Here is a 72,089-nt window from a genome sequence, read left to right on the forward strand (position 1 = left end):
CGTTTGTTTGGACGAAGGTAGTCTGCGAATAGCAATGAAATGTGCCATTTTTGTGGCAGATTTTGTTCTTATCTGCAGGTGTGTAGGTCACTAGGAAGTTAAACCTTAAAAAGAATAGTGACCATCGTACCTGTCGGTGCGAGAGAGTTTTGTTAGTCTGAAGATATTGGAGATTTTTATGGTCCGTGTATATAATTATTGGTAATTGGGTGCCTTCGAGTAGATGTCGCCAATTCTCCAGAGCCAATTTTATAGCAAGCAGTTCCTTTTCACCCACGGGGTAATTTATCTCGGGACTGCTTAGGGATTTAGAAAAAAAGGCGACTGGATGAAGTGGTGAAGTGTGAGTTGGTCGTTGGGAGAGTATTGCTCCTACTGCCATGTTTGACGCATCTACTTCCAGAATGTATTGGAGGGATGGGTCTGGATGGCGTAATATGGGAGCAGAAGTAAACCTTGTCTTTAACAGGTGAAAAGCTTTATTTGCTTCATCTGACCATTTGAATGTTTTTTTAATGCTAGTGAGCTGTGTGAGGGGTCTCACAATGGCAGAGAAGTTTCTAATGAACTTCCTGTAGAAATTCGAAAATCCAAGGAATCGCTGTAGCGCCTTGCGTGTGGTTGGTGTAGGCCAATCCTGAATGCAGGATATCTTACTCATGTCCATCTCGATTCCTGTTTTGGATATGATGTAGCCTAGAAACAGTACCTCTTCTTTATGAAACAAGAATTTTTTCAGTTTCACATAAAGGTTGTGTGCAAGCAATCTCGATAATACTAGTCTTACATGTCTTATGTGTTCAGACAGGGATCGTGAATATATAAGTATATCGTCCAGATATACCACAACACAGACATCTAGTAAGTCTCTGAAAATATCGTTTATAAATCATTGAAAAACTGCAGGGGCTTTGCATAGCCCGAATGGCATTACAAGATATTCGAACAATCTGTATCTGGTTCTGAATGCAGTCTTCCACTCGTGTCCATCACGGATTCGAATGAGAGGATAGCGATCTTTTATTGTAATAGCATTCAATTGCCTATAGTCGATGATAGGCCTGAGACTTGAGTCCTTATTGCGGACAAAAAAGAGTCCTGCTGCTGTGGAAGAAGTGGAAGGTCTAATAAAACCTTTTTCCAAATTCTCATCCAAATAGTCTTTGAGATGGGAAAGTTCATCCTGTGAAAGAGGATAAACATGACCGAACGGCAATTTGCTATTTGGGAGTAGATCAATGCTACAATCATAGTCTCGATGGGGAGGTAGTGCTTGAGCATTTTTCTCAAGAAAAACCTCAGAGAGATCCTGATAACATAGTGGTGCAATCTCATCTGTCACCACAGACAGGATCTTCCCGAAAAACGGGAGGTTACATGTACCCTCGCAATAGCAAGAGAGGAAGGCCAGGGTCCGTTCCTTCCAATCTATGGTTGGTTGATGTGTGTGCAACCAGGGAAGTCCCAACACAATGGGAAAGTGGGGTGAAGGTATTAGATCGAAGGTAGTGGTCTCCATATGAGACCCGTTAGTAGTGACTAGGAGTGCCTGTGTCTGATCAGTGATCGGACCAGAGGATAAAGGAACACCGTTAATAAGACTTACTGAGACAGGTTTAAGTTTAGAAATAATAGGAACTTTATTTAAAGCAGCAAAACGTATGTCAATATAATTTCCACAAGATCCTGTGTCAATCATGGCCTTAGTAGTAATCCTGTTCTGGTCCCACTGTAATGTTAAGCAAACAGAAAGGTAAGGGTTAGTGATTGAAGTTGTCAATCCCCCTAGGAGGACATGTGAACACTCACCCTTCTTTTTGTAGACTAGGGGACAGACGTTTATCTTGTGATCCGGGGATGCACAGTACAAGCAGAGATTACCAGATCGTCTTTTGGCTCTTTCCATAGTTGATAGAGGTGGGCGTATGGTTCCTACCTCCATAGGAACGGGGTCAACGGCCGAAATCCGAGAAGAACTGGATAATGGCATTCCCATTTTCTCAGCCTTTCTTTCTCGTAGTCTTCTATCTATGGTGATACTGAGTTGTATCAATGCATCCAGGGTTTTTGGCAGATCCGCTCGGGCGAGCTCGTCTTTAACGGCCTCTGATAGGCCAAGCCTAAATTGGGTTTTCAGAGATGCATCATTCCATTCTGAATCAAGGGTCCATCTCTTGAATTCTGCGACAAAGTCTTCTACAGGTCTCCTACCTTGTTTCAAGGATCTTAATTGAAGATCGGCAGTACTCTGCCTATTGGGATCATCATATAGGCTAGTGAGTTCTGCTAGGAACAAGGCATAGGAGTTGAGAAGCTGGTCGTTTTTCTCAAAAAGAGAGTCTGCCCAGGCCCGAGGATCGCCTGTTAGGTAAGAAATAATAGTACAAACCTTAATGTGATCAGTAAGGTAGGTACGGGGTTTTAGCAAGAAAAGTAACTCACATGCGTTTTTAAATTCGCGAAATTTTTTGCGATCGCCTGTAAATACCAAAGGAGGATTTATTTTGGGTTCAGGGGACTGAGCAGAGGTAAGTTGTGTCAGTCTAATTACCTGCTGCGACAGAGCCTGATTGTCTTCTTTTAATTCAGCAAGTGCGTGTATTAACGCAGTTACTTGCTGTTTTAATTGTGTCATCTGAGTGGTTATTTCTGCTGAATCCATTTGTGGTTCGTTCAATCTGTAACGCTCCTGCGTTTTACGTATGATGTGGATTTTCAGCTGCAGAAATATTCCACTTCAGTAGTCATGTAGAGAAACGCTGAGACACCATTCCCAACTCTCAATGACTCATCATGTGTGGATGATCTCAATTCAGCAAGTAAATACACACACTCAATAAGATGTTTCCTAGAGTGACTTATGTATATAGTAACACAGTGATGATAGGCTGAAGAGACAGGTTGGGTAGAGATGGTAGATGACAGACACTTGAAAGGAAATGTTCTTGAAAGTAAGATAGTAGCAGATGGGATGCAGATAGGTTTAGCAATCATGTATGGTAGTAGATGACAGAGTAGCAGGTGGACATACAAGAGAGATCAACCCAGTGCAAGAACAGGTGGTAGTAGGCTCAAGAGCTAGCAATCTTAGATAATGCAGATGTAGTAATAGTCCTTAGTATGCAGAGCTAGATAGTGTAAGCTTTAGTATAAAGGTTATAGAGGTTTCCCCTGTGGGGTACTTATCACTAATAGCAATGTAGCAGAGGAGAGGTTCGGCAAGAGCGGATGATCCGGTAGCGGGATACAGGGATCAGCGCAGCGTGGTTCCGACAGCGAGGTATGCTTGCAAGCATGTGAGCTTCAAGACAGGTTAGCATCAAGGCACAAAGCAGTTTGAAAGAACACATATGAGTGAGAGCCGGCGATCTAAATAGCCATCCAGTCCGGTGCTCAGTGATGACAGCATCAGTCTTAAAGGTGTATGCGCACCTTACCAAAAGAGAATGGTGGGGCGCATACACTTATGAAAGAGTAATTAGGGTACCCAAAGGTACCAGAACATTACACACATGCAGTGTGTTCCTCTATTAGGAGGGTCATAAGGGAAGCTGAACATTTGTTTAGGGTAAGTTCCCACTTGGCCTTAAAGTCCCGGTCTAAATCTTCAAGAAGAGGAAAGACCTGGACTCTGAGTCCAAAAGGGTTGATTTTTTTTATCTATATATTCACGGAAAGATTTAACGTGCCAAAAATGGGCTGACTTTTTTTCTAAACTCTTGGATAATTGAAAAAATAACGAAAAAATGTCAGTTTCGATGAAATCCCTCTGCTCATAGTCAGTGAGGTATTTTGACATTAATGCGGTCCAGTCATCACCTGTGTAATTGGCCATGCTGGAATATTGGACAGTCTCTTTAGTTGAAAAAGTCAGATAGAGAGATTAAGTTATGTGAGGGGAAAGGTAAAACTGCACACAGATTGAGGCTATACAAAGTATTAATAAGAAAAAATCAAACTTAGATAGACATTTTTAAATAGACTGTTAATTTATGACAAAAGTTATATGCTAGGGGATTGCACATGAGCGAAAAGACGGGGGATTGGTATTTGCTACCTGGTATAGTACATATAGTATGCTCATGTGAAATGTGCCACATCCCGTAATATAGAACCTTGGAAAGAGATTCCCCTTGGGGGTGGGACTTTTAAGGCACGGGTAGATGTATCACTTACAATACACATGTATAATTAAATAAATTTTTTGAAAAAAACAAGTACAAAACATAGGTTAAAAACATATGGCAGGTTGTCTACAATACATAGGGTCAAGAGGCAGAGACAGATACCGCTGTACTGAAGGTATATGCCCAACGCGTTTCAGAGATACAGCAGAATTCCTTCTTCAGGGGCAACCTTTAAATGGCGGTCTGCAAGTGATCAATCACATACTATTTAGTCATTGGTAAGTATAAGGAAAAGATGTATATACAACAATGTTTGTAATCATTATATTCATTCACATTTTGAACACAGTGTATATTTAACATAAAGCGATGAAACACTTACAGAGTCTGCTGAGTGACACTTTAGAATGTATGCCTGCCCATATCGTTAAAAACAAAGATCTGGAGGGGGGGCGTGGCGACCGCCAACTGAGATGGCCGCTTGATCCGGGAGCTCCAGCCAGCGCTCAGCCTTATCTCTATCTACGGCCCGACACAGCTATCCTACGGCCGTGGGACTGACATATCCTTGCAGGGGAACATCCTGAGCTCACCGCCAGCATGGCCCGGAGAAACAAAGGCATCCCTCCGGTCCGCAAACTGTCCGAGTTTTTCGGACCGCTCCCGCCGGGTCTCCGCCAACATGGCGGCGGAGACACTCCATCGGCAGGCCGGCCGCATCCTCTACCGCCCGAGTCGCGGGCGCGTGACGTCACGACGGCGCCGCCGGAGGCGCGAACACAGAGCACAATCCCGATGCGGCTGGCAAGATCTGCGGACTCCTCTCCCTCCACACCATCCGCACAAAGTCCGGCGAAGTCTCGCCCGAGGAGGGACTCCCTGACGGCTCAGGCATCCACATCCATGGAGGTGAGCACGGCATCCACCGCCCCATACACGCCTTGGGCCTACTCTCCACCACCTGACCCCTTTGCAAACCTATCCACTACAGGGCAGCCAGTGTCAGACACTACCCTAAAGGACATGCTTTCCATGTTACACTCATCCATGCAGGCCAACATCCAGGCCTCCATCGCCTATTGCCAAAGAGAATTGCATGGCTTAGGAGACAGGGTGCACCACGTGGAGGGGAGGATGGAGGAATTTACGGAGTCCTATAACTCCCTAGTGGACGCTCACACTTCCCATCAGGAAGATATACATCGCATGCAAGCGAAGATAGCAGACCTTGAGGATAGATCGAGGCGTAACAACTAGGGTTGAGCGGACACCTAGATGTCCGTGTTCGACGGGTTCGGCCGAACTTTAAAAAAAAGTCCGGGTCCGTGTCCCGGACTTTTACCGAACTTTTCCCGGACACCGAACCCCATTGAAGTCAATGGGGACCCGAACTTTAAGGCACTAAAATGGCTCTAAAACACCAAAGGAAAGGGCTAGAGTGCTGCAAATGGCAGCAAAACGTAATTAAGAGCATGGCAAGTGCTCTGCAAACAAATGTGGATAGGGAAATAACTTAAAACAACAAAAAAAAACAGAAAAATAAAACAATGTTCTTCTTCATCTCTGAAGGACGAGGCCCATATGGAGTAGGAGGGAGGTTGAGGTGGTGGTGGATGTGGCGGTGACATAGGCGTGCGCACAGGGTGTGCTGGGTGTGCCTGGGCACACCCTAATCACCTAGGGCACATAGCATTGCCAGTGAGGAGATGGGAAAGATCTCCCTGGGACCTGCTCTGCTCTATTTCTCCTTGCCTACAGGTACATGGCCCCGATACATTACTCTCCCTGCTGGCAAACACATGCATGTGTATTTCAACTTTGGGGTGCACACCTTAATGCAATAGGCTGCGCACACCTATGGGCGGTGTAGGTGGAAGCGGCGGTGGAGGAGGACCAGGGCCGGATTAACAGCATCATGGGCTTGGTGCTGAGGATTTTGAAGGGCCTTAGGGCCGTGCCTTGCCATGCACCCAGAGGAGGAAGGGTGCAGCCATGCATGCCTAATTCAACATGGGATGCTGTCTCTGAAGCCCATAAACACATCCATGCATCGCCAACTGTCCCTCCTTGTCCGGCCTTCACGCTGTGTGGGGAGGTTCTGAGGGTGCTGCCTGGGGAAGCGAGCATAGAAGCCAGACTTCTGTGTTTACAAGTGACAGAAGAGCGGTAACAGTGAATATGGCCAACCCGGGGCCTATATAAAAGGTAGGGGCCTGGAGCTGCAGCTCCAATAGCCCCTACATTAATCTGGCCCTGAGGAGGAGGACGAGGTAGCCAACACTGCTTCTTTTCACAAATTTTAAATGAGGGTACACCCCAAAAGAGTGAGAAAGAGCAAAAATGGAACAATGGGTGGGTAAGGTCGGTATCCATTGCTATTCTGCACAAGGTACGGAAAAGTCCCGTGGGATCCATGCCTGGTTCATTTTAATGAACGTGAGCTTGTCCACATTGTCTCTGGACAGGCGGCTGCGCTTGTCTGTTATAACGCCCCCAGCCGTGCTAAATACCCGTTCAGATAATACACTGGCTGCAGGGCACGCCAGCACCTCCAAGGCGTAAAGGGCAAGCTCAGGCCATGTGCCCAATTTGGAGACCCAGAAGTTGAAGGGGGCAGACCCGTCATTCACTACATGTAGGCGTGTGCACACATACTGCTCCACCATGTTGGTAAAATGCTGCCTCCTGCTAAGACGTTCCATCTGAGCTGCTGGTGCTGCTGTTTGTTGTGGCGTGCTGACAAAGCTTTTCCACATTTCGGCCATGCTAACCCTGCCTTCTGAGGTGCTGGCGGTGCCCTGGTTGCGTTGGCGACCTCCTCCTCCTCCTCCTCTGCCTTGTGCTTCCACTGTGGCCCCGCTGTCAGATGGGAATGCCAGCAGCATGGCGTCTACCAGCGTGCGCTTGTACTCGCGCATCTTGCGATCGCGCTCCAGTGAGTGAATTAAGGACGGTACGTTGTCCTTGTAACGGGGATCCAGCAGCGTGGCCACCCAGTAATCAGCACAAGTTAGAATGTGGGCAACTCGGCGGTCGTTGTGGAGACACTGCAGCATGTAATCGCTCATGTGTGCCAGGCTGCCCAGAGGCAACGAAAGGCTGTCCTCTGTGGGAGGTGTATGGTCCGTGTCCTCTGTATCCCCCCAGCCACGCACCAGTGATGGCCATGAGCTGGCCTGGGTGCCACCCTGCTGTGAACATGGTTCCATCTCCTCCTCCAGCTCCTCCTCCTCCTCCTCATCCTCCTCATCCTCCAGAACTGTGCCCCTGCTGGACAATTGCGTCCCTGGCGTTTGCGTGTGCAGGAACCCACCCTCGGAGCCCCTTGCGAATGACTGCCCTGAAAGCCTTGGAAATGTTACCTCTTCATCCTCCTCCTCCTCCTCATCCTGTGCCACATCCTCTTCCATCATCGCCCGAATTGTTTTTTCAAGGAGGCATAGAAGTGGGATAGTTAAGCTGAGAACGGCGTCATTGCCACTGGCCATGTTGGTGGAGTACTCAAAACAGCGCAACAAGGCACACAGGTCTCGCATGGAGGCCCAGTTATTGGTGGTGAAGTGGTGCTGTTCCGCAGAGCGACTCACGCGTGCGTGCTGCAGCTGAAACTCCACTATGGCCTGCTGCTGCTCGCACAGTCTTTCCAGCATGTGCAAGGTGGAGTTCCACCTTGTGGGCACGTCACATATGAGGCGGTGAGCGGGAAGGCCGAAGTTACGCTGCAGCGCTGCCAGGCGAGCAGCAGCAGGGTGAGAACGCCGAAAGTGCGCACAAACGGCCCGCACTTTCTGCAGCAGCTCTGACATATCGGGGTAGTTTTTAAGGAACCTCTGCACCACCAAATTCAGCACATGCGCCAGGCAAGGGATGTGCGTCAAACCGGCTAGGCCCAGAGCTGCTATGAGATTTCGCCCGTTATCGCACACCACCAGGCCGGGCTTGAGGCTCGCTGGCAGCAACCACTCATTTGTCTGCTGTTCCATGCTCCTCCACAACTCCTGCGCGGTGTGTGGTTTGTCCCCCAAACAGGCAAGTTGTAAAACTGCCTGCTGTCGTTTACCCCTGGCCGTGCTGAAGTTGGTGGTGAAGGTGTTACGCTGTCCGGATGAGGAGGCGGTAGAGGATGAGGAAGCGGAGTAGGAGGAGTTAGGAACAGGAGGCAAACTGAAGCGCCCTGCAATCCTCGGTGGTGGAAGGACATGCGCCAAATTGCTATCCGCCTCAGGCCCATCCGCCACTGCATTTACCCAGTGTGCCGTTAGGGAGATATAACGCCCCTGACCGTGCTTACTGGTCCACGTATCCGTAGTTAGGTGGACCTTGGCACAGATGGCGTTGCGCAGTGCACACCTGATTTTTTCCCCCACTTGGTTGTGCAGGGAAGGGATGGCTTGCCTGGAAAAGTAGTGGCGGCTGGGCACGACGTACTGTGGGACAGCCACCGACATAAGGTTTTTAAAACTGTGCGTCTCCACCAGACGGAATGACAGCATTTCAAAGGCCAATAATTTTGAAATGCTGGCATTCAGGGCCAGGGATCGCGGGTGGGTAGGGGGGTACTTCCTCTTCCTCTCAAGTGTTTGGGAGATGGAAAGCTGAACGCTTCCACGGGACATTGTGGAGATGGTTGTTGGTGACCCAGGTGGTGGTGTTGCTGACAGATCGTCTGTTTGCGGGGTGGCAGGTGCCGGTATCACTACAGATGTGGCTGGAGCGGCCGAGACTGCAGCAGAAGAGGAAGCAGGATGAGCCAGAGACGTTTCTTGGTTTTGAAGGTGTGTACTCCACTGCAGCTCGTGCTTTGCACTTAGATGCCTGATCATGCAGGTTGTGCTCAGGTTGAGAAGGTTCATGCCTCGCTTCAAGCTCTGATTGCACAGGGTGCAAACCACTCGTGTCCTGTCATCAGCACATTTTCTAAAGAACTTCCACGCTAGAGAACTCCTTTGAGCTGACTTTGGTGCGCTCGTTCCCTTGCTGCGTTGGGCAGTAGCGGGCGTAGTGTCTAGGGCACGGCCGCTCCGCTTCTGCACCCTGCTCCCTCTTCTGCTGTGCTGGTGGCTCTGTGCGACCACCGCCTCTTCCTCCAAACTACTCAGTTCACCTGCATGACGTTCATTCCATGTGGGGTCGAGGACCTCATCGTCCTCCACATCATCTTCCACCCAGTCTTCACCCCTGCCCTCCTTGTCGGTCTCCACAATGCTGAACGCCGCAGCAGTTGGCACCTGCGTTTCGTCATCATCGGAGACGTGCTGCGATGATCCTTGCATGTACTCATCTTGAGAAATAAGTGGTTGGGCATCGCTGCACTCAATCTCTTCCACTTCTGGGGCAGGGCTAGGTGGATGGCCCTGGGAAACCCTGCTGACAGAGTCCTCAAAAAGAATAAGAGACTGCTGTATGGCTTGGGGCTCAGACTGCTGGCCTGATTTGCAAGGGGGTGAGGTGAAAGACGGTTGGACATTGGCTGCAGGTGCCAACTCTGACCTTTCTGCAGTAGACTGGGTGGGAGACAATGTGAAGGAACTGGAGGCACTGTCAGCAGCAAACCAATCTACTATCGCCTCAACTTGTTCTGGCCTCATCACTTCTAGGGGCGTTTGATGCCCTACCAAATACTGATGCAGGTTCTGTCGCCTACTCACACTTGAGGAAGGTGTTTCACTTGTGCGTGTAGCTGGCACAGATCGACCATGTCCTCTCCTTGCAACAGGAGCTCTACCAGCAGCACCACGACCCAGGCCACGGCCCTTATTTGACGGTCTCCTCATATTTCTGTAATTTAAGATCTTGCCCTAGAAAGGTTTTTATTGAATAGCGGAATAGAAAATATGATCCAAAAAAAGTGTATGTATATCACACGTACACAACCACACTAGGCCCCAATTACTATTGTTTGTACCCCTAAAAGGCTAGATGAGGAGTAGGGGGGGTATGGAACAGGCAGCACCCTCAAACCTTCAGAAGTATGAGATGAACCCCAACAACTTGGAAAGGTGGATCTCTCTCACACGTACCGACACAGACTATCCCGCAATTCAATTGATCCTCAAAGGTTTTTATTGAATAGCGGAATAGGAAATATGATCAAAAAAAGTGTATGTATCTCGCACGTACACAACCACACTAGGCCCCAATTACTATTGTTTGTACCCCTAAAAGGCTAGATGAGGAGTAGGGGGGGTATGGAACAGGCAGCACCCTCAAACCTTCAGAAGTATGAGATGAACCCCAACAACTTGGAAAGGTGGATCTCTCTCACACGTACCGACACAGACTATCCCCCAATTTAACTGATCCCCAAAGGTTTTTGATTAAATAGCGGAATAGAAAATATGATCCCAAAAAAGTGTATGTATATCACACGTACACAACCACACTAGGCCCCAATTACTATTGTTTGTACCCCTAAAAGGCTAGGAGTAGGGGGAGTATGGAACAGGCAGCACCCTCAAACCTTCAGAAGTATGAGATGAACCCCAACAACTTGGAAAGGTGGATCTCTCTCACACGTACCGACACAGACTATCCCCCAATTTAACTGATCCCCAAAGGTTTTTGATTAAATAGCGGAATAGAAAATATGATCCCAAAAAAGTGTATGTATATCACACGTACACAACCACACTAGGCCCCAATTACTATTGTTTGTACCCCTAAAAGGCTAGATGAGGAGTAGGGGGAGTATGGAACAGGCAGCACCCTCAAACCTTCAGTATGAGATTGTGTTCACTGTACCCCACAAAGATTGAGTTCACTGCACCCCACAATGATTGTGTTCACTGCACCCCACAAAGATTGTGTTCACTGCACCTCACAAAGATTGTGTTCACTGTACCCCCCAAAGATTGTGTTCACTGCACCCCACAAAGATTCTGTTCACTGTACCCCACAAAGATTGTGTTCACTGCACCCCAAAAAGATTGTGTTCACTGCACCCCAAAAAGGATGTTGTTCACTGCACCCCAAAAAGGATGTTGTTCACTCCACCCCAAAAAGATTGTGTTCACTGCACCCCACAAAGATTGTGTTCACTGCACCCCAAAAAGATTGTGTTCACTGCACCCCAAAAATGATTTTGTTCACTGCACCCCAAAAAGGATTTTGTTCACTGCACCCCAAAAAGGATGTTGTTCACTCCACCCCAAAAAGATTGTGTTCACTGCACCCCAAAAAGATTGTGTTCACTGCACCCCACAAAGGATTTTGTTCACTGCACCCCAAAAAGATTGTGTTCACTGCACCCCAAAAAGGATGTTGTTCACTGCACCCCAAAAAGGATGTTGTTCACTCCACCCCAAAAAGATTGTGTTCACTGCACCCCACAAAGGATTTTGTTCACTGCACCCCACAAAGATTGTGTTCACTGCACACCAAAAAGGATTGTGTTCACTGCACCCCAAAAAGATTTTGTTCACTGCACCCCAAAAAGATTGTGTTCACTGCAGCCCAAAAAGATTGTGTTCACTGCAGCCCAAAAAGATTGTGTTCACTGCAGCCCAAAAAGATTGTGTTCACTGCAGCTCACACACAGAAAAATGGATGTGGATCACTGACACCTGCCTATCTCCAATCCCACACCACACAGCAATATCGATTGTAGTTTGTAGAACACAGTTTCCCTAAAATTCAGCAGACTCTGTCCCTAACAGGATTGAGAAGAGATCGTAGATCAGGATTGAGTGCAGACCCCACCCCCCACACAGCAATATCGATTGTAGTTTGTAGAAGACACTGACCCTATATAATTCAGCAGACTCTATCCCTAAAATGCCTACAACTCGCCCTGCCTAAACACTCCGACCTGTCCCTCAATTCTATCCGGACACAAATGGTTTTTTCCTGCCTATCTTTCCCTAATCAGCAGCCAGCACGTTGATGTGTGCTCTGTCCCTGAATCTAAGCAGCATAATGACGCCGCTGCGGCTGCCTCGAACTTATAAAGACTTGGTCACATGCTTCAGACGGCCAATCACAGCTACTGAGACATTTGCAGGCATGGCTGGGATGGCTTAAGGCACACCAGTTAAACGATTGTTGATTGGCTGTTGAAAGCCCGCCATGAAAAGAGCGCCAAAGCATGCAAAACCCGGAAATAAAACGACCGAACACGGATTTTTACCCGAACATACAGTAAAGTGTCCGTGTCCGTGTTCGGGTACAAAAAATCCAATTATTCGGTACGAACACGAATAATACAGTCCGTGTTCGCTCAACACTAGTAACAACCTCAAAATAAGGGGGATTCCTGAAACAATTCAACCCAACCAATTGCCCACCTTTGTACGGGACCTGTTTCAGAAAGTGGTGCCTGAACTCACCAGTGCAGACCTCACTATAGACCGCATCCACAGAATCCCCAAACCTTCATTCCTGCCGCAAGACATCCCTCGGGATGTCCTCATGAGGATCCACTTTTTCCAAGCTAAGGAGAAGATATTGGAATCATTCAGGAGGAAAGATCGCCTCCCTGACATCGCTTCGACCCTCCAGGTCCTGCCTGAGTATTCTCAATATACTCTCCAATTACGCAGGAATCTGAATTCCATAACCAAGGCCCTGAGGAACAATAAGATCATATATAAATGGAAATACCCTGCCAAGTTGTGCGTGACCCATATGGGCTCCACTTCCCAAATCACATCTATGGAACAGGGTCTCCGTCTCCTCAAGCAGTGGCACATCCTCCCTGACAACACAGGCCAGCGTCCTGGGCCCCCTGATCCTCCGCTTCCACTTCCACGTATGCAGCCTGACTGGCATACAGTGTCCAGACCTTCCAGATCCAGGTCCTCTCACCGTTCAAAATGATGCTGACATCTATTTCCGAGGCTGGGCGCACTGGCCCTCCCGATCTCTGTAGCACCTGATATCGTGCTAGCAACCCCACCGACCTCGCAGCAACAGCTGCCCTTATGGTCCGCCAGGACCATGTCCTTTTTTACTTGTATTGTTTTTTCTTGTTTTCTACAATTCTTTCTCAGAACAGGACTCAGCTATGGTTGTAGCAACATCCACGAACAGTTGTTTCCCTCATCGCAATTGTGTTCCGGACTTCCGTCCAGTCTCCTTATGTGCCACTCACCGAACTCCGCAAGTGCTCTACGTGCCTCGTCTTCAATGTCCGACTCCAGACAGCTTCTGTGTCCTCCCTCCAGGTACCCCTTTGTACTTTCCTACACCATGTTCCATGCGGACTGTTTTTTCTTACTTTTTCTTGTATGCCATCAACAACGAGCCCACCACGGTCTCTCTGACCATTCACGAACTCCAACATGGCTTTGCAGTTGTTATCATTGAATGTTAAGGGGTTAAACCACCCCGCAAAACGATTTTCGATGTGGAAGGAAGCGAAGGCACACAAGGCAGACATCTTGGCTATTCAGGAAACCCACTTTAAGCTTGGCTCAATACCTCGTTGCTCCCACCCGGACTACCCCCATGTTTTTTTGGCGAACTCCCATGAAAAGAAGCGGGGTACCCTGTTGGCCGTGAGTAACTCTGCGACCTTCACCTACTCTCGGGTGGTGGAGGACACAGAAGGGAGATTCATTATCCTGAACTGTAATATTGTGATTATACTATCGTAAATGTGTATGCTCCCAACGCCACCAGCTCAAATTCTTGAGGAAACTATTTGCAAAGGTTCGTAAACTCACGGTAGGCAAACTGATCATATGTGGAGATTTTAATTCTGTAGCAGACCCTGCCATGGACTCGACTTCCAGTGGTAAAACCATGTCTACTTCCTTGGCGGCTCTCCTACATGCGGAAAATCTACATGATATATGGAGATACCTACACGCGGAGGAGAGGGACTATACCTTCTTCTCGGCGAGTCATCTCACTTACTCCAGGATCGACATGTTTTTGGTAGACTCGACGATCCTGCCCTTGGTACTGCACACATCTATATCCCCCATCACGTGGTCAGACCACGCCGCCATACATATGTCCATATCCACAACGGCTCCCCAGCCATCTTCGTTCATATGGAGATGTAATAATTCAACCCTGTCAGACCCCGACTCTCTCAAACACCTCCAAACTCAGCTTAGGGAATTCTTCACAAACAACGCCACCCCTGACATAGACCCCTTTATACTCTGGAATGCCCACAAGGCTTACCCGAGAGGGATTCTCATTCAATTAGCCTCTAGACTGAAAAAGAAATATCAGAAAACGCTTCGAGACACCCTCGAAAATATTAAAACCCTGGAAGAGACCAACAAAAAACACCCCTCTCAAATATTGTCATCCAAGCTCACAGCTCTCAGAGCAGAACTCCGCAGGCTTTTGCTTGTAAACCATGACAAGATGCTGGCGAAACTCCGCCTCCAGTATTACTCGAACCATAATAAGGCAGGCAAGTTTCTGGCCTCCAGGCTTAAAGCCAGGAGAGTCAAGTCTAAAATAGCGTTTGTGACCCACCCTCATACAGGCAAAAAGCACACGCACCCTCAACAAATTGCAGATGCTTTCGCCGACTATTATGGCTCCCTGTACAACCTACGTACGGACTCGGCCACACACAGCCCGTCAACGTCGAAAATCCTCGCCTTCCTGAGTCATATGAACCTTCCCTCTCTCACGCCTGATGACCTGTCCTCCCTGAATGCCCCCTTTACGCCAAAAGAACTCTCCCAGACTATTCTAGGTACTCCTCTAAATAAATCACCAGGCCCTGACGGGTTAACGAATGAATATTACAGATCACTACACGACGTACTCTCGCCCCACATGTTGTCCGCATTTTCCTCGGCCATTGCCACGGACACCTTCCCGGGGGAGATGCTCCAGGCGAACATCATAACCCTTCCTAAACCAGGCAAACCCCCTACCGCCCCAGCGAACTTTAGGCCCATATCCCTCCTAAATAATGATGTCAAACTATACGCTAAACTTCTCGCCAACCGCCTAGCAAAACTTTTGCCGAAGCTGCTGGGGGGGGACCAAATGGGATTCGTCCGGGGAAGACAAGCCCCAGATGCGACTAGAAGGGTGATAAATTTGATGAATTATGCCGAAATCTCCAGAACGCCTTCTCTGCTTCTTTCCATAGACGCAGAGAAGGCGTTCGACCGTATCCATTGGGAGTACATGGAATTGGTTTTATGCAAATTTGGATTCTCCGGTCCGATCCTGTCGGCCATAGTGGCCTTATACTCCTCTCCATCTGCTAAGGTACTGTCCGCTGGCATGCTTTCTAAACCCTTTAGCATCACCAACGTTACGCGATAAGGATGCCCTCTCTCGCCCCTCATTTTTAACCTTTTAATAGAGCCACTAGCGGAACTGCTACGCTCCTCCCCCATGGTATCCGGCTTTAAATTTGGATCCTCCAAACACGTCATCACTCTGTTTGCTGACGATGTCATTTTGAGTCTAACGAACCCCGTGGTGTCCCTTCCAGCAGCTCATAACATTCTTCAGGACTTCAGTAAGGTGTCCTTCTATAAGGTAAACTTTGGAAAATCCGAAATATTAGGTATGAATGTACCCGACAACACCCGCAAGCATCTCCAAACACAGCTCCCATACGCCTGGACGTCTGACTCTCTAAAATATTTAGGGATCCAACTGGCATTCCCCACATCTAAACTGTTACACTCTAACATGAAATCCCTACTATCCACCCTATCAGCAGATACCACTGGTATCAAGTCGACCGAAATCTCCTGGGCGGGACGAATAGCAGCATTCAAAATGCTCTGTCTTCCAAAAATCCTGTACATGTTCCGCACTCTCCCAATACATGTCACCGGTGCGTACCTTACCTCTATGTCCAAAATACTTCGCACGTTCGTATGGCAACGAAAGAGAGCCAGATGCTCTCATACACACATGATTCGTCACAAAAAAGCAGGGGGACTGGGGCTACCAGACATAACGGATTACTATCACGCGACGAGACTGACCCCCCTCCAACACTGGTTCTCTAACTCGCGTAACCTTCCCTGGCTACCGATAGAAGCGGCAATGACACGATCGTCGGATCTTAGCTTATTGCTTCTAGCCGATGCATGGAAGCTCCTAGATGTGAGATCATTACCAATCACGTCTCAAGCGACGCTGCGTTCCTGGCGAGTCCTCATAGCACGGAAATCCGAGCATCAGACTGATATGTTGATCCCTATGCCTTTAACCGTATTCAATGTTCTGCTTCCGTTCGCAAAAACCACTAAGCTCACGGCCGCTGGAATTCAGTCGGTTTCTCAACTTTACCGTCAGGACTCACTTAAACTCTTCCATGACCTCCACACAGAATTCAAACTCCCCCACAAAGCCATGTTCTCCTATAATGCTATAGCTAGCTTCTTACGCAAAAACCCCCTGCCCAAGCTACAGTTGCCCACCGCACTATGGCAATTCCTCACAAACGTAGAGGCCCCAATAAAAGGCATCTCCCTCATCTACAACCTCTTGGGGCGCAAAAACATTTTCCACAAAACACCACACATGATCAAGTGGGAAAGTGAGCTTCAGACACCCTATTCCGATTTCCAGTGGAAAACGGCGATCCACACCTCCTTCACGGCCTCCCGATGCGTAAACCACTGGGAACAAATGCAGAAACTTCTAACCAGATGGTACCTCACACCGTATCGCTTGTCTAAATTCTTCAGTTCCCAAAGCCCGCTTTGCTGGCGCAATTGTGACCAAACAGGCACCATATCCCATATTTTTTGGAAGTGTAAAAGCCTAACCAGCTTTTGGAATAGGGTGTTTGAGGTGCTTTCGACCACTACGGGCATACTTACCAAACCCAATATGGACATGGCATTACTAAACTTGGGAATACATAATATACCCTTAGATATGAGAACAGTATGCTTCCACATCCTGGTAGCGGCCAGGACACTTATTGCCAAACACTGGAGGCAGGCCACGTCCCCATCCCACCTAGAAGTTGTCAGGATGGTTAATTTTCAATACACTATGGAGAAGGCTTACGCCTACTCGATTCAAGGTGGATCCAAATTCCACTCTACCTGGCACATATGGACCACTAGCAAATATTTCACCCCCACCCCATGAACCTGTTTTTTATGTTATTCAAGGCTTAATTGCTAAGACGCTTATGTTTTTTTATTAGTCTAAAACTATTATTCTCATCACACAGTGTGCCGTTGGTGGCATGCCCGCCTACCGGCACGGTAGGCGGGCACTCTTTGGATTGTCCGCCTTCTGAGCGACTACCATTGGTTCTCTTCGAGAGCCTCAGTTCTCGCTCATTCACTTCCGCTTGCGTGTCACGCTGGCGGAAGTGACCGTGCGGTGGAGCGCATCGGCCGCACGGACTTCCGCCTCGCTCTGCCTGCGCATGCGTAGTCGGGGGTCGGTTCGCCGGCTGCACGCCAGGAAACCCACAGGGAGACTGCCGATTAGGTGGATTATGGGCAACTTTACTCAGCTAATTAAATCAAATCAATCAACCACCCAATATATACAGCTCCCCTTCGGGCAGTGATTTGTATTGATCACTTGCCTGAAGGTGGATGTTTGATGCACGGTCTTATACGAACCTACGCAAGTGTGAAGGTAATTCAACCTCTTTCCCTCTAACCCCACACTGTGATTTTATATGGCGATGTTTTTCTGCTATCAACGCTGCATCTGTTGGACCATCCTTTTTAAACCTGGCCCAATCTTTTAGCCACTGCTATGTCCAATGTTTTGGATCTGGACACTTATAATCAGGAAAATCTGTTTAAAAAGATTAAACAAATTTAATTGGATGACTGGAATTCAAACCACCCAACTTATCTATTTTAACAAACCTATAAGATCTCCATGACCCAAGCACTGTCTGAACTGTGCACATGCATTTTACTCATGCAGCGTTTTTTGCAGATAAAAACTTTGCACCATTAACACAGTGACTGAACCTAAATTTTTGAGAATAAATGAAACATAACCCTTTTTGGTGATTGTTTCTTTTCTCTTGTTTCTCCCCTTCCTTTACCTGGCAGATCTCAGACAACTTTTGGTTTTCAGCTGTCCCCACTTAGCCCCTTGGCTAATAGGCACACACCAGTAAGAATGTGCTTACATGATACGTCTTCAATTCTTGCCATCCACCCTCCTCAACCAGGCACCCAGATACAGGGATGAAAGCATTCCAGATCTTTGTTTTTAACGATATGGGCAGGCATACATTCTAAAGTGTCACTCGGCAGACTCTGTAAGTGTTTCATCGCTTTATGTTAAATATACACTGTGTTCAAAATGTGAATGAATATAATGATTACAAACATTGTTGTATATACATCTTTTCCTTATACTTACCAATGACTAAATAGTATGTGATTGATCACTTGCAGACCACCATTTAAAGGTTGCCCCTGAAGAAGGAATTCTGCTGTATCTCTGAAACGCGTTGGGCATATACCTTCAGTACAGCGGTATCTGTCTCTGCCTCTTGACCCTATGTATTGTAGACAACCTGCCATATGTTTTTAACCTATGTTTTGTACTTGTTTTTTTCAAAAAAATTATTTAATTATACATGTGTATTGTAAGTGATACATCTACCCGTGCCTTAAAAGTCCCACCCCCAAGGGGAATCTCTTTCCAAGGTTCTATATTACGGGATTTGGCACATTTAGGTGTGATTTCACATGAGCATACTATATGTACTATACCAGGTAGCAAATACCAATCCCCGTCTTTTCGCTCATGTGCAATCCCCTAGCATATAACTTTTGTCATAAATTAACAGTCTATTTAAAAATGTCTATCTAAGTTTGATTTTTTCTTATTAATACTTTGTATAGCCTCAATCTGTGTGCAGTTTTACCTTTCCCCTCACATAACTTACTCTCTCTATCTGACTTTTTCAACTGAAGAGACTGTCCAATATTCCAGCATGGCCAATTACACAGGTGATGACTGGACCGCATTAATGTCAAAATACCTCACTGACTACGAGCAGAGGGATTTCATCGAAACTGAAATTTTTTCGTTATTTTTTCAATTATCCAAGAGTTTAGAAAAAAAGTCAGCCCATTTTTGGCACGTTAAATCTTTCCGTGAATATATAGATAAAAAAATCAACCCTTTTGGACTCAGAGTCCAGGTCTTCCCTCTTCTTGAGGATTTAGACCGGGACTTTAAGGCCAAGTGGGAACTTACCCTAAACAAATGTTCAGCTTCCCTTATGACCCTCCTAATAGAGGAACACACTGCACGTGCTACTAAACTAGATGCTGAAATCGAGCTTGTCTGTGAAAAGATCCAAAAATACAAAACCCATAAATTATTTTTGGAAAAAGAAAAACAATTAAAAGAGCATTTAGAAATTTTCAACAGAAATATCCTAATTAAAAAACAAAAAAAACTCAACCGAGATATACATGCTTTTCAACAGGGCAAAGCATACAAATGGAATCCTAATAAACCCACCTATAACACTGCACCAATCAAACCACCCTATGACACTTCAGCACATCTTTCCACTAAAAATGCTTCTCAAACACCAATGAATACCACTAAATCCAAAATCTCTGAACGAGTCAAACGGACTTACCAAGGTGATTCCACCACAGAACAATCCACTAAAAAATCTAACACACAACAAAATTCTAAAACTAATCTTTCTATGTTTAACCCCCTCCCATCCGCGCTACAGCCTATATACGGCTGCAGCGCGGACTCGAATTTTCGGGAGGCCGTTTTTAAACGGCCTCCAGTGACACACCCCCCCGCGCGCTCCCGCGAGCGCGCAGCGGGGAAAATCTGTGTCGGCCGTGTCCCTTGGACACGGCCGATCACAGATCGTGGTGAATGGCCAATCACAGCGGCCATTCACCACGTGATCAAGCCGTCCAATGAGAGATGATCTCATATGTAAACATATGAGATCATCTCTCATCGCCGGCGCTCCTTCCTCACACAGACACTGCAGTGTGAGGAAGGAGGAGAGCCGACAGCCGCTGGGGACACAGACAAATGTAATCAGGGCACTGATCACCAGTGCCCTGATTACTGAAGGTAAAAAAACCACACACATTGCCCCCCCATCAGTGCCCACAGTGCCCGCCATCAGTGCCCCCATCAATGCCCACAATCAGTGCCCATAGTGCTGCCAGTCAGTGCCCATCAGTGCCTGCTCATCTAGGCACTGATGAGCACTGACTGGCAGCACTATGGGCACTGAGTGTGGGCACTGATGGTGCTGCCCATCAGTGCTCATCAGTGCCGCCCATCAGTGCTCATCAGTGCCACCCGTCAGTGTCCATCAGTGCCATCCGCCAGTGCCCATCAGTGCCGCCTATCAGTGCCGCCTATCAGTGCCGCCCGTCAGTGCCACCTCTCAGTGCCCAGCAGTGCCACCTCTCAGTGCCCAGCAGTGCCGCCCATCAGTGCCGCCTATCAATGCCGCCTATCAGTGCCGCCTATCAATGCCGCCTATCAGTGCTCATCAGTGCGGCATATTAGTACCTCCTCATCAGTGCCCATAAGTGCCACCTCATCAGTGCCCATAAGTGCCACCTCATCAGTGCTCATAAGTGCAGCCTATCAGTGCCCATAAGTGCAGCCTATTAGTGCCGCCTCATCAGCGCACATCAGTGAGGGAGAAAATTTTATTTTCAAAATTTACTCGCAGAAAATAAGAAAAACTTTTTTTTTTTTCAAAATTTTCTGTGTTTTTTCTTTTTTTTTGTAAAAAATAAAAAACCCAGAGGTGATTAAATACCACCAAAAGAAAGCTCTGTTTGTGTGAAAAAAATGATAATAATTTCATATGGGTACAGTGTAGCATGACCGCGCAATTGTCATTCAAAGTGTGAGAGCGCTGAAAGCTGAAAATTGGCCTGGATGGGAAGGGTGTTTAAGTGCACAGAAGGCAAGTGGTTAAAACACAAAATTCCTCTAATAGGACACAAAACATGGATGAACTGTCTGCTGCTTCTCACCCTAATTCCAATGTTCCCTCCTCCACTCACCCCCCACCATCATTTTTATCTACCCTTAATTTACAGGATTCTATTTTTTTAGAAGCCCTTCACCAACGAGCCCCAACCATTACCCCAACCACCATGCTCTCACCTTAACCAATACAGAAACCAACGTGACTCATAATACTCCTATTGTTTCTCAAAACCCTGATTTTTCTATTGTTAATTTATCCAGTTATGAACTATCGAAGGATGAAACTGAGATCCTCTCCAAGGGCCTCAGTTTCTGTCCAAACACAAAACTAGACAAGTTCGATTTCACAAAAGATCTACATCTTTTTGCTCGCAAACTTAATTTCAAGGTCATTTTTGACAAACAAAATTCCACACAGTTTTCGTCAACTAAAAAGGATCCAGCACTTGAAACTTTAATTTCTTTACTTGAGGAAAATGAAGACCTCATAGATAGAGTAGACTTACCAGCATTACTAGCAGAAGTAGATTCCAATGGACCTACCCTTAACGCCCCAACGACATTCTTGAAGAAAAAGTCTGATAAATACCCCAACACATCCAATGCCAACATTGCCGCCTTTGTCAAGCTCGTTTCCAAAGAGGTGGACAAACTCCATATACGTCCATCTTCTAAACCAAATATTACATTTCAACAAAGACAAGCGATTAAAAAATTACCAGACAATCATCTAATAACAATTAAGCAGGCTGACAAAGGCGGCAATGTTGTCATTATGGATAGCAACCAATACATACAGATGTGTCAAAACATTTTAAAAAACCATCAATGGTATCGCAAAATTCCATCAGACATCGTGGTTAAATATCAACAAACTTTTTACCAACTAATTGACTCCGCATACTCAAATGGTACAATTCCCAAACATACATGGGAGTTTATCAGAATAACTTTTCCAGTCACCCCGACATTCTACGCACTCCCTAAGATCCATAAGCATGCCACTAACCCACCAGGGCGACCCATTATTTCGGGGAGAGGGTCAATAACAGATAATGCAAGTAAATTAGTGGACACATATCTGAAACCTTTTGTCACTGCACTACCTTCATATGTGCACGACACAAATCATTTCCTACAAAAAATTGAAAATGTTATCACTTCTGAAGAATGTCTATTGGTCACTGTGGATGTTGAAACCTTATATAGTTCAATTCCACATGACCGAGGAATTTCTGCTATCAAACATACAATTACACAAAATGACACGCTTGACGCCTTTGGACAGTTTATCTTGTCCATTCTGCATTATATACTACTACATAATGTGTTCACTTTTAATGGCTCCCATTTCCTCCAGGTGCAAGGCGTAGCAATGGGCACCTGTTGTGCCCCATCCTACGCCAACTTATACCTGGGGGAGTGGGAGTCATTTTTTCTACATGATGAATCGACATCTATGTACACGGACCACATTTTCATGTGGGTCCAGTACATAGATGATATTTTCATGCTGTGGCAAGGCCCTGTGGATTTATTAAAAAATTGTTTGACTAGAATGAATAAAAATGAGTTCAACCTCACATTTACCATGAATTATCATGAGAAACAGATCACTTTTTTGGATGTGGAGGTCCACAAGGGAGCGGATGGTGCTCTCTGCAGTGGGCTTTACCGGAAGCCCACTGCGGGGAACACCATCCTGCATGCCTCAAGTTTCCATCCGGAGACCCTTGTCCGATCCATACCTTTTGGACAGTACTTAAGGATCAGACGTAATTGTAAAGACCTGCAAAGCTTTCAGCTAGCTGCAAACGACCTAAGAGACAGATTACTCTTGAGAGGTTATACTAAAACGACCCTCAAAAAAGCCTATCAAAAAGCAGTTGCATCTGATAGAAAAAGTTTACTAACTCCCCAGACCCACAATGAATCTGATAATATGCTAAGAATCATCATGAAATACTCCGAACAACATCAAAACATTAGACAAATCATTTCAAAATACTGGCGTGTACTGACCCTGGACCCAACAGTTGCTAAATATGTTCCAGACCGCCCACAGTTTACGTTTAGGAAAGTGCCAGCCCTGAAAGAAAGGCTGGTACAAAGTGAATTCAAAACTCTCAAGAACCAAGACCCTTGTAGACTCAAGGGTACATATATTTGCGGTAGTTGTAACTACTGCAGATATATGTTAACTACAAAAAATCCCATACTTCCCAATGGTCAAACTTTTTTTCCTAAACACTTTGCCAACTGCCGCACCCACGGAGTGGTATATCTACTCCTCTGTGGGTGCGGCTGTTTTTACGTTGGTAAAACAAAATTGCCATTTTTCAAAAGAGCCAATCGACATGTTAAAAGCATGAAAACCTGTAATCCCGACTTACCTTTGGGACGACATACCTCCTTAGTGCATGCAGGAAAGTTCCCAAAAATAAAATTCTTGATTATTGATAGAATTCACCCCAGTCCCCGCGGAGGGGATTGGAACAAAACCATTTTACAGATGGAACTACGCTGGATATATACCTTAAAGGCTACAGACCCCCTTGGCCTGAATGAGATGATTTCATTCAGGCCTTTTTTAGAGGGGTTCACTTCAGGAGGTATGGAACAATAATCCCATTTCATACTTTTGTAATTTTGGGTTTTTTTTTTTTTTTTTTTTTTTATTATTACTTTTTATCTTTTTCATGAAATATTGTTTAAAATCTGTCTATTTACATAAAATATGTTGATGTATGGTTTTCACACATTGTATGTTTTTTGTTATCATATTTCAGAGCCATCGAACATTGAGGGGATTCTTTGGATAATCTGCACACTATGTAACTGGTCTGCTTTCCTCCCTAATGAATTTGGAACCAGTGCCTCACAGAGGAGTTCTAGCCTTTAATTTATCTAATATCTCTTTTTCCAATCAATAACCTGTTTTTTATGTTATTCAAGGCTTAATTGCTAAGACGCTTATGTTTTTTTATTAGTCTAAAACTATTATTCTCATCACACAGTGTGCCGTTGGTGACATGCCCGGCACGGTAGGCGGGCACTCTTTGGATTGTCCGCCTTCTGAGCGACTACCATTGGTTCTCTTCGAGAGCATCAGTTCTCACTCATTCACTTCCGCTTGCGTGTCACGCTGGCGGAAGTGACCGTGTCGGTGGAGCGCATCGGCCGCACGGACTTCCGCCTCGCTCTGCCTGTGCATGCGTAGTCGGGGGTCGGTTCGGCGGCTGCGCGCCAGGAAACCCACAGGGAGACTGCCGATTAGGTGGATTATGGGCAACTTTACTCAGCTAATTACAATCAAATCAATCAACCACCCAATATATACAGCTCCCCTTCGGGCAGTGATTTGTATTGATCACTTGCCTGAAGGTGGATGTTTGATGCACGGTCTTATACGAACCTACGCTAGTGTGAAGGTAATTCAACCTCTTTCCCTCTAACCCCACACTGTGATTTTATATGGCGATGTTTTTCTGCTATCAACGCTGCATGTGTTGGACCATCCTTTTTAAACCTGGCCCAATCTTTTAGCCACTGCTATGTCCAATGTTTTGGATCTGGACACTTATAATCAGGAAAATCTGTTTAAAAAGATTAAACAAATTTAATTGGATGACTGGAATTCAAACCACCCAACTTATCTATTTTAACAAACCTATAAGATCTCCATGACCCAAGCACTGTCTGAACTGTGCACATGCATTTTACTCATGCAGCGTTTTTTGCAGATAAAAACTTTGCACCATTAACACAGTGACTGAACCTAAATTTTTGAGAATAAATGAAACATAACCCTTTTTGGTGATTGTTTCTTTTCTCTTGTTTCTCCCCTTCCTTTACCTGGCAGATCTCAGACAACTTTTGGTTTTCAGCTGTCCCCACTTAGCCCCTTGGCTAATAGGCACACACCAGTAAGAACGTGCTTACATGATACGTCTTCAATTCTTGCCATCCACCCTCCTCAACCAGGCACCCAGATACAGGGATGAAAGCATTCCAGATCTTTGTTTTTAACGATATGGGCAGGCATACATTCTAAAGTGTCACTCGGCAGACTCTGTAAGTGTTTCATCGCTTTATGTTAAATATACACTGTGTTCAAAATGTGAATGAATATAATGATTACAAACATTGTTGTATATACATCTTTTCCTTATACTTACCAATGACTAAATAGTATGTGATTGATCACTTGCAGACCGCCATTTAAAGGTTGCCCCTGAAGAAGGAATTCTGCTGTATCTCTGAAACGCGTTGGGCATATACCTTCAGTACAGCGGTATCTGTCTCTGCCTCTTGACCCTATGTATTGTAGACAACCTGCCATATGTTTTTAACCTATGTTTTGTACTTGTTTTTTTCAATAAATTTATTTAATTATACATGTGTATTGTAAGTGATACATCTACCCGTGCCTTAAAAGTCCCACCCCAAGGGGAATCTCTTTCCAAGGTTCTATATTACGGGATGTGGCACATTTAGGTGTGATTTCACATGAGCATACTATATGTACAAACTGTTCCTACAGGTCACAACAGCGGCTAAACAAACCATTGCCAAAGCGTGGAAATCCCCACACTTGCCGTTGGCTGAAGTGAAACACCGAATCACCAACGCTATGATTCACTCCAAAATCGATGCTGTTTTGACGGATACAGTCGAGAAATATGATAGAATCTGGCAACCTTGGGTTGACAATTTTCTTCCCCCCAATTTTGATAGCTCCCTACTGCTGCCCTGAACCAAACCTGGGGACCCAAAACCCCCACTCCTTATGTACTGGCCCCCCCGGCGATCCTTCCTCTTCCCCCTCTTTCTACCCCTCCCCCTTTTATCCTTGTCCCCTTGTTACCCCCTTCTCCCTGTCCCCCCCCCCCGCCCTGCTTCCTTCCTTCTGCATACATATGTTGCAGCTCCTACAACATCTGAGTTTGTTCTACCTTGTCATTTTAACTACAGTTTACAGGTTACCCGTTCGACTTGTTCCCTCATTCTGGCTTACTGTAGCCTATGTTTTCCCTGTTTGGTAGATACCCGTGAGGTTCCTCTCATCCCCCTGCCTCTTCCCACACGATACGGTAGACTTGGGTACTGTTCCCTTTTAGTTTAACAATTGGTTGGTTTTACCTCCCCACCTAGGCACAGTGTGATCCCTATATGGGGTGCCGGTGGGTTGGTAATGCCAATCACTACTCTCTCGTGACAACCCATTTACCACCCCTTGTCTACTAAGGCTCCATGCACACAGGGCGTCATAAAAACGTGCTCCAAAGCTGTTTACATAACGCCGGGAAACAGCAGCTGTAAAAACGTGCTTTCAGTAGCTTTTTCTACTAACGTTATTGCACGTTTGGCCACAGTAGCTGTTAGCAGCGTTTTTTCTGCCTCCATTCAAAATCAATGGTTCCCTATGGGAGCCTATTGATTTGAATGGAAGTCACACCGCAGGTCGGATCAGGGTGATCCGACTTGCGGTGCGACCTGCACTGTGAGAATCTTGAGGGGGAACTCCACGCCAAAATGGGGAAAAAAAACGGCGTGGGGTTCCCCCCCAGGGTTCCAAACCAGGCCCTTCGGGTCTGGTATGGAATTTGAGGGTAGCCCCACGCTGAAAATACGGCGTGAGGTCCCCCCAAAATCCATACCAGACCCTTATCCGAGCATGCAGTCCGGCATGCCAGGAAAGGGGAGGGGACGAGCGAGCGGCCCCACCCCCCCTGGATCATACCAGGCCACACGCCCTCAACATGGGGGGGGTGTGGGTGCTTTGGGGCAGGGGGGGCTCTGCACCCCGCACCTCAAAGCACCTTGCCCCCATGTTGATGAGGACAAGGGCCTCATCCCCACAACCCTGGCCGGTGGTTGTGGGGGTCTGCGGGCAGGGGGCTCATCGGAATCTGGAAGCCCCCTTTAACAAGGGGGCCCCCCCAGATCCCGGACCCCCTCCCTATGTGAATGGGTATGGGGTACACTGTACCCCTACTCATTCACCCCATAAAATGCAGTGTATGGAAATAACGACAGGAGACGTTTTGGAAAATTTATTAAAAATCTTCATCCGGCTCTTGTCCTCTCCGGGGGTCTTCTGCTGTCTTCTCCTCTCCAAGGGTCTTCTGCTCTTTTGCTGTCCGCCCTTCTTGTCTTCTCCTCTCCGGGGGTCTTCTGCTGTCTTCTCCTCTCCGAGGGTCTTCTGCTGTCCGCCCTTCTGCTGTCCAATCTTCTTGTCTTCTCCTCTCCGGTCTTCTGTTCTTCGTCTATCGGCTGTCGGCTGTCCTTCTTCCTCCGGTCCTCCTCCGACGACGTCTCCAGCGATTATGCCGGCCTCTGGTCTCTGCAGCTTATTATATAGCCATTAGGGGCGTGGCCGCCAGATGACGTCATCGGGAGACCACGCCCCCTTGTGCCACAGATGACGTCATCTGTGACACAAGGGGGCGTGGTCTCCCGATGACGTCATCTGGCAGCCACGCCCCTAATGGCTATATAATAAGCTGCAGAGACCAGAGGCCGGCATAATCGCTGGAGACGTCGTCGGAGGAGGACCGGAGGAAGAAGGACAGCCGACAGCCGATAGCCGAAGAGCAGAAGACCGGAGAGGAGAAGACAAGAAGATTGGACAGCAGAAGGGCGGACAGCAGAAGACCCTCGGAGAGGAGAAGACAGCAGAAGACCCCCGGAGAGGAGAAGACAAGAAGGGCGGACAGCAAAAGAGCAGAAGATCCTCGGAGAGAAGACAGCAGAAGACCCCCGGAGAGGAGAAGACAAGAAGGGCGGACAGCAAAAGAGCAGAAGACCCTCGGAGAGGAGAAGACAGCAGAAGACCCCCGGAGAGGACAAGAGCCGGATGAAGATTTTTAATAAATTTTCCAAAACGTTTCCTGTCGTTATTTCCATACACTGCATTTTATGGGGTGAATGAGTAGGGGTACAGTGTACCCCATACCCATTCACATAGGGAGGGGGTCCGGGATCTGGGGGGCCCCCTTGTTAAAGGGGGCTTCCAGATTCCGATGAGCCCCCTGCCCGCAGACCCCCACAACCACCGGCCAGGGTTGTGGGGATGAGGCCCTTGTCCTCATCAACATGGGGGCAAGGTGCTTTGAGGTGCGGGGTGCAGAGCCCCCCCTGCCCCAAAGCACCCACACCCCCCCATGTTGAGGGCGTGTGGCCTGGTATGATCCAGGGGGGGTGGGGCCGCTCGCTCGTCCCCTCCCCTTTCCTGGCATGCCGGACTGCATGCTCGGATAAGGGTCTGGTATGGATTTTGGGGGGACCTCACGCCGTTTTTTCGGCGTGGGGCTACCCTCAAATTCCATACCAGACCCGAAGGGCCTGGTTTGGAACCCTGGGGGGGAACCCCACGCCGTTTTTTTCCCCATTTTGGCGTGGAGTTCCCCCTCAAGATTCTCACAGTGCAGGTCGCACCGCAAGTCGGATCACCCTGATCCGACCTGCGGTGTGACTTCCATTCAAATCAATAGGCTCCCGTAGGGAGCCATTGATTTTGAATGGAAGAAAAAAAACGTATAACGTGGCTTAACGCACGTTAAGCCACGTTATGGAGCCTTATGGAGCCTTTAGCAGCGTCAGACGTTTTTTGCAGCTTGACGCTGGAGCTCCTGAACCCACAGTTCCTGGGTTTTTTTTGGAGCTGTAAAACGCCTATGCCACTTGGAGCTCCTAAAAGCTCTATGTGTGCATGAGGCCATAGAATAACATGGATGGGCGTTCTGCAGCTGCAAAAAAAAACGTCTGACGCTGCTAACAGCAGCTGTAAAAACGTCCAGTGTGCATGAGGCCTAACCCTCACGATTTGCTGTAGTTACAGTTATTGGCCATGCTTTGTTTACCTTACCTTGCAATTTTCTGTATGTCAAACGTTGTTACTCACTTGCATTATTTAATAAAATACTTGAAACAGAAAAACAATTAAACAGTAAAAGACTTTGCTTCTGCCCTTAGAAATTCCTCAATACATTAAAACTGGATGTGGACTACTTTATTATGAAAGATATTTTACATTTCTTGGAGCATTACAATACTACCAGAGTCTAAGTACTTTCATACTTAGTTGTCAATTTGACGTTGGGAAAAAAAAAAGAAAAAGAAGAAACTAGTAGTTTTTATACATGCAAATAAGATTATATGTTGTGTTAGATGTCCCTGGAGTTGGATATGTTAAAGACCACACACTATTTGCACATGGAAGAAGAAATGTTATTTTAATTTTCACAGTTATGTTAATTGTATTTTAATTTTCACAGTTATTTTTTTTTTTTATAGCAGATTTGCTGTTTGGAGGCTGAAGAGTGGGAAATTTGAGTGGAGAGTGATAAACAGTTTTGATTTTGACTGCTGGAGACTGTTTGCATTTTAAGGGGCTCTTTCCTGACGTCAACATGGCAGCATACACATGATATAGCTCCGCCCCTATATCCACCCACAGGACCTGTTGAAATCTATAAAAAGATAAAATATGTAGCGCTAAAACATTATGAAAAAAGTCCATAAATAAAGTCTATTTCCACCAGTGATATTGCACGGCACCAAATCGCAGTAAAGTGAAGAGAAACCACCACCGAATGGAGTGTTCAAAACACGCTTACCAGATAGTCATATAAATTGGGCCTTGAAAAATCATATGAACTGCAACACCCTTGGTGATGAACTGGACCGGACCTCTTCATACAGATGAATCCCAGAAATGATACCTTGACAGTATGCCTTAAGGGAGCCACTCAGAAAAAGGAAGTAAAACCCCTCATAGTGCAGTAATTTCCATAACTTTATTAACAACAAAGCAGAGATAGATAGCACTCACATTTAGAAGGGGTATAATATGCAGATCTCCCGCCGACCTGCGTGGTTCCAAATCAAATAGCAAGGCAGCAGCCAATGTCCTCTATCGCATGTAGGCTTCCAAAAGGGCGGCCCGGCGCGGCGTTTGTCACATTAGATTGACATCTTCAGGGGCGTGGCCCCGCTACAGAAGGGCGCCTATTTATATCGATAGAGGTAATTCAATTGAGTGGCTGAAACCCGGAAGCGGATGTCACTATCACGTGTTCCGCAACCCGGAAGTCTAACTGCAAAACTGGATGCGGAAATCACTGTAATGCGACCCGCGACCCGGAAGGTAAATAGAGCAATATACACAGGAAGGGAGTCACAATTCAATGTGCTCCACCTCCCAGAAACTGTTATGTCACCAAGAATCAGAAGTGGCCGAAACTGATGCTGACATATAATTACTAAAAATTGTTAAACATAATACAATCCGATCCGATCCGACTTCAAGTTCAACACTTAAACACTTAATGGGAGAAGGGAGAAAGGAAGCCCTCTTCTTCAAATAGACTCCACAAATTATATCCCCTCACAGAGGAAGATGGGGTATCATTGTCCAATCCACCAGTTGTGGACGCTGCAGTGACAAGGTTGGCTAAAAACGTCACTCTGCCAATGGAGGATTCTTCCTCCTTCCGTGTTTTCCTGGACAGGCGGATAGACATGGACTTAAAGAAAGCCTATCTTGCAGCAGACAGCGCCTGCAAACTGGCAGTGGCATTGACATCAGTGGCAAGCGACCTGCGAGTATGGACGCAGAACTTGGAATGCGCCATTAAGAGCCAACTGCTAAAGGAGCAAATCATCAAAGCTTTAGATGAAATTAATCTCTCAGCAGATTTTGTCGGTGAGGCAGCTATTGATGTCATCAGGTGGTCCTCCCGAGCAATGCTGAACTCTGTAATGACAAAAAGAGCATTATGGCTAAAACCTTGGGCAGCAGATCCGTCGTCAAAGCAGAACTGCTGCAAACTCCCCTTTGACGGAAAAGCCCTATTTGGTCAGAAGCTGGAGACGGCCATCCCCAGGCTTACGGGCAGAAGATCCTCTCTCCCCCCCCCCCCACCAAGACAGGAGAGCCAGGAGGCAAAGGGGATGTCCATCTAGAGCCATCCCGAATAGTTTTCGAGATTTCGGGAACAACAGCTATAATAGGGGATCCAGGAGGAATTGGAGAGGTACTCAAGCCACTTTCCTTAGAACGCAAAGGAATAAGGCCCCTACGGCTCCCCTGGCCACCCAAAAAGTCCTTTTGACGCCATGCCAGTCCAAGGGGGATGATGAGGGCAAGACTGCTGGGGTTCACCGAGGTCTGGCAGGACAATGTCCAAGACCGGTGGGTTCAGTCCACGATACGACTAGGCCACTATTGGTCAATTTAAGAGACCACCAAAACATCCCAGCCCCCCTGAAACTGGCGGCTTTGCAGGAATATATAGATATCCTGCTACATCAAATGGCAATTATAACAGTTCCTATCTGTCAAAGGTTTATGGGGTTCTACACTCCTCTGTTTCCAGTCCAGAAGAAGACAGGAGGTTTCAGACCAGTATTAGACCTCAAGAGGCTAAACAAATTCATAAAATTGAAGAGATTCAAGATAGAATCTCTCAATGCCATTATCCAGATCATTTAGCCAGGAGATTGTATGATATCAGTGGATTTGCAGGACGCATACCTACACGTCCCGATACACCAGGATTATCAAAAATTCCTCAGGTTTGCGGTAGGGGACAGGCATTTCCAGTTTGCATGCCTTCCCTTCGGGCTATCAACATCTCCGCAAACCTTTACCAAGGTGCTGATTGCAGTTCTAGCACCCCTCAGGGAGAAGAGTCCATCACTTTCTGAACGACATTATTCTGGTAGCCCAAAATCTGGATCTCTTGCAGCAACAGAGAGACCTGCTCCTTAGTTACATAGTTAAATAGTGAGGTTGAAAAAAGACATCAGTCCATCCAGTTCAACCTATGATGTGTGTGTGTGTGCCTACTGTTAACCACACATTGTATACCCCTGTATGTTGTGGTCTTTAAGGTGTCCATCTAATAGTTTTTTGAAACTATCAATGCTCCCTGCTGATACAAATGTTTGCGGAAGAGAATTCCACATCCTTACTGCTCTTACAGTGAAGAACCCCCTGCGTATTTTAAGGTTAAACCGCCTTTCCTCTAGTTTTAGTGAGTGGCCACGCGTCTTATTGTATTTCCTTTCTCTGAATAGGTTTTTTCATATGCTAGGGTTTCCAGTACAATATTTGTACATTGATATCATATCCCCCCTCAATCGTCTCTTCTCCAGAGAGAATAAGTTCAGTGCTTGTAGTCTTTCCTCATAGCTGATGTCCTCCATTCCCCTAATTATTTTTGTTGCCCTTCTCTGGACTTACTCCAGTTCCAGCACATCCTTCCTGAGGACTAGAGATGATTGAAGGGTTCGGGTTGACCATCGGTTCGACCCGAACATTGGCTGTTCGAGGTTCGACCGAATTTAGAACTTTTTGCTGAAAAAGTTCGGAATTCGGCAACCAGAACCGACCAAAATGCAATGGTTCAGGAAATGGGCTTTAAAAGCCCGTGATTGGCCAGAACCATCAGTAAAAGCCAATTGAGGGGGCAGGAGAATGCTAGGAATGTGATTGGAGTGACTAGGGGGTCCATAGGCAAATCATTAGTGAATACACCCCCCAGTATTTAAGATAACCCCCGCCAAATTCCTAGCATTGTTATACAGGGACATGGAAGAGAGTGGAAGCAGTTCTGTGATTTCTGTTACAAAGTGTCATTTAGCAATTTTTAGTGTGAGGAAAGGGATATCTAGTGTAGTTAGGGTGCTACTTTCCACTATAGTTAGCTTTAATTATTCAGTTTCTGTAGGGAAAGTGTTAAGTGTAAGGGGACCGTAGTGTAGTGTAGGGTTAACTGACTGTGACTGCTATGGCAGGGTGACAAAACCCTTCCATATCAGGGTGACCGCTATAGAGAAAAGATTGTTTCTCTTGTGTCACATTCAGTGCACTAATATGGCTTCTCACCTGTGAGCATTCTTTCTGCTGCAGGCGTTTATAGGGCTTTTTTGAGGAGATGTTTGGAGTCAGGCATGACATCTGAACATCTGTGTAGGTGTATATATACATACACCCATGTCTGTATATATACACATACACATATATAGGTGTGAAAGTAGCAGAAACATATGCTTGCGCTAATTAAATAATTAACAGGCATATGGCTCCGCTCCTATAACACCTATATGTGTGTATGTGTATAAATATATACAAGTGTGTGTATATATATAACCCTATACAGAAGTTCAGATGTTTTGCCTGCCTCCAAAGACCCAAAAAAATGCCCAAAAAAATGCCTGCGCCAAAAAAAATGCCCAGGTGTGTTCTTGCAAGCGTTTTTTTTTGTCTTTGGAGGGAGGCTAAACATCTGAACTTCTGTATAGGGTTATATATACACACACACTTGTATGTATTTATACACATACACACATATAGGTGTTATAGGAGCGGAGCCATATTAGTGTGAAAGTATAGGTGTGAAAGTAGCAGAAACCTATGCTTGCGCTAATTCACACTAATATGGCTCCGCTCCTATAACACCTATATGTGTGTATGTGTATAAATACATACAAGTGTGTGTGTATATATAACCCTATACAGAAGTTCAGATGTTTTGCCTGCCTCCAAAGACCCCAAAAAAATGCTCAAAAAAAACGCCTGCAAGAACACACCTGGGCATTTTTTTTGGCGCAGGCATTTTTTTGGGGTCTTTGGAGGCAGGCAAAACATCTGAACTTCTGTATAGGGTTATATATATACACACACACTTGTATGTATTTATACACATACACACATATAGGTGTTATAGGAGCGGAGCCATATTAGTGTTAATTAGCGCAAGCATAGATTTCTGCTATTTTCACACCTATATATGTGTATGTGTATATATACATACATGGGTGTATATACCCCTACACAGAAGTTCAGATGTTATGCCTGCCTCCAATGACGCCCAAAAAATGCCCCAAAAAAACGCCTGCAACAACACACCTGGGCATTTTTTTTTGGCGCAGGCATTTTTTTGGGCATTTTTTTGGGGTCTTTGGAGGCAGGCAAAACATCTGAACTTCTGTGTAGGGGTATATATATACATACACCCATGTCTGTATATATACACATACACATATATAGGTGTGAAAGTAGCAGAACACTATGCTTGCGCTAATGAAATAATGAACACCAATATGTCTCTGCTCCTATCACACCTATATATGTGTATGTGTAAAAATACATATAAGTGTGTGTGTATATATAACCCTATACAGAAGTTCAGATGTTTTGCCTGCCTCCAAAGACCCCAAAAAAATGCCTGCGCCAAAAAAAATGCCCAGGTGTGTTCTTGCAGGCGTTTTTTTGGGCATTTTTTTGAGGGTCTTTGGAGGCAGGCAAAACATCTGAACTTCTGTATAGGGTTATATATACACACACAATTATATGTATTTTACACATACACATATGTAGGTGTTATAGGAGAGAAGCCATATTAGTGTGAATTAGCGCAAGCATAGATTTCTGCTATTTTCACACCTATATATGTGTATGTGTATATATACAGACATGGGTGTTTGTATATATACCCCTACACAGAAGTTCAGATGTTTTGCCTGCCTCCAAAGTCCCCCAAAAAATGCCCAAAAAAACGCTTGCTACTAAACCGGCAAGGTGGTAAATAGCGGAGCCATATCCCTGTTCTATAAGTGACCTAATACAAACAATATTTTTTTATGGTTCTGGACATGCTACAGAGCTGAAACTTCACAGGTACACTTTTTAGACCCCCCCAGACACTAAATCCAAAGAATTTTTTTTTTTCAATAATTGGCTCTCTATCAAAAATGACAATTTTTAAGAACTTTTTTTTGTGTGATTAATAGTCCCTGGGGCATGACCCAGAACCCTAGGCACTTTTTAGGGGCATTTATTGGGTTTTAGGGCTTCAAAATGGTGTTTTTTGATTACCGAAGTTCGGGTCCCATTGATTTCAATGGGGTTCTGAAATCCGGGCCGAACTTTCGGGAAGTTCGGATGTTCTGGTCGAACCGAACTTTTGAAAAGTTCGATCATCCCTACTGAGGACCGGTGCCCAGAACTGGACAGCATACTCCAGCTGTGGCCGGACCAGAGTCTTGTATAGTGGGAGAATAATCTCTTTATTTCTGGAGTGAATCCCAGTATTCTGTTGTCTTTGCTTGCAGCGGCTTAGCATTGCATGCCACTGCCAAGCCTGTTGTCTACCAGTACCCGCAGGTCCTTTTCCATCCTAGACTCAACCAGAGGTTCCCCCCCCCCCCACCCAGTGAGTAGCTTGCTTTCTGGTTTCTGGCACCCAGGTGCATTAATTTACATTTTTCAACATTGAACCTCATCTGCCATGTAGTTGCCCACCCCATAATTTTGTTCAGGTCCGCTTGTAAGGTTGCCACATCCTGCCCATGCTTAGTTTAGTATCATCCGCAAATACTGAGATTTTGCTCGATATCCCCTCCTCTAGATCATTTATGAATAAATTAAACAGGATTGGCCCCAGGACAGAACCCTGGGGGACCCCACACCCGCCCAATCTGAGTACTCCCCATTAATCACCACCCTTTGCAACCTCCCCTGGAGCCAGTTCTCTATCCAGGTACTCACCTTATGATCCATACCTACCTTCCTTAGTTTGAACAGTAAGCGTTTGTGGGGAACGGTGTCAAAGGCCTTTGCGAAGTCCAGGTACACCACATCCACAGGTTTACCTTTATCTAGGTGGCAGCTCACTTCATCATAGAAGGTTAATAGATTGGTTTGACAAGAACGATTTTTCATGAATCCATGCAGATTACTACTAATAATACCGTTTTTATTACTAAAGTCTTGTATGTGGTCCCTTAACATCCCCACCAAAATCTTGCAGACTACTGATGTTAGGCTGACCGGCCTATAGTTACCCGGGATATATCTCGGCCCCTTTTTAAATATTGGTACCACATTGGCTTTTTTCCAATCAGCTGGCACCATACCCATCTGTAAACTATCCTTAAAGATCAAGAATAATGGTCTGGCAATCACCTGGCTGAGCTCTTTAAGAACCCTCGGGTGCAAGCCATGCGGTCCAGGTGATTTATTTATGTTAAGTTTCTCTAGTTTAGTTCTAAGTCTATTAGCCATGGCGGTATTTCCTGAGGTGTGTTGTTTAGTTTGGCCTTACAAGCTGGGTTAGTGTAGCCCCCCGATTCTTTTGTGAAGACTGAAGAGAAGAATTTATTTAACACTACCGCCTTTTCCCTGTCCTCTGTGGCCAAAACTCCCTTATCGTCTTTTATGGGGCCAATGTGTTCTGGCCTCGCTTTCTTACTGTTTATATACTTAAAGAATTTCTTGGGGTTCTTTTTACTCTCGTCCGCTATATGTCTCTCGTGTTCTATTTTAGAAGCCCTGATTTTGTCTTTACATTTCTTATTACACTCTTTGTAATGCTTGAATGCTGCCAATGATGACCCCTCAGTCTTGTATTTTTTGAAGGCCTTTCCTTTAGCATTAATATGCATTTTTATGTTGGAGTTTAGCCACCCAGAGTTTAGTTTTGCTCTTTTAAATGTATTTCCCTTTGGAATGCACTGGTCAATCCCTTTGTTAAGTATGCTTTTGAAGCACACCCATTTCTCCTCCGTGTTCTTTGTTCCAAAGGTTCTATCCCTTTGATATTTTCTAGCAGAGAGCGCAGTTTTGGGAAATTGGCTCTTTTGAAATTCAGTGTCCTTATATTGCCCTTGTGTTTCCTATTACTGTAATTAATACTGAAACTAATTGACCTGTCCACTTTAAGGACATTAGGCTGGATTATAAACCTGCAGAAGAGCCAACTGCAACATATGCGGAACATGGTCTACCTGGGGGCCCAATTCAACACCCAGGATGCCACAGTTTCCTTACCTCGACAAAAAATCCCCAAGAAAAGGGGAAAAGGTACAGCAGGCGCTAACAGCATCAGTGATGTCAGCAGTCCAATGCATGAGCCTATTTGGGACCATGTCATTGTGTATTCCGATGCTCCCTTGGGCTCATTGGAAACTCAGAGTCTTTCAATTGGGGTTTCTAGCGCAATGGAGGAAACTGCCACTAGCTCAACCCATCAGAGTCAGTGTCCAGATGAGCCAAAGTCTCTGGTGGTGGACGCGTGAAGAAACACTATTGAGGCATCGTCTGTTAGGTACACAAAACTGGATCATTGTTACCACGGATGCCAGCGCAGCAAGGTGGGGCGCCACCTGCGGTCTACACAAGATCCAGGGCAGATGGGAATTCCCGTCGCAGGGTTTGGTCTCCAACATCTTGGAGCTCCGGGCGGCCCTCATGGCATTTACCACCCTGCTGCCCTACATACAAGGATGTCCAGTCCTACTACGTATGGACAATATGGCAGCAGTGTAGTACATCCAAAGACAAGGAGGAACACACAGCCATTACCTCCTAGCGGAGGTAGGCCCCATAATAGCTTTGGCACAACAACACCTGACGGATCTGAAAGCAAAATATCTGCCAGGCATCTAGGATACGGAAGCAGATCTTCTCTCCAGGCACTTCAAGGACCCCAACGAATGGGCTCTTCACCCGGAGGTTTTCAAACAGATTGTCCTCTGGTGGGGACTCCCGCAGCTGGATCTGTTTGCCTCCTCAACCAACTACAAAGTAGCCCGCTTCCTCTCTCGGTACCCTCACCCGGGGGCGGATGGAAACGGACGCACTGACTCATGTCTGGTTGGCACATCTGGCTTACGACTTCCCTCCGCTTCCCCTGATATTGAAGTTTCTGAGGAGGTTATTGGCAGAGACTTTGACAGTCATCGCGGTGCTTCCATACTGGCCACGCAGACCATGGTTCTCTCTGGCAATGGACCTGAGCATATGCCCCGCTATCATGCTGCCAGTAACTCCTCTTCTCCTGATACAGGAAGGCATCCTACATCCAAATCCATCCCGGCTGGCATTAGCGGCCTAGAGATTGAAAGGCAAGGGTTACGGGACTTAGGATGTACCCCAGAAGTCATAAAAATATAACAAAGCTCCAGAAAGGGCTTTACAAATGCCATATACACCAGGATATGGAATAGGTTTGCAAATTTTGCGACCGGTCGTCAATTCGACCCTAGCAGCCCTAGCGTTGCACAGATACTCTCATTCCTACAAACAGGACTAGATCTGGGTCTCGGCCTAAGTTCTTTCAAAGTCCAAGTCTCGGCCATCTCTGCCTTTACTCAAACAAAATGGGTAGCAAATCCATTGGTGGAGTGCTTCATGAGAGCAGTGATCAGATTGCGCCCTCCTAGAAAAAATATATTTCCTCAGTGGGACCTGACGTTGGTACTAAATTTTCTGGCAAACCATCCTTGCACCCCTATTCAGAACTGTTCACTATGGAACATCACCTTGAAGACTGCCTTCTTGATCGCCATAATATCAGGTGGGAGGGTGTCAGAGCTCCAGGCCTTAGGAGCTACAGACCCCTATACTACATTCTTTCCGGACAGAGTAGTATTGAGGCCACTTGATCACTTTGTACCTAAAGTAGCCTCTATGTTTCATCTCACCAATGAATGGGTGCTTCCTGCATTCCCAGAGGAATCAGAGGCCAACTTGCAAGAATTGGACATTCCTAAGACCCTGGAGTCCTATCTTCAAGCCACTGCCTCCTTCAGACAATCGGAAATGCTTTTTGTCCTACCTTCTGGAAGGCTAAAGGGAAAAGAAGCCGCGGCAAGAACGATATCCTCGTGGATAGTTAAAACTATTCATAATGCATACAGAGCGGCTGGAAAGTCCCCTCCGGAGGTGGTAAGAGCTCATTCAATCAGAGCGGTATCTTCTTCCTGGGCAGCACGTGCAGGGGTATCTCTAGAGACTGTGTGCAGGGCTGCAAGCTGTTCTTCCTACCACACGTTCCTGAGGCACTACAGGGTGAATCTGGCAGCTCTCACTACCTTAGAATTTGGGAGGACTATTCAGGCGTCCATGTCTAACTCTTAAATAAAGACTGGATTATCTCATTAAACCCTCCCTCTCAAAGCTCATCATTTATCATGTGTATGCTGCCACGTTGGCGTCAGGAAAATGGAAAATTGTATCAAATACTTACCGTAATTTTCCTGACGCCAATACATGGCAGCATAAGGACCCTCCCTCTGATCTTTATGCTTAATACGAAGAATGGGGAGATTGCTCTCAGTCATGCTTTTATAGATTTCAACAGGTCCTGTGGGTGGATATAGGGGCAGAGCTATATCATGTGTATGCTGCCATATTGTTTGGAACGCTCCCTGAGCACACTGATGTGCTGTCTGTCACCCAAAGAGTTAACCTAGTGCAGGCTAATTGCAGCAATTGGCAACAGGCTAATTGCAGCAATTGGCAACAGGCTGCCTTATTTAAACACCCCAGCAGCACTGTGCCTTTGCTGTCTTGTCCTTAGCTTCTCCATGTTCCTGAACCTGCGTCCTGTTGATCCCTGCCTGATTCCTGTTGACCTTTGGCTCGTCCCTGACTTCGTTTGCCTGCTGCCTGTCCTGACCCCGGCTCGTTTGACTATTCTCTTGGATCCTCCTTGTCTGCTCATCTGCCTTCGGACCTTGACCAGTCCTCCCCTGGTGGGGCGACCCTGGGGACCGCGACCTGGTATTCACCCACAGCCAAATACATCCTCACCATCAGAGGCCCTGGTGAAGACCGGTGGATACTTAGATTCCGCACTTCAGGTTAGCCTGTGCTACTCACCTCGGGGGAACCCATCCAAGCTCCGCCCACTGGCTATCGGTAGGCCTTCCTCTACACGACAGACTCCAACTAGTATTACAACAGTACAAGACCGCTGTGTCGGAGCCTGCAAGAGAGGCCTCACCGTTGGAGGAGATCTGTCAACATCTAGCAGCTCTGTTGCAAGCCGTAAAGACCCTCCAGGACGGTTACACACAGCTCGAGGGGCGGTTGCATTCTGCTACTCTTCCAGGGAATCCTCCGGTGTTATCTGCTACTTCCACTACTGCAGCGTCCACAGGAGTCGCTCCTGGTCCCACCGTAGTGATGCTACCACCAGAACCACGGGTCCCGAACCCTGAAAAATTCTCCGGAGATAGGTGCAAATTTCGAGCCTTTCGAAATGCTTGCCAGCTGTACTTTTCCTTGCAACCCCGGACCTTCTCCCTGGAGGCCACCAAGGTGGGGTTCGTCATCTCGCTGCTCCTAGGCGAACCTCAGTCCTGGGAACATCGGCTCCTTGAGGAGGCCAGTCCCCACCTGAACTCCTTATCGTCATTTTTTACAGCCATGGACCAACTGTATGACGATCCGCAGCGGTCCTCCACTGCCAAAGCTGCGCTTCATGTTCTCCAGCAGGGTCGCAGGCCCGCCGAGGACTATGTCACAGACTTCCGCCGCCTGAGTTCGGACACCTCCTGGAACGAGGCGGCACTGCGGTATCAATTCCGCCTAGGCCTGTCTGAAGGACTAAAGGATGAGCTGGCTCGAGTCGGTATACCTGATGCTCTGGAGGATCTGATTTCTCAGGCCATTCAGATTGACCATCGGCTCCGGGAACGCCGCGCAGAACGGTCTCCAACAGTTCCGGCCAACCTGGATGCTGCCACGGGTAACACCTCCGGCACATTTTTCCTCCGCTGGGCCAGTTCCTGCCAGTCCCGCTCCTGCCGGTACCACTCCAGATGTGCCCGAACCCATGCAGATTGGGATCATGCGACCAGCCCTGTCTCCAGAAGAGAGGCGCCGTCGGCAGATAGGTAACCTTTGCCTTTATTGCGGAGAGCCCGGGCATTATGTGCGATCCTGCCCTGCCAAGTTCTGTAAGTCTCTTCCTGTACCTCCACCCAGTTGTGTGGCATCTGTTGTCAATACCTCACACTTAGCTTTCCCTGTGTCATTACAGCTTCCGGAAGGTCCCGTCCAGGTTACAGCGATCGCTGATTCAGGAGCCTGCAGCTGCTTCATTGACCATACCTTCGCTGCCCAACAAGGCATACCTCTCCAGCCTAAGACCCAAGGCCTCACCATCTTTTTGGCCGATGGATCCCACATCAAATCCAGACCCGTGACCCAGGAAACTCCTCCTCTCCCTATGGTCTCCTCTTGTGGCCACACAGAGATGATAAGCCTAGATGTTATTGCATCCCCTTTATTCCCCGTTATCCTGGGCCTACCATGGTTGCGGGCACACAACCCACAAGTTAATTGGACCACAGGAACCATCAAGTTTCCATCACCATACTGTAGGAACTCCTGCCTACCCAGACCACCTAAGTTTTCCAAAACTTTACTCTGCCTCGAATCTGAGCCTGACCTACGCTCTGTTGTGCCCCAAGCCTACCACGACTTTCTGGACGTTTTCAGTAAGCGAGGAGCTGAGACCTTACCCCCTCATCGTCCATACGATTGCCCTATCGAACTGCTTCCTGGGGCTGAAATCCCGTTCGGCCGGATTTATCCTTTATCCGAACGTGAGTTGGAGGTGCTGAAGGATTATGTGGATGAAAGTCTAAGGAAGGGCTTCATCCGTCCATCCACTTCCCCGGCAGGGGCAGGTATTTTCTTTGTAGAAAAAAAGGAACACTCCCTCCGGCCCTGCATCGACTACAGGGATCTAAACAAGATCACCATTAAGAACCGCTACCCCCTTCCTCCTTTTTCAGAGGCTCAGGTCTGCCACCCTGTTTACAAAATTGGATCTTCACGGGGCCTATAACCTAGTCCGCATCCGAGAGGGGGATGAGTGGAAAACGGCTTTCCGCACCCGATTCGGACATTTCGAATATCTAGTGATGCCGTTCGGCCTCTGTAATGCTCCTGCTACATTCCAACATTTTGTGAACGACATTTTCAGGGACTGGCTGGACATTTTTGTCATTGTATACCTGGATAACATCCTGATCTTTTCGGCATCCCTTGAGCAACACCGCGAGCATGTCCAAAATATTCTCGGCCGTTTTCGCCAGCATGGTCTCTATGTAAAAGCTGAAAAATGCGACTTTGAGCAAAGCAGCATTCCATTTCTGGGGTTGATAATTTCCACAGAGGGAATAAAAATGGACCCCCAGAAAGTCTCCGCTATTCTGGACTGGCCTCTGCCATCTGATAAGAAGGGAGTGCAGCGCTTTATAGGCTTTGCAAACTTCTATAGGAGGTTCATAAAGGGATTCTCTAATATCATCGCTCCTATCACTCAGCTCACTAAGAAAAACGCTTGTTTCTCATGGACTCCTGAGGCCCAATCCGCCTTCACGGTGCTAAAGAATCTTTTTACCTCGGCCCCTATCTTGAGCCATCCAGATCCCACCTTACCCTACCTCCTTGAGGTAGATGCTTCAGAGGTCGTCATAGGGGCAGTCATCTCCCAAAGACAGGGGGTCAAGGACCTGATGCACCCAATAGCCTTCTTTTCCCGAAAACTCTCCACGGCGGAGAGGAATTATGACGTGGGAGATCGGGAACTCCTGGCCATTAAAGCCGCACTGGAAGAATGGCGATATCTGCTCGAAGGTGCTGCACACCCCATTCTCATTTTTACTGACCACAAAAATCTCGAGTACCTGAGATCCGCTAAGGGTCTGAGACCCCGTCAGGCACGATGGGTACTGTATTTCTCGAGGTTTTCATTCCACATTACCTATCGACCCGGGTCTAAAAATATCAAACCCGATGCCTTGTCCCGGATGTTTGACAACCCCAAGGAAGTTCCGGTACCGGACAGCATTTTGTCCAAAAATAACTTTTTGCTTCCATTAACAGGGCTGAGGACCCGTCTCTAACAAGCTTCAGCTAATGTCTCAAATCCGCCAGGAACACACCTGTCACGCAGGGATGGCTTGTTGTGGACCAGTTACAAGATTTTCGTTCCAGAGGATGTCAGGATGGCAATTCTGGGTGCCTGTCATGATCACCCCCTGGCCGGTCATTTTGGTATCCAGATGTACATGGGGTACCCAAAAGCATCATCTCCGATAGAGGGGTACAATTTACGTCCCGTTTCTGGAAGGCGTTATGTGGGCTTCTGAAGATCGACCTAGCATTGTCTTCTGCCTATCATCCACAGACCAATGGTCAAACCGAGAGGACGAACCAGACCTTAGAACAATACCTCCGGTGCTTTACCACCTTTGTTCAGGACGACTGGGTAACCTTATTACCGTTCGCAGAATTTGCCTATAATAATTCGAAACATTCTGTCACCGGGCAATCTCCCTTCTTTGCCAATTATGGGTTCCATCCTTCCTTTCTGCTTGACATTCCTCCTGATTCCGGAGTTCCCGCAGTCCAGGCTACCATCGACTTCTTCACTCGTAACAACAATCTTCTGCAGGAAACCTTGACCAAGGCTCAGGTGGCGTCCAAGAAAGTCTTTGATGGGAGGAAGAGGGGAGAGCTGATCCTCCAACCAGGTGACCAGGTCTTTTTATCCACAGCTAACTTCCGCTTGGCCTGCCCATCCAAGAAGTTGGCTCCCAGGTTTATCGGCCCATTCCCCGTTAAAAGAAGACTCAATGCCGTGTCCTATGAGTTATCCTTACCTGATACCCTACGGATCCATCCTGTGTTCCATGTCGCTCTTTTAAAACCCGTGGTTCCCGACACCTTCCCCGGCAGAAACTCTAGACCTCCGGAACCAGTGATGGGGGATGGCGACATGGAGTACGAAGTTGAGGCTGTACTTGATTGCCGGAAAAGAGGTAACCAGCTTCAGTTCCGTATTAAGTGGAAAGGTTATGGGCCGGAAGAGAATTCCTGGGAACCCGAGAGGAACATTCATGCCGCAGACCTGATCCAGGCGTTTTTTTCTTGCCCATCCTCAGAAAAGAAGTTTGTTGGGCACCCGGAGGTTGCCCTTAAGGGGGGGGGCAATGTTAGGAACGCTCCCTGAGCCCACTGATGTGCTGTCTGTCATCCGAAGGGTTAACCTAGTGCAGGCTAATTGCAGCAATTGGCAATAGGCTAATTGCAGCAATTGGCAACAGGCTGCCTTATTTAAACATCCCAGCAGCACTGTGCCTTTGCTGTCTTGTCTTCAGCTTCTCCATGTTCCTGAACCTGCGTCCTGTTGATCCCTGCCTGATTCCTGTTGACCTTTGGCTCATCCCTGACTTTGTTTGCTTGCTGCCCGTCCTGACCCCGGCTCGTTTGACTATTCTCTTGGATCCTCCTTGTCTGCTCATCTGCCTTCGGACCTTGACCAATCCTCCCCTGGTGGGGCGACCCTGGGGACCGCGACCTGGTATTCACCCGCAGCCAAATCCATCCTCACCATCAGAGGCCCTGGTGAAGACCGGTGGATACTTAGATTCCGCACCTCAGGTTAGCCTGTGCTACTCACCTCGGGGGACCCCATCCAAGCTCCGCCCACTGGCTATCGGTAGGCCTTCCTCTACACGACAGACTCCTACTAGTATTATAACACATATATATTGGCGTCAGGACAGGAAAATTACGGCAAGTATTTGATACAATTTTCCATTTTTCTTGCAGTTTTTTTTTTTTTTTTTTTCCTTGTTTGTTACTCTTTTTTTTCTGTCACTTTTATTTTAAATAGCCTTTTTTTTTTTTTTTTTTTCTCTTTCTTTTTTTCCTTCCTTTAGACTACTAATTAAGGGGATTGGTTAATTGGTCACAGGTGCTTCAGGTGCTATTTTAATTTCTGCTGGACTCTTTTCTGAGCTTAGCAGATTTGCTGTTTGGAGGCTGAAGAGTGGTAAATTTGAGTGGAGAGTGATAAACAGTTTTGATTTTGACTGCTGGTGACTATTTGCATTTTAAGGGGCTCTTTTCTTGCAATTTTTTGTTTTTTTTTTCCCTTTTTTGTTACTTTTTTTCTGTCACTTTTATTTTAAATAGCTTTTTTATTTTATTTTTTTTCTCTTTCTTTTTTTCCTTCCTTCAGACTACTAATCAAGGGGACTGGTTAATTTGTCACAGGTGCTTTAGGTGCTATTTAACCGCTTGCCGACCGCCGCAAGTACATATATTGCGGCGGTCAGCCCCGTGCAGGCAAAGTGAGGTACCGATACGTCACTCGCCTGTGAGCCAATAGGGGGCGAGCGCGCGCCGCCGGAGGCACGCTCCTGCCCCCGCTCGTTCACGGACACCCCTGCGCGAGTGACCGGCAGACCCGATGTCTGCCGGTCACTCGCGATCGTCAGTCACAGAGGGAGAAAGGCAGGCGGCTAATGTAAACAAAGCCGCCTGTCATTCTCCCCTGTGTAACAGCAGAGATCATACGGTCCTGCTATATAGGACCATAGATCTCTGCTGTTACACAAACAGCCACATCCCTGCACAGTTAGAAACACACCCTAGGGACACACTTAACCCCTCCTTCTCTAATAAAATTAACCCCTTCACTGCCAGTGTCATTTTTACAGTAACAGTGAATATGTATAGCATTGATTACTGTAGAAATGTCACTGGTACCCCCAAATGTGTCAATAATGTCAGTCAAGGGTCCGATCTGTCCGCCGCAATGTCGCAGTCCCACGAAAAAAATCGCAGATCGCCGCCATTACACGTTAAAAAAAAAACAACAAAAATGACAAAAATCTTTCCCTTAGTTAGTAAACACAATAACTTTTGCGCAAACCAATCAAAATACACTTATTGCAATTTTTTTTACCAAACATATGTAGCATAAAACAAATTGGCCAAAAATGTTAAAAAATTTTGATTTTTAAATTTTTTTGGGGGGAATTTCATATAAAAAAATGTGAAAAATATTGTTATTTTTGCAAAATTGTCACTCTTTTTTTGTTTATAGCGCATGATCAAAAAATCACACAGGTGATCAAATACCACCAAAAGAAAGCTCTGTTTGTGGGAAAAAAGGACGTCAAATTCGTTTAGGTACAGCGTTGCACGACCACGCAATTGTCCATTAAAGTCACGCAGTGCTGAATCGCAAAATAGGGCCTGGTCAGGAAGGGGGTAAAATCTTTCGGGGCTTAAGTGGTTAAATTTCTGCTGGACTCATTTGAGCTTGCTCATCCTTTAGCTGGTCACCTTTTTGCTTGCTGGCACTCTGAGCAAGTGGAACTTGACTAAGTGGTGAGTTAAAAACCAGAGTTGAAAACAGGAGATTTGAACAGGAGTCTTCAGACCTGTAAGTAACATCTGAAATTTTCTGTTAGTTGTATTATTGTTGTAACTGGGAAAATGTGTGCTAGCAAGATTGAAGGTTTTGTGCAGTGCACATTGTGCAGCATGTATACAATAACGGAGTGACCGCTCGAGGATGGATACCGCTGCTACAGATGTGAGCAGGTTGTCCTTCTGGAAGCTCGCATAAGAGATCTGGAGGAGCGAATTGCAACACTGGGCAGAACTGACAGCCTTAAAGGGGGTCCTCTGCTCACTGAGCAGTTGGCTAGTGGGGTTAATGGGGAGGGTGAAGGGGTAAGTCAGGTTTATCAGGTAGGAAGATGGGTTAATACAGTCAGAGGGAGTGGTAGGGGCTCACAGAAAAGGAAGGCCAGACCTGGGGTTGACCACCCTAACAGATTTGCCATGTTGGGTGAAGATGTGGGGGGTGGCAAACTCAGAGGTGGCAGCCCTAGATGACACTGCTATCCCTAACAGCCGGGAGAGCAGTCCGTCTAGTAGACGTGGTGAGGGGACTGTAGGTAGGCCTAGACGGTTGGTGGTAATTGGGGATTCTATAATCAGAAGGACTGATAGAATAATTTGTCACCAGGATCACCTCAACCGAATGGTTTGCTGTCTCCCTGGTGCCAGGGTTCGACATGTGGTGGACCGGGTTGATAAATTACTGGGAGGGGTTGGGCATGACTCAGCTGTCTTGGTCCACATTGGAACCAATGACAGAATATATAGAAGGTGGAGGCTCCTTAAGAACCAATTTAATGAACTAGGCTGCAAGTTGAAGGGAAGGATCTCCAAGGTGATATTCTCTGAAATATTGCCTGTGCCATGCGCAACACAGGAAAGGCAGGGGGAGATTAGAGAGCTGAATGCATGGCTAAAGACCTGGTGTAAGAAGAAGGGATTTGGGTTTTTAGAGCACTGGGCTCACTTTTCATTGAGGTGCAACCTATATGCTGAAAATGGTTTGCACCTAAATGGAAGGGGGTCTGTAGTGCTGGGGGAGAGGTTTATGGGAAGGCTGGAAGAGTTTTTAAACTAGGATTGAGGGGTAGGGTGAATTGGATAATAATGGGGCAGACAGGTCAGACAGGGGTCAGCCCCTATTGGTGGGTGGAATGGAGAAAGATGGGGGGAGAGTTATGGCAGAGGATAAGAAGGTTCCCATGTTGCAAACAAACATTGGAAATGGTACTATTTGTACCAAAATTAAAAACATGCAAAATAAGTGTGCAAAATGGGACAATGATTTAAAGTGTTTGTTCACCAATGCCAGAAGTCTGCCAAGCAAAATAGGTGAGTTGGAAGCTCTGGTGCATGAGGAGAACTGTGACTCAATTGGTATTGCTGAATATTGGCTTAATTCTTTTCATGACTGGGCTATTAATATTCCTGGCTATGCTCTCTTTTGGAAAGACAGGGTAAAACCGAGGGGTGGTGGTGGTGTTTGTCTCTATGTGAGAAGTGATCTCAAAGTGAGAGTGAAAGATGACCTAGTTGATGGAGAGTATGCTGAATCTGAAGCAGTATGGGTTGAAATGTACATGGGTGTGTGTAAAACAAAGATTATCATTGGAGTTTGTTATAGACCTCCCAGTATTAATGAGAATGTGGAGACACAGCTCCTGGCACAGATGTAAAGGGCTGCAAGGGCTGGGACAGTGTTAATAATGGGGGATTTTAACTACCCAGACATTGACTGGAGTAATGGCACTGCTGCAACACTTAAAGGGCAAAAATAAACCTATTACAAGACAATTTTTTGGTGCAGTTTATCGAGGCCCCCACTAAAAATGATGCTCTTTGGGAACGGGTAATCTCAAACCATGCAGAGCTTATTAACAATGTTCATATAAAAGAACATCTGGGTAGCAGTGACCATAACATGATTTCATTTAATATTAGCTGTAAGCAAAAAACGCATACAGAAAATACAAAAACACTTAACTTTAAGAGAGACAAAAAATTTACAAGAATGAGGGCTTCTTTCCAGGATTTAGACTGGGAGGGAATATTGGCATCGATGAGCACAGAACAGAAATGGAAATTTTTCAAAAAGACTTTATGCAAACTCACTGCAAAGTATATTCCCATGGGTAATACGTTTAAAAGGCTAAAAATAAAACCTATGTGGCTCACGGCAAAAGTTAAAAATGCTATAGATAAAAAGAAAAGAGCTTTTAAAAAATATAAACATGAGGGAACACTATCATTGTTTAATTGTTACAAAGAATATAACAGAATGTGTAAAAAGGAAATCAGGGACGCAAAAATTCAAAATGAATGACAGATTGCAAAAGACAGTAGGACAAACCCCAAAAAATTCTTCAAATATATTAACAGTAAAAAGGTTAGGTCTGAGCATGTAGGCCCTTTACAAAATAATCAGGAGTGGGTGACTGGGGAAAAAGAAAAGGCAAATTTATTAAATACCTTCTTCAGCTCTGTATATACAGGGGAGCTCATGACCATAATGAGGACGGTATTGACACAGCCCCAAATGATCCACAATGGCTCAAAAGTGATATGGTCCAGAAATAGACAGAATAAAGTGGATAAAGTGCCTGGACCAGATGGCATCCACCCACGCATCCTAAAATAATTGAGCGCTGTAATTTTTAAGCCTTTGTTTCTAATTTTTAGGGACTCGTTAAGGACTGGAATAGTACCACTTGATTGGCGTAGGGCCAATGTGGTGCCTATATTTAAAATGGGATCAAAGTCTTTGCCAAGTAACTTTAGACCTGTTAGTTTAACTTCTATAGTCAGGAAGATATTGGAGAGTTTAATAAAATACCACATAGGTGAGTTCTTGCTGGAAAAAAATATTTTAAGCAACAGACAGCAAGTTGCCCTTTTTATGTATAACTTTTCATGTTTCACAGTTTTTTTCACACTTATGAGACAGCACCTGGCTGTGGGATTTGGTGTCTTCACTAACCAACACACCCCTTCGTCCATCATATTTTTTATGCCTTTTTTATGCCATTTAGTATCACTTATGTCGATTGATTTATACTATTATTTATATTTACTCTTTTACATCAGTCACTGATTGGCTTCCTGGGTTGTTTTCAACCTAAATCTAGGTACATGGACACACACATCGTCACCAGCAGTCCTGCTCTCCCTGTGACCCCCTGTGCCCACCTGAGCCCCCCAACGGCTCCCGGGTCAGACCAACGTTTCCAGTGCTTCCATGCTAAGACTGATCTAGTAAGTATGGAGCCTTCATGTTTAGGGTTGAGCGGACACCTAGATGTCCATGTTCGACAGGTTCGGCCGAACTTTAAAAAAAAGTCCGGGTCCGTGTCCCGGACTTTTACCGAACTTTTCCCGGACACCGAACCCCATTGAAGTCAATGGGGACCCGAACTTTAAGGCACTAAAATGGCTCTAAAACACCAATGGAAAGGGCTAGAGTGCTGCAAATGGCAGCAAAACGTAGTTAAGAGCATGGCAAGTGCTCTGCAAACAAATGTGGATAGGGAAATAACTTAAAACAACAAAAAAAAAACAGAAAAATAAAACAATGTTCTTCATCTCTGAAGGACGAGGCCCATAAGGAGTAGGAGGGAGGTTGAGGTGGTGGTGGATGTGGCGGTGTCATAGGCGTGCGCACAGGGTGTGCCTGGTGTACCTGGGCACACCCTAATCACCTAGGGCACATAGCATTATCGCTCTGTTTGCCAGTGAGGAGATGGGAAAGATCTCCCTCGCACTTGCTCTGCTCTATTTCTCTTTGCCAGCAGGGAGAGTAATGTATCGGGGCCATGTACATGTAGGCAAACACATGCATGTGTATTTCAACTTTGGGGTGCACACCCTAATGCAATAGGCTGTGCACACCTATGGGCGGTGTAGGTGGAAGCGGCGGTGGAGGAGGACCAGGGCCGGATTAAGAGCATCATGGTCTTGGTGCTGAGGATTTTGAAGGGCCTTAAGGGCCGTGCCTTGGCATGCACCCAGAGGAGGAAGGGTGCAGCCATGCATGCCTAATTGAACATGGGATGCTGTCTCTGAAGCCCATAAACACATCCATGCATCGGCAACTGTCCCTCCTTGTCCGGCCTTCGCGCTGTGTGGGGAGGTTCTGAGGGTGCTGCCTGGGGAAGCGAGCATAGAAGCCAGACTTCTGTGTTTACAAGTGACAGAAGAGCGGTCACAGTGAATATGGCCAACCCGGGGCCTATATAAAAGGTAGGGGCCTGCATGGAGCTGCAGCTCCAATAGCCCCTACGTTAATCTGGCCCTGAGGAGGAGGACGAGGTAGCCAACACTGCTTCTTTTCACAAATTTTAAATGAGGGTACACCCCAAAAGAGTGAGAAAGAGCAAAAATGGAACAATGGCTGGGTAAGGTCGGTATCCATTGCTATTCTGCACAAGGTACGGAAAAGTCCCGTGGGATCCATGCCTGGTTCATTTTAATGAACGTGAGCTTGTCCACATTGACTCTGGACAGGCGGCTGCGCTTGTCTGTTATAACACCCCCAGCCGTGCTAAATACCCGTTCAGATAATACACTGGCTGCAGGGCACGCCAGCACCTCCAAGGCGTAAAGGGCAAGCTCAGGCCATGTGCCCAATTTGGAGACCCAGAAGTTGAAGGGGGCAGACCCCTCATTCACTACATGTAGGCGTGTGCACACATACTGCTCCACCATGTTGGTAAAATGCTGCCTCCTGCTAAGACGTTCCATCTGAACTGCTGGTGCTGCTGTTTGTTGTGGCGTGCTGACAAAGCTTTTCCACATTTCGGCCATGCTAACCCTGCCTTCTGAGGTGCTGGCGGTGCCCTGGTTGAGTTGGCGACCTCCTCCTCCTCCTCCTCTGCCTTGTGCTTCCACTGTGGCCCCGCTGTCAGATGGGAATGCCAGCAGCATCGCGTCTACCAGCGTGCGCTTGTACTCGCGCATCTTGCGATCGCGCTCCAGTGAGTGAATTAAGGACGGTACGTTGTCCTTGTAACGGGGATCCAGCAGCGTGGCCACCCAGTAATCAGCACAAGTTAGAATGTGGGCAACTCGGCGGTCGTTGCGGAGACACTGCAGCATGTAATCGCTCATGTGTGCCAGGCTGCCCAGAGGCGACGAAAGGCTGTCCTCTGTGGGAGGTGTATCATCCGTGTCCTCTGTATCCCCCCAGCCACGCACCAGTGATGGCCATGAGCTGGCCTGGGTGCCACCCTGCTGTGAACATGGTTCCATCTCCTCCTCCAGCTCCTCCTCCTCCTCATCCTCCTCATCCTCCAGAACTGTGCCCCTGCTGGACAATTGTGTCCCTGGCGTTTGTGTGTGCAGGAACCCACCCTCGGAGCCCCTTGCGAATGACTGCCCTGAAAGCCTTTGAAATGTTACCTCTTCATCCTCCTCCTCCTCCTCCTCATCCTGTGCCACATCCTCTTCCATCATCGCCCGAATTGTTTTTTCAAGGAGGCATAGAAGTGGGATAGTTAAGCTGAGAACGGCATCATTGCCACTGGCCATGTTGGTGGAGTACTCAAAACAGCGCAACAAGGCACACAGGTCTCGCATGGAGACCCAGTTATTGGTGGTGAAGTGGTGCTGTTCCGCAGAGCGACTCACGCGTGCGTGCTGCAGCTGAAACTCCACTATGGCCTGCTGCTGCTCGCACAGTCTTTCCAGCATGTGCAAGGTGGAGTTCCACCTTGTGGGCACGTCACATATGAGGCGGTGAGCGGGAAGGCCGAAGTTACGCTGCAGCGCTGCCAGGCGAGCAGCAGCAGGGTGAGAACGCCGAAAGTGCGCACAAACGGCCCGCACTTTCTGCAGCAGCTCTGACATATCGGGGTCGTTTTTAAGGAACCTCTGCACAACCAAATTCAGCACATGCGCCAGGCAAGGGATGTGCGTCAAACCGGCTAGGCCCAGAGCTGCTATGAGATTTCTCCCGTTATCGCACACCACCAGGCCGGGCTTGAGGCTCGCTGGCAGCAACCACTCATTTGTTTGCTGTTCCATGCTCCTCCACAACTCTGCCTGCTGTCGTTTACCCCTGGCCGTGCTGAAGTTGGTGGTGAAGGTGTTACGCTGTCCGGATGAGGAGGCAGTAGAGGATGAGGAAGCGGAGTAGGAGGAGTTAGGAACAGGAGGCAAACTGAAGCGCCCTGCAATCCTCGGTGGTGGAAGGACATGCGCCAAATTGCTATCCGCCTCAGGCCCATCCGCCACTGCATTTACCCAGTGTGCCGTTAGGGAGATATAACGCCCCTGACCGTGCTTACTGGTCCACGTATCGGTAGTTAGGTGGACCTTGGCACAGATGGCGTTGCGCAGTGCACACCTGATTTTTTCCCCCACTTGGTTGTGTAGGGAAGGGATGGCTTGCCTGGAAAGTAGTGGCGGCTGGGCACGACGTACTGTGGGACAGCCACCGACATAAGGTTTTTAAAACTGTGCATCTCCACCAGACGGAATGACAGCATTTCAAAGGCCAATAATTTTGAAATGCTGGCATTCAGGGCCAGGGATCGCGGGTGGGTAGGGGGGTACTTCCTCTTCCTCTCAAGTGTTTGGGAGATGGAAATCTGAACGCTTCCACGGGACATTGTGGAGATGGTTGTTGGTGACCCAGGTGGTGGTGTTGCTGACAGATCGTCTGTTTGCGGGGTGGCAGGTGCCGGTATCACTACAGATGTGGCTGGATCGGCCGAGACTGCAGCAGAAGAGGAAGCAGGATGAGCCAGAGACGTTTCTTGGTTTTGAAGGTGTGTACTCCACTTCAGCTCGTGCTTTGCACTTAGATGCCTGATCATGCAGGTTGTGCTCAGGTTGAGAAGGTTTATGCCTCGCTTCAAGCTCTGATTGCACAGGGTGCAAACCACTCGTGTCCTGTCATCAGCACATTTTCTAAAGAACTTCCACGCTAGAGAACTCCTTTGAGCTGACTTTGGTGCGCTCGTTCCCTTGCTGCGTTGGGCAGTAGCGGGCGTAGTGTCTAGGGCACGGCCCCTCCGCTTCTGCACCCTGCTCCCTCTTCTGCTGTGCTGGTGGCTCTGTGCGACCACCGCCTCTTCCTCCAAACTACTCAGGTCACCTGCATGACGTTCATTCCATGTGGGGTCGAGGACCTCATCGTCCTCCACATCATCTTCCACCCAGTCTTCACCCCTGCCCTCCTTGTCGGTCTCCACAATGCTGAACGCCGCAGCAGTTGGCACCTGCGTTTCGTCATCATCGGAGACGTGCTGCGATGATCCTTGCATGTACTCATCTTGAGAAATAAGTGGTTGGGCATCGCTGCACTCAATCTCTTCCACTTCTGGGGCAGGGCTAGGTGGATGGCCCTGGGAAACCCTGCTGACAGAGTCATCAAAAAGAAGAAGAGGCTGCTGTATGGCTTGGGGCTCAGACTGCTTGCCTGATTTGCAAGGGGGTGAGGTGAAAGACGGTTGGACATCGGCTGCAGGTGCCAACTGTGACCTTTCTGCAGTAGACTGGGTGGGAGACAATGTGAAGGAACTGGAGGCACTGTCAGCAGCAAACCAATCTACTCTCGCCTCCACTTGTTCTGGCCTCATCACTTCTAGGGGCGTATGATGCCCTACCAAATACTGATGCAGGTTCTGTCGCCTACTCACACTTGAGGAAGGTGTTTCACTTGTGCGTGTAGCTGGCACAGATCGACCACGTCCTCTCCTTGCAACAGGAGCTCTAGCAGCAGCACCACCACGACCCAGGCCACGGCCCCTATTTGATGCTCTCCTCATATTTCTGAAATTTAAGATCTTGCCCTAGAAAGGTCTTTATTGAATAGCGGAACAAAAGAACAACAGTATCGCACGGGTATATCTCACAGTCAAATATGCAAACTATGCCGCAATTTAATGTTTTTTACACCAAAAGGGTGTGTATTGAATAGCGGAATAGGATAAAAAACTGTGTATCTCACACGTACAAACACAGACTAGGCCCGATTAAATTTTTTCCTACCCTAAAGGGAGGATGAGGAAGAGGAGTATGGAACAGGCAGCACCCTCAAATCTTCAGAAGTATGAGATGAACCCCAAAAACTTGGAAAGGTGGATCTCACACGTACCGACACAGACTATTCTGCAATTTAATTGAGCCCCAAAGGTTTTTATTGAATAGCGGAATAGGAAATATGATCAAAAAAAAGTGTATGTTTTTCACACGTACAGAAGCACACTAGGCCCCAATTACTATTGTTTTTACACCTAAAAGGATGGATGAGGAGGAGGAGGAGGAGGAGTATAGAACAGGCAGCACCCTCAAAGCTTCAGAAGTATGAGATGAACCCCAAAAACTTGGAAAGGTGGATCTCACACGTACCGACACAGACTATTCCGCAATTTAATTGAGCCCCAAAGGTTTTTATTGAATAGCGGAATAGGAAATATGATCAAAAAAAAGTGTATGTTTTTCACACGTACAGAAGCACACTAGGCCCCAATTACTATTGTTTGTACACCTAAAAGGATGGATGAGGAGGAGGAGGAGGAGGAGTATAGAACAGGCAGCACCCTCAAAGCTTCAGAAGTATGAGATTGTATTCACTGTACCCCACAAAGATTGTGTTCACTGTACCCCACAAAGATTGTGTTCACTGTACCCCACAAAGGTTTTGTTCACTGCACCCCACAAAGATTGTGTTCACTGCACTCCAAAAGGATTGTCTTCACTGCACCCCACAAAGATTGTGTTCACTGTACCCCACAAAGGTTTTGTTTACTGCACCCCACAAAGATTGTGTTCACTGTACCCCACAAAGGTTTTGTTCACTGCACCCCACAAAGATTGTGTTCACTGTACCCCCCAAAGATTTTGTTCACTGCACCCCACAAGGATTGTCTTCACTGCACCCCACAAGGATTGTCTTCACTGCACCCCACAAAGATTGTGTTCACTGTACCCCACAAAGATTGTGTTCACTGCACTCCAAAAGGATTGTCTTCACTGCACCCCACAAAGATTGTGTTCACTGTACCCCACAAAGGTTTTGTTCACTGCACCCCACAAAGATTGTGTTCACTGTACCCCACAAAGGTTTTGTTCACTGCACCCCACAAAAATTGTGTTCACTGTACCCCCCAAAGATTTTGTTCACTGCACCCCACAAGGATTGTCTTCACTGCACCCCACAAGGATTGTCTTCACTGCACCTCACAAAGATTGTGTTCACTGTACCCCACAAAGGTTGTGTTCACTGCACCCCACAAAGGTTTTGTTCACTGCACCCCACAAAGATTGTGTTCACTGCACCCCACAAAGGTTTTGTTCACTGCACCCCACAAAGATTGTGTTCACTGTACCCCACAAAGATTGTGTTCACTGTACCCCACAAAGGTTTTGTTCACTGCACCCCACAAAGATTGTGTTCACTGTACCCCACAAAGGTTGTGTTCACTGCACCCCACAAAGGTTTTGTTCACTGCACCCCACAAAGATTGTGTTCACTGCACCCCACAAAGATTGTGTTCACTGTACCCCACAAAGGTTTTGTTCACTGCACCCCACAAAGATTGTGTTCACTGTACCCCACAAAGATTGTGTTCACTGCACTCCAAAAGGATTGTCTTCACTGCACCCCACAAAGATTGTGTTCACTGTACCCCACAAAGATTTTGTTCACTGCAACCCACAAAGATTGTGTTCACTGTACCCCACAAAGATTTTGTTCACTGCACTCCAAAAGGATTGTCTTCACTGCACCCCACAAAGATTGTGTTCACTGTACCCCACAAAGGTTTTGTTCACTGCACCCCACAAAGATTGTGTTCACTGTACCCCACAAAGGTTTTGTTCACTGCACCCCACAAAGATTGTGTTCACTGTACCCCACAAAGATTGTGTTCACTGTACCCCACAAAGGTTTTGTTCACTGCACCCCACAAAGATTGTGTTCACTGTACCCCACAAAGGTTGTGTTCACTGCACCCCACAAAGGTTTTGTTCACTGCACCCCACAAAGGTTTTGTTCACTGTACCCCACAAAGGTTTTGTTCACTGCACCCCACAAAGATTGTGTTCACTGTACCCCACAAAGGTTTTGTTCACTGCACCCCACAAAGATTGTGTTCACTGTACCCCCCAAAGATTTTGTTCACTGCACCCCACAAGGATTGTCTTCACTGCACCCCACAAGGATTGTCTTCACTGCACCCCACAAAGATTGTGTTCACTGTACCCCACAAAGATTTTGTTCACTGCACCCCACAAAGATTGTGTTCACTGTACCCCACAAAGATTTTGTTCACTGCACTCCAAAAGGATTGTCTTCACTGCAACCCAACAAAGATTGTCTTCACTGTACCCCATAAAGGTTTTGTTCACTGCACCCCACAAAGATTGTGTTCACTGTACCCCACAAAGGTTTTGTTCACTGCACCCCACAAAGATTGTGTTCACTGTACCCCACAAAGATTGTGTTCACTGTACCCCACAAAGGTTTTGTTCACTGCACCCCACAAGGATTGTCTTCACTGCACCCCACAAAGATTGTGTTCACTGTACCCCACAAAGATTTTGTTCACTGCACCCCACAAAGATTGTGTTCACTGTACCCCACAAAGATTTTGTTCACTGCCCTCCAAAAGGATTGTCTTCACTGCACCCCACAAAGATTGTGTTCACTGTACCCCACAAAGGTTTTGTTCACTGCACCCCACAAAGATTGTGTTCACTGTACCCCACAAAGGTTTTGTTCACTGCACCCCACAAAGATTGTGTTCACTGTACCCCACAAAGATTGTGTTCACTGTACCCCACAAAGGTTTTGTTCACTGCACCCCACAAAGATTGTGTTCACTGTACCCCACAAAGGTTGTGTTCACTGCACCCCACAAAGGTTTTGTTCACTGCACCCCACAAAGATTGTGTTCACTGCACCCCACAAAGATTGTGTTCACTGTACCCCACAAAAGTTTTGTTCACTGCACCCCACAAAGATTGTGTTCACTGTACCCCACAAAGATTGTGTTCACTGTACCCCACAAAGGTTTTGTTCACTGCACCCCACAAAGATTGTGTTCACTGTACCCCACAAAGGTTGTGTTCACTGCACCCCACAAAGGTTTTGTTCACTGCACCCCACAAAGATTGTGTTCACTGCACCCCACAAAGATTGTGTTCACTGTACCCCACAAAGGTTTTGTTCACTGCACCCCACAAAGATTGTGTTCACTGTACCCCACAAAGATTGTGTTCACTGCACTCCAAAAGGATTGTCTTCACTGCACCCCACAAAGATTGTGTTCACTGTACCCCACAAAGGTTTTGTTCACTGCACCCCACAAAGATTGTGTTCACTGTACCCCACAAAGGTTTTGTTCACTGCACCCCACAAAGATTGTGTTCACTGTACCCCCCAAAGATTCTGTTCACTGCACCCCACAAGGATTGTCTTCACTGCACCCCACAAGGATTGTCTTCACTGCACCCCACAAAGATTGTGTTCACTGCACCCCACAAAGGTTTTGTTCACTGCACCCCACAAAGATTGTGTTCACTGTACCCCCCCAAAGATTTTGTTCACTGCACCCCACAAGGATTGTCTTCTCTGCACCCCACAAAGATTGTGTTCACTGTACCCCCCAAAGATTTTGTTCACTGCACCCCACAAGGATTGTCTTCACTGCACCCCACAAGGATTGTCTTCACTGCACCCCACAAAGATTGTGTTCACTGTACCCCCACAAAGGTTTTGTTCACTGCACCCCACAAAGATTTTGTTCACTGCACTCCAAAAGGATTGTGTTCACTGCACCCCAAAAAGATTGTGTTCACTGCAGCCCACACACAGAAAAATGGATGTGGATCACTGACACCTGCCTATCTCCTATCCCACACCACACAGCAATATCGATTGTAGTTTGTAGAACACAGTTTCCCTAAAATTCAGCAGACTCTGTCCCTAACAGGATTGAGAAGAGATCGTAGATCAGGAGAACTAAGTGCAGACCCCACCCCACACAGCAATATCGATTGTAGTTTGTAGAACACTCTGACCCTAAAATTCAGCAGCAGCCTCTCCCTAACAGGATTGAGAAGAGATCGTAGATCAGGATTGAGTGCAGACCCCACCCCCCACACAGCAATATCGATTGTAGTTTGCAGAAGACACTGACCCTATAATTCAGCAGACTCTATCCCTAAAATGCCTACAACTCGCCCTGCCTAAACACTCCGACCTGTCCCTCAATTCTATCCGGACACAAATGTTTTTTTCCTGCCTATCTTTCCCTAATCAGCAGCCAGCACGTTGATGTGTGCTCTGTCCCTGATCTAAGCAGCATAATGACGCCGCTGCGGCTGCCTCGAACTTATAAAGACTTGGTCACATGCTTCAGACGGCCAATCACAGCTACTGAGACATTTGCAGGCATGGCTGGGATGGCTTAAGGCACACCAGTTAAACGATTGTTGATTGGCTGTTGAAAGCCCGCCATGAAAAGAGCGCCAAAGCATGCAAAACCCGGAAATAAAACGACCGAACACGGATTTTTACCCGAATATACAGTAAAGTGTCCGTGTTCGTGTTCGGGTAACAAAAATCCAATTATTCGGTACGAACACGAATAATACAGTCCGTGTTCGCTCAACACTATTCATGTTTGTTCCATCCTTCATTTGACATTCCATATGTGCACACACATATAATTTACAATACTATTTTACCTTATAGATTCATGATGTACACCTACTCCTGAGGAAGCAAATTATGTTTTGTGAAAGTCGCAGAGTATAAAGGGTGCTATATTTTATCATGTCTTTTATAACATGCTTGTATGTGCTCACAATGCATGTTGATGCTGTTACTTGTATATTCTATTTTATATTTAAAAACGCCTGCAACAACACACCTGGTCGTTTTTGTAGCAGGCATTTTTTTGGGCATTTTTTGGGCGTCTTTGGAGGCAGGTATAACATCAGAACTTCTGTGTAGGGGTATATATACACACACACTTATATGTATTTATACACATACACATATATAGGTGTGAAAGTAGCAGAACCCTATGCCTGCGCTAATGAAATAATTAACAGGCATAGGACTTCGCTCCTATCACACCTATATGTGTGTATGTGTATAAATACATATAAGTGTGTGTGTATATATACCACTATGCAGAAGTTCAGATGTTATGCCTGCCTCCAAAGACGCCCAAAAATGCCCAAAAAATCGACTGCTACAAAAACGCCCAGGTGTGTTGTTGCAGGCATTTTTTGGGGGAATTCGGCACGATGGTCGACCCGAACCGTTCGATCATCCCTACTGGTCACTACATTGAAAGGGGGCATGTATGCTGGTCACTACATTGAAAGGGGCATGTATGCTGGTCACTACATTGAAAGGGGCATGTATGCTGGTCACTACACTGTAAGGGGCATGTATGCTGGTCACTACATTGAAAGGGGGCATGTATGCTGGTCACTACATTGTAAAGGGCATGTATGCTGGTCACTACATTGAAAGGGGGCATGTATGCTGGTCACTACATTGAAAGGGGCATGTATGCTTGTCACTACATTGAAAGGGGCATGTATGCTGGTCACTACATTGAAAGGGGTATGTATACTGGTCACTACATTGAAAGGGGGCATGAACGCTGGTCACTGCATTGAAAGGGGGCATGTACTGTATACTGGTCACTACATTGTAAGGGGCATGTATGCTGGTCACTTCATTGAAAGGGGCATGTATGTTGGTCACTACATTGAAGGGTATGTATGCTGGTCACTGCATTGAAAGGGGTATGTATACTGGTCACTACATTGATAGGGGGCATTTACGCTGGTCACTACATTGAAAGGGGCATGTATACTGGTCACTACATTGAAAGGGGGCATGTACGCTGGTGACTGCATTGAAAGGAGGCATGTACGCTGGTCACTGCATTGAAAGGGGGCATGTACGCTGGTCACTACATTGAAAGGGGGCATGTATGCTGGTCACTGCATTGAAAGGGGGCCTGTACTGTGGGGTTTGTGCTAGGGGGCCTGTACTGTGGGATTAGTGCTAGGTGGCCTGTACTGTGGGGTTTGTGCTAGGGGGTCTGTACTGTGGGATTAGTGCTAGGGGGCCTGTACTGTGGGGTTTGTGCTAGGGGGCCTTTACTGTGGGGTTTGTGCTAGGGGGCCTTTACTGTGAGGTTTGTGCTAGGGGGCCTGTACTGTGAGGTTTGTGCTAGGGGGCCTGTACTGTGGGGTTTGTGCTAGGGGGTCTGTACAGTGGGGTTTGTGCTAGGGGGCCTGTACTGTGGGTTTTGTGCTAGGGGGTCTGTACTATGGGATTAGTGCTAGGGGGTCTGTACTGTGGGATTAGTGCTAGGGGGTCTGTACTGTGGGATTAGTGCTAGGGGGCCTGTACTGTGGGGTTTGTGCTAGGGGGCCTGTACTGTGGGGTTTGTGCTAGGGGGCCTGTACTGTGGGGTTTGTGCTAGGGGGTCTGTACTGTGTAATTAGTGCTTTAGTGCTAGGGGGTCTGTACTGTGAGGTTTGTGCTAGGGGGTCTGTACTGTGTGATTAGTGCTAGGGGGTCTGTACTGTGGGGTTTGTGCTAGGGGGTCTGTACTGTGTGATTAGTGCTAGGGGGTCTGTACTGTGGGGTTTGTGCTAGGGGGTCTGTACTGTGTGATTAGTGCTAGGGGGTCTGTACTGTGGGGTTTGTGCTAGGGGGTCTGTACTGTGGTGTGTGTGCTAGGGGGCCTGTACTGTGGGGTTTGTGCTAGGGGGTCTGTACTGTGGGGTTTGTGCTAGGGGGTCTGTACTGTTGGATTAGTGCTAGGGGGTCTGTAATGTGGGATTAGTGCTAGGGGACCTGTACTGTGGGGATTAGTGCTAGGGGGCCTGTACTGTGGGGTTTGTGCTAGGGGGTCTGTACTGTGGGGTTTGTGCTAGGGGGCCTGTACTGTGGGATTAGTGCTAGGGGGTCTGTACTGTGGGGTTTGTGCTAGGGGGCCTGTACTGTGGGGTTTGTGCTAGGGGGTTTTTACTGTGGGAATAGTGCTAGGGGGTCTGTACTGTGGGGTTTGTGCTAGGGGGTCTGTACTGTGTGTGTCAGTGTATCCCATTATAGGGTGCCCCTGTTCCCTATTATGGGATATACTAATACTGATGGACCCCTTAATATGTGATATATTGGGAGAATTTGTTCACGCAAGCACAATACAGGGGACAAAATGGGTGGAGTATATAAGGGTGGGGCTTCTGAGAAATGGGGGGGGTCAAAATGGAAGGGCGGGGTCTTGTGCCCCACCATCTTAAAACTTCACCAGCCGCCACTGGTTGGGACCCTTACTTTTTAATATCTTTATAAATGATATAGAGTCTGGGATTAAAAGTAGCATTTCAGTCTTTGCAGATGACACCAAGCTTTGCAGTGGAATAACTTCTTTACAGGATGTCTCAAACTTACAATCTGACCTCAATGCACAGTTGCATTGGGCAACTATGTGGCAAATGAGGTTTAATGTTTAAGGTTTAATGTTGATAAATGTAAAGTTATGCACTTGGGGCCTAAGAATATGCATGCATCATACATACTAGGTGGAGTAGAACTGGGGGAATCCATAGCAGAGAAGGATCTGGGTGTTCTGGTAGATCGTAAGCTTAATAATAGCACACAAATAGCATTCCAAAGCAAGAAAAAGTCCTTTCTTGTATTAACAGAGGCATGGACTCCAGAGAGAGAGAGATATAATTTTGCCCCTGTACAAATCATTAGTAAGACCTCATCTGGAATATGCAGTTCAGTTTTGGGCACCAGTTTTAAAAAGGATATCGGGGAACTGGAGAAAGTGCAGAGAAGGGCAACCAAACTGATAAGAGGCATGGAGGACCTCAGCTATAAGAAAAGGTTAGAGGAACTGAATTTATTCTCTCTTGAGAAGAGGAGATTAAGGGGGGATATGATCAACATGTATACAGTGCTTTGCGAAAGTATTCGGCCCCCTTGAACTTTTCAACCTTTTGCCACATTTCAGGCTTCAAACATAAAGATATAAAACTGTATTTTTTTGTGAAGAATCAACAACATGTGGGACACAATCATGAAGTGGAACGAAATTTATTGGATATTTCAAACTTTTTTAACAAATAAAAAACTGAAAAATTGGGCGTGCAAAATTATTCAGCCCCCTTAAGTTAATACTTTGTAGCGCCACCTTTTGCAGCGATTACAGCTGTAAGTCGCTTGGGGTATGTCTCTATCAGTTTTGCACATCGAGAGACTGAAATTTTTGCCCATTCCTCCTTGCAAAACAGCTTGAGCTCAGTGAGGTTGGATGGAGAGCGTTTGTGAACAGCAGTTTTCAGTTCTTTCCACAGATTTTTGATTGGATTCAGGTCTGGACTTTGACTTGGCCATTCTAGCACCTGGATATGTTTATTTGTGAACCATTCCATTGTAGATTTTGCTTTATGTTTTGGATCATTGTCTTGTTGGAAGACAAATCTCTTTTGCAGACTCCATTAGGTTTTCTTCCAGAATGGTCCTGTATTTGGCTCCATCCATCTTCCCATCAATGTTAACCATCTTCCCTGTCCTTGCTGAAGAAAAGCAGGCCTAAACCATGATGCTGCCATCACCATGTTTGACAGTGGGGATGGTGTGTTCAGGGTGATGAGCTATGTTGCTTTTACGCCAAACATAACGTTTTGCATTGTTGCCAAAAAGTTTGATTTTGGTTTTATCTGACCAGATCACCTTCTTCCACATGTTTGGTGTGTCTCCCAGGTGGCTTGTGGCAAACTTTAAACGACACTTTTTATGGATATCTTTAAGAAATGGCTTTCTTCTTGCCACTCTTCCATAAAGGCCAGATTTGTGCAGTATACGACTGATTGTTGTCCTATGGACAGAGTCTCCCACCTCAGCTGTAGATCTCTGCAGTTCATCCAGAGTGATCATGGGCCTCTTGGCTGCATCTCTAATCAGTCTTCTCCTTGTATGAGCTTAAAGTTTAGAGGGATGGCCAGATTTTTGCAGTGGTCTGATACTCCTTCCATTTCAATATTATCGCTTGCACAGTGCTCCTTGGGATGTTTAAAGCTTGGGAAATCTTTTTGTATCCAAATCCGGCTTTAAACTTCTCCACAACAGTATCTCGGACCTGCCTGGTGTGTTCCTAGTTACTCATGGTGCTCTCTGCGCTTTAAACGGACCTCTGAGACTATCACAGTGCAGGTGCATTTATACATAGACTTGATTACACACAGGTGGATTCTATTTATCATCATTAGTCATTTAGGTCAACATTGGATCATTCAGAGATCCTCACTGAACTTCTGGAGAGAGTTTGCTGCACTGAAAGTAAAGGGGCTGAATAAATTTGCACGCCCAATTTTTCAGTTTTTTATTTGTTAACAAAGTTTGAAATATCCAATAAATTTCGTTCCACTTCATGATTGTATCCCACTTGTTGATTCTTCACAAAAATTACAGTTTTATATCTTTATGTTTGAAGCCTGAAATGTGGCAAAAGGTCGCAAAGTTCAAGGGGGGGCGAATACTTTCGCAAAGGCACTGTAAATACATAAGGGGTCCATATAGTGAACTTGGTGTTGAGTTGTTCACTTTAACCACTTTAATACAGGGCAGTTAAACACCTTCCCGCCCAGACCAATTTTCAGCTTTCAGGGCTCTCACACTTTGAATGACAATTGCTCAGTCATGCTACACTGTAACCAAACAAAATTTTTATCATTTTTTTCACACAAATAGAGCTTTCTTTTGGTGGTATTTGATCACAACTGGGTTTTTTAATTTTTGTGATATAAGCAGAAAAAGAGCAAAATTTTGAAAAAAAAAACACTTTTTTTTAGTTTCCATTAAAAAATTTTGCAAAAAATTAATTTTTCTTCATACATTTTGGCCAAAATGTATACTGCTACTTATCTCTAGTAAAAATAACCCATATTAGTGTATATTGTTTAGTCTGTGTGAAAGTTATTGAGTCTAGAAGCTATGGTACCAATTCCTGAAAATTGATCACACCTGATGTACTAACGGCCTATCTCCTTTCTTGAGGCCCTAAAATGTCAGAACAGTACAAATACCCCCCAAATGACCCCTTTTTGGAAAGTAGACAGTCCAACGTATTTAGTAAAAGGCATGGTGAGTTTTTTTAAGTTTTAATTTTTTCCCAAAATTCTTGGGAAAATGAAGAAAAAAATAGTTTTTTCTTTTTTTTCCCACAAAGTTGTCAATTTATAAACTATTTCTAATACCTAGCATGTACACAGCAAAAATGACACCCCAAAATACATTCTGCCACTCCTCATGAGTATGGCAATACCACATGTGTGAGACTTTTACACAGCCTGGCCACATACAGAGACCCAACGTCCAGGGAGCTCCTTCAAGCGTTCTAGGAGCATAAATACACTTATAACTTTCTGACTACATATCACACTTTTGAAGGCCCTGACTGGCCAGGACAATGGAATTGCCCACAAAATGACCCCATTTTGGAAAGAAAACACTCCAACGTATATTCTATGAGGCATTGTGAGTCTTTTGAACATGTCATTTTTTTCCACCAGTTTTTGGAAAACGTGGGAAAAAAATGAAAACCTATTTTTTTTACACAAAGTTGTCAATTTATAGGATATTTTTAACACATAGCATGTACATAGCAAAAATGACACCTCAAAATACATTGTGCCACTCCTCCTGAGTATGGCGATACCACATGTGTGAGACTTTTTTACAGCCAGGCCACATACAGAGGTCCAACATTGAAGTAGCACCTCCAGGCGTTCTCGGAAGAAAATACACTTTTCATTTCTCAACCACCTATTACACTTTTGAAGGCCCTGGAGCACCAGCACATTGAAAAAGCCCACTAAATGACCCCATTTTGGAAAGCAAACACCCCAACATATAATCTATGAGGCATAATGAGTCTTTTGAACATATCATTTTTTTCCAGAATCTTTTGGAAAATGTGGAAAAAAAATGAAAACCCATTTTTTTTACACAAAGTTGTCCATTTATAAGATATTTCCAACACATAGCATGTACATAGCAAAAATGACACCTCAAAATACATTCTGCCACTCCTCCTGAGTATGGCGATACCACATGTGTGAGACTTTTTTACAGCCAGGCCACATACAGAAGTCCAACATTGAAGTAGCACCTCCAGGCGTTCTCGGAGCATAAAATACACTTTTCATTTCTCAACCACCTATTACACTTTTGAAGGCCCTGGAGCACCAGCACATTGAAAAAGCCCACTAAATGACCCCATTTTGGAAAGCAAACACCCCAACGTATAATCTATGAGGCATAATGAGTCTTTTGAACATGTCATTTTTTTCCAGAATCTTTCGGAAAATGTGGAAAAAAAATGAAAACGCATTTTTTTTTCACAAAGTTGTCCATTTATAAGATATTTCCAACACATAGCATGTACATAGCAAAAATGACACCTCCAAATACATTCTGCCACTCCTCCTGAGTATGGCGATACCACATGTGTGAGACTTTTTTACAGCCAGGCCACATACAGAAGTCCAACATTGAAGTAGCACCTCCAGGCGTTCTCGGACCATAAAATACACTTTTCCTTTCTCAACCACCTATTACACTTTTGAAGGCCCTGGAGCACCAGCACATTGAAAAAGCCCACTAAATTACCCCATTTTGGAAAGCAAACACCCCAACATATAATCTATGAGGCATAATGAGTCTTTTGAACATGTCATTTTTTTCCAGAATCTTTCGGAAAATGTGGAAAAAAAATGAAAACCCATTTTTTTTACACAAAGTTGTCCAATTATAAGATATTTCCAACACATAGCATGTACATAGCAAAAATGACACCTCAAAATACATTCTGCCACTCCTCCTGAGTATGGCGATACCACATATGTGAGACTTTTACACAGCCTGGCCACATAACGAAACTCAACATCCAAGTAGCACCGCCAGGCATTCTAGGAGCATAAATTACACACATAATGTTCTGACTACCTATCACACTTTTGAAGGCCCTGGAGCACCAAGACAATGAAATTGCCCACAAAATGACCCCATTTTGGAAAGAAAACACTCCAACGTATATTCTATGAGGCATTGTGAGTCTTTTGAACATGTCATTTTTTTCCACAAGTTTTTGGAAAATGTGGGAAAAAAATGAAAACCTATTTTTTTTACACAAAGTTGTCAATTTATAGGATATTTCTAACACATAGCATGTACAAAGCAAAAATGACACCCCAAAATACATTCTGCCACTCTTCCTGAGTATGGCGATACCATATGTGTGGGACTTTTACACCGCCTGGCCATAAACCGAGACCCAACATCCAAGTAGACACCTTCAGACGTTCTAGGAGCATGCATTTTACATCTAATTTCCTGACAACCTATTACATTTTTGAAGGCCCTTCATATTTCTAACACATAGCATGTACATACCAATTACACCCCAAAATATATTCTGCTGAGCAAAGGGTAAATAAAAGATTACCTGTGGTTTTAGTAGTGGTCCACAGAGGAGAGCATCCAGGTAGAAGGCAGGGATGAGGTCCGTGACAGCAAAAGCAATCGGACAGGCAGCAGGCAGAAATACTGTCCATAGTCATTACAGGCAGCAGGCAGGAGTACTGTGCATAGTCATTACAGGCAGCAAGCAGGGATACTGTCCATAGTCATTACAGGCAGCAAGCAGGGATAGTGTCAGCACAGCCAAGCATTGGTCCAGGTAGCAGGCAGAGATGTGGTCTATAAAGTCCTGGGTCATTATATGCAGCGATATGTTCAACCCCACAAAATATTGATCCAGGCAGCAGGAAGGAACATCACGCTTAGGCCTCTGTCAGGAAAGAATGTGGACAGGGGTAGAGGCTTCTCCCACCCAAATCGCTTTGAAGCCTCCGGACTCCAGACCCTGTTATGGGAACACAGAAAACCAAAAACGGTTTTTCCATACTCCTAACTCTCTTCTGAAGCCCCTCACATATATGTGAGACCCCTGTCTACTGAAGTAGAAGGGCAAAAGATCAGTCCAAGTGGCAGGCAAAAAGCGTGGTTGATTAGCAGGCCGGGTCGGTACACTTGGAAGTCAGAAACTTGGTTTAAATCTGCAGGCAAAGGCATCGTCGGTAAACAGGCTGAGGTCGGTACACATGGATTTCAGAAACTTGGTTTTCAAAGCGGCAGGCAAATGCATCGTCGGTAAACAGGCCAGGGTCTGGTAACGAGAAACATGGTAGCATGGTGATCTGGACGGGTATTTCAAAAAGGGAAATGGCTTAAAATTAAGGGGATCTAAAATCTTATGGCTGTATGGTAGATTTTGAAGCAATCTCCAATGCATAGGCCAGGTTGGGAGGGACAATCGGGACAATGATAACTTGTGTCTCTTCGAATTCCATTACTGCTGCACACACGACATCTCTTTTGGCGCCTTCTTCCTGATTCTGTGGGGGGAACACTATAGGGAAAATGTTGCTCGTGAAGTCTACTCACACTATCCGAGCGAATGCTTGCTGGGGCCGGTCCTTGTTGGTATATTAGGGCAGTGATGATTTCTTCAATGTACTTGAGGTAGTGGAGGTGTGGGTTTCCGGGTGTTTTTTGATGGCAGACAAAGGAATTGTACATGGCCAAATGAAATAGGTAAAATGCAACTTTTTTGTACCAGTAACGGGACCTTCTGGTTGATAAATAGGGCTGCAGCATCTGGTCATTTAAATCCACCCCCCCCCCATGAACAAATTGTATTCGTGGACGCATTCAGGCTTTGTAATGGGGCCACGTCTTCGGGGAATCTCCACCACGGTGTCATTGTGGATGGTGGACAAGATGTAGACATCTTTCTTGTCCCTCCACTTCATGGCCAACACTTCCTCATTCCTCATAAATGCGGTTTCCCCCGGTTGAAGGTTTTTTGGACCAGAGGTTGTGGGAATCCCTTCCGATTTTTTCTGCTGGTACCACAGGCCAGGGTTTTTTCCAGGTATAGGTGGCGAAAAAGGGGAAGACTGGTGTAATAATTATCCACATAAAGATGGTACCCTTTTTTGAACAGGGGGTATGCCAGGTCCCAGACAATTTTCCCACTGGTTCCGATGTATGTTGGGCATTCGGGGGGCTGGAGCTGGGAGTCTTTGCCTTCATAGACACGAAAGGCGTAGACATACCCAGTGGCTCTCTCGCATAATTTGTTCATCTTCACCCCATACCTGGCTCTCTTATTTGGGATATATTGCTTGAAGTGCAGCCGGCCAGTATAATGGATCAGGGATTCATCCACACAGATGTTTTTGTCTGGGACATACACTTCAGCAAATTTTTGTAAAAAATAATTTATTAGGGGGCGCAATTTATATAATTTGTCGTGGTTGGGATGATCTCGGGGAGGGCACTGTGAATTGTCACTAAAATGGAGGAAGCGCATGATCATGTCATACCTTGATCTGGACATGACAGCGGAAAAAGAGGCATGTGGTGGATGGGGTGGCTGGACCAGTAGGCATGGACTTCATTTTTCTTAGAAAGCCCCATGTTGAGTGTAAGTCCCAAAAATATTTTGAATTCGTCCACTGTAAGACGGCGCCAATTAAACGGGCGGGCATAGGAAGAATCGGGGTTGGAGGCAATAAATTGACCTGCGTAAATGTTGGTTTGGTCCACAATGTACTCCAGCAAGTCGTGGGGAAAAAACAAATATAAATAATCCAATAGCGAAAAATTTGAAGTGTTGGGCTGCACACCTGGCTGTGCGGTGAAAGGGGGGATTTTCGCTGTTCCTGAGCTGGCAGGCAACCATACAGGGTTTGCCAGGGCATCGGGAAGGTAGGTTTGGGCCCGGCTTCTTTGGGTTGCACTAGTTATTCCAGTGCTGGTACTGGGCTCCTCTTCTTGGGGTCTAGCTGCGGCGGTGTTGGTGCTGCTAGATGACGGAAAGTGTTCTGGGCTTACTCTCCTTATCCTTTTAGGAGGACGGACTGTTTCCTCCTCGGATTCAAGGTCCGATCCACTATCCTCCACTGGCTCATATTCCGAACCAGTATCGGATGATGCGAGCTCCCCGGCGCTCTCATCACCTGACTCGGCTATCATTTCAAATGCCTCCTGTGCTGTGAAAAACCTTTTGGCCATACTGGCGGTACTGATTGGTACTGGCGGTACTGATTGGTACTGATGGGTCCTGGCGGTACTGACAGTACTGGTGGGTATTGGCGGTACTGGTGGGTATTGGCGGTACTGGTGGGTATTGGCGGTATTGGCAGTACTGGTGGGTACTGGTGGGTACTGGCGGTACTGGCGGTATTGGCGGTACTGGCGGGTACTGGTGGGTACTGGTGGGTACTGGCGGGTACTGGTGGTACTGATGGGTACTGGCGGGTTGTTAGATGTTCCAGATGTGATGACAGATCCACAGATCCAGATGTTCTGACAGATCCAGATGGGCTGTGAGTGACACTGGTGACAGGTCCTCTTTATTGGGGGGGGGGGGGCTGTGTAGTGCACTTTTTACACAATTAGACAGTAAATGTACTCACTGATCACTGATCTCTGCTATTCTCCTCACACGATCGGTGTGTGTGAGGAGAACAGCTTAGATCAGTACTATCAGCTTTCCATTGTTATTGTTGTGACCGACTGTGATTGGACACAGCCGATCACATGGTAAACAGCCAATTTTATTGGCTGTTTACCCTGATCGGGTATGCGCTGTGTCCGAGGGACACATTGCATGCCCGATCGCTGTGGTGCGCGCTCTCGGGAGCGCGCAGCAGCCTGTCATCCTAACCGCCGGCTCCTGCAATGTTATTGTGACCGGCTGTGATTGGACACAGCCGATCACGTGGTAAACAGCCAATTTTATTGGCTGTTTACCCTGATCGGGTATGCGCTGTGTCCGAGGGACACATTACATGCCCGATCGCTGCGGTGCGCGCTCTCAGGAGCGCGCAGCAGCTTGTTATCCTGGCCGCCGTCATATGACGTCCGGTCAGGATAACTCAACCACATTCCCGCCGTCAATTTGTAATAGGGCGGGCGGGAAGTGGTTAAGGTCAACACAGAGGACAAGGCGGCACTCTTTATGTCTAGAGGAAAACCGATTTCGAATACGGAAAGGTTTCTTCACCGTAAGAGCTGGGAAAATCTGGAATAGATTACTTCCAGAGGTGGTTCTGGCTAGTTCACTAAATTGCTTTAACAAAGGCCTGGATTCTTTCCTAGGTGTACATAATATTAATGGGTACTAACATTTTTTTCAGGTAAAGTTGATCCAGGGAATATCCGATTGCCTCTTGGGGGATCAGGAAGGATTTTTTTCCCCTGCTGTAGCAAATTGGATCATGCTTTGCTGGGGTTTATTTTCGCCTTCCTCTGGATCAACATTATATAGCTTACCTAGCTATGGTTTACCTGCTACTCCCCTGATAAGCAGGCAGAACTTTTTACACTACCTAGCACCTATCTAGGAGGGTGCTACATCATAATAGCAATCTAACTAGGAGGGTGCTACATTGGATTTGCTGGTCTTATATGTAAGTCCTTTGAAGACAACCCAACAGTCAAGATTGTTTGAACATTTGCTCATCCAAATTGGAGGGAACCCGGAAAACTAGCCTTTTTTATACCATTACATCATGCAGCAACAGGTTGTATGAGAAGTGCGACACCTAGTGGTTACACAGGTGGATGCACCCTTCTTTTCTCTATTCACTGGAATTGTTCACTAATATTGCACACAGCACTTTTAGGAAGAATTCTTTTTACCCTTTCCTAATTTTATTCATTTTGTCACTATTCAATGTTTAAGCAAACATAAATATTGGTATGAACTTTACTTTCTTGCATTTTTTACCTGTGCACTATAATCTTATTGGAATTTGAACACTTGCACTATATAGTTTGTTTTTTAGTCATGATAAATTTATCACTACTTTTTTTCACTTCCTGCTTAATTTATTGCATTTTGCACCTCATTGTGTTCACGGTACACTGTTTGATACAGAGCAGTTATTGGGAAATTGTAAGTTTTACCCCCAGACTATTGGGGGAAACTAGCACCTGGGCAAGTTATATTATTTTCAGTTTCACTATTTGTTTGGTGCACCATCTATATTAAAGCACCTTGTTAAATATATTCATAGGTAGCACCTTTATCAACCTCTTGTACTTTTATTACATGTCTTAACCCCTGCCATTCAGGGGTTGGTTGGTGGCAGCTTACACCTTTTACACTTTTTACTTTAAGTCTCTATTTATTGTTTTATATACTCCATAGCGCTGGTCACCCCTGTTTTTAATACTGTGGGATCCATGCCTGGTTCATTTTAATGAACGTGAGCTTGTCCACATTGGCTCTGGACAGGCGGCTGCGCTTATCTGTGATAACGCCCCCAGCCATGCTAAATACACGTGCAGATAATACACTGGCTGCAGGGCAGGCCAGCACCTCCAAGGCGTAAAGGGCAAGCTCAGGCCATGTGCCCAATTTGGAGACCCAGAAGTTGAAGGGGGCAGACCCGTCATTCAGTACGTGTATAGTACGTAAGGAACGGTAAGCAACTGTATATGGTATATGGTAAGGAATGGTGATGGCGGCAGGGGAGCTTTTTTCTCCCTTCTGGGTTGAGTCTGGCCTTGGAAAAGGTATGTGTCCCTGGTTGTGGGCCGGGCTCTCCCAAAGCTGTCCAAGTTCTGAGGCCTTCTGGTAGGGACGGGGCTGCACTGGTCTTGCCAGGGACTGGGATTCTGAAAAGCCTGTGGTGTATGTGCCCCTGGAGTGGCAGTCCAAGGGTGCCATAATTTACGGTGGATGGCAACATTATGAGTATGGCACCAAGGACACTGCACTTCCTACACACATTTTTCACACCTGCCTCTAGGGCCGGGCAGGAGACAAGACCAGAGGAATTTTTTTTTCCTGGCCGAAGGGCCTGCCATAGTATTGCAACGTGGCACTAACCTTGCATTTCTCCACTATCCATTTCCCCACTTTTATGTGTTGTGTGTCTCACATTTGGTGTTTTTTATTGTGGCAGTACACTTTATTTTGCACAGCATGATTAGTAGGGTG

The sequence above is a fragment of the Pelophylax lessonae genome (genome assembly GCF_965119305.1).
Source record: "Pelophylax lessonae genome assembly, chromosome: 6".
In the NCBI taxonomy this organism is placed as follows: domain Eukaryota; kingdom Metazoa; phylum Chordata; class Amphibia; order Anura; family Ranidae; genus Pelophylax; species Pelophylax lessonae.